Raw genomic sequence first — 72,089 nt, 5'->3', positions numbered from 1 at the left:
AATCTACTTTCTATATGGAACATTTATTGTTTCAATAAGACGTGATCGAAAATGAAGGTTTACCATTATGTAAACTAATTCCATTAGTCGTTAGCTAAGTTAACAAAATCGTTTAATATAGAAACCCATACTTCATCCATTTAAATAAAACGTTGGCATACATACCAAAATACAAGTGCCAACCAAAAAAATATGTCCTTGTGCGTAAACAGCACCAAAATATTACCATAGCATACAGAAATTAAACATTCCAGTTAAATATTACAGCAACACACTAGATTTTCTGAACTACGATTAAATTGTCTTCGTTTTTCCTAACTTCTAGCTTTATCCTATCACCAGCGCATAATTTATTTTCCGTGACAAATCTCCTCCATCCACACCCCAGATAGCATTCAGTGCGCGCCCTCTGAGCCCATCTAATTGAACACTGCCAGTACATTCCATTACCATTTGATAATAGGCATTCCTTCTTAGATGTCGAAAATGCATTGGCAACGAATGAAGCATTCAGATACTGGAATAGGAATTAAAAAGATTGTAAGTAACTACAAAGTTTTATAGAAGATCAAATAAATTTACTATAATAAATAAAACTAAGTCATACCAGTGACGATGCACCAACATCATAAGCAGTCAAACATTTTATTAAGCAATTGTCACTATCATCTTCTGGAACATCTTCAAGGTTTTCTGCAATACCAGAACAAGATGCTGCATTTGGAGTATAGGCAATCTCGATTCCTTCCACTGAAAATAACTTAATTAAGAAAACATTGACTGATACATAACTCATATGCAAGTAGACTTCATCCTTCAGATTATAGTATTTGAACATTTTCCGAATCGGACCACGAAAAATCGTGGTTGCATTTGGGGTCACATGAAACTTAAACTTGAAAGTTTTAGAATTCGGATCAACAAACTCCATCTCCTGGTCAAAAACTATTTTCTTTTCCCAGAATAGGTGGAAATAAGCATCCAAGCTAATTGTAGGCTGCATTCCGAAAATCATACAATATTAGACTAAAATATGAAACAGTTATTTTTACACAAAACAAGAATGATAAATGCTATAGATTTACCTCTTTGGGACTTAACAGAATCCTGAAAGAAGACAAGAACCTAGACCACACCAAATCTTCTTCTGCAATGTAACTATCAGCTATACCTCGGTATTCTATTTCAGTCCATTGTAAGTCGAAAATCCTCAGGCGAAAATATCGATCACCACAAAATACAGTGCAGACATAATGCAAGTCTCTCAGATCATAAAATTCTTCGAAATAAGGTGGTATTCGAAAAATTCCCTTTCTTATCAGATCTTCCTCAAACTCTAAGTTCATAACATTACCCATTGGGTCAGTAAAATAATTGGTCCCAAGAGTAAGTTTGTTTCCCCATTCCAGCATAAAACCATCTTCAAAATCCCCAAAACCCTGCAACGTAATATATGCCAGGAAACGACAATAAAAGACATGCATGTAAGACAAAATAACAAATAATACATGAATAATATTCCAAACATCAATACAAACAAAATACAAGTACCGATTACAAAATCAAAGCTGGTGAAAAAGATATATAATATAATATCGCAAAATAAACTGCAAAAGTAAAATACTACTTACATCACCTGGATACAACAAGCAGATGGAGTTTTGGAACAGATTTTTGAAGCTGTATTTACCCGAGAAAGACATCTTCTCCCACACCCACACAGCGAACTAGAGAAGCCAAGAACTGTTACTGAACTCAGAATGCAAGCAAACGTAAAGTCTAATGCTGTTCCTTCAAAAAACTGAATAAAATATACGTTTCCGGAAACATCTGATATATTAATGGCCTCCTTAAAATACAATTATATTATTTAAAACGAAAACAAAATACTTTTATTGATTTTTAATACTTATTAATGCAAAACTATTATTTGAAGATCAAATTTATTATTCATAATTATATTAGGTTACTTAATATATTTTTAAAAAGTAGGCAAAATGCAAAATATATGATAAGTTGAAATATACGCATTACCAATATTTCTTTCACTAATCTTTAGTAATTACTATTATTTATTTTTATTACTTAAAAATTATTACTTATTCGATTAATAACAAAATTATTATTTTCTATCTCTAAGTATTACTGATGTAAAATAAACCTTTTAAAAAAATCATAATTTTACGTACTATTTATCATTCAATGTTGTCTATTGTCTTGAAATCCAAATATATATAGGAATCAAAATATCTAAATCCCTATATAACGAAATTTAAATTACATATTTTAAAACATAAATACGAAACTTAAATTCCCTTTGACGTATATATTTCATATATATTACTTTTGTCAACTATAATATTTTGTAAAAATATTTATTGAAAAAAAAATAACCATCTACTTAAAAATTAATATTTTATTCTATCAAAAATACAACATTAAAAGAAAAAAAATCAGAAAGCACCACCCGTGCGTACGCACGGGTATAGCACTACTAGTACTCAATGAAAGGAAATTTCACTTCAACCCAATTAAGGGTGACAAAATATTTTATTTCTCTGTTATCTATATATAAATAACAGATTAAATGAAATTTATTACTTCACAGCAAAAGATTCATTATTATTATTTTTAAATAGTGATTCCTTATGCTTAATAGATCAAATTAACTTCAGCCAATTCTTTTATAAGTTTTTTTAAAATATATTTTTGACTTTTACCAATTTTTATGAACATAATTTTTTTTTTTGTTTTAAATATTGATTGCATGGATTGATATCATTTATCCTAAAGACATAACAAATAAAGAAATATTTTTATTCATTAAATATATTTGTATGGACAATATATTTGTGCGCGTGTATGTATTAAGAAAATTAGTGGATAAATTGAATGAATTTTATTAGATGTACTAATTAGATCTAGTTTTTAATTAACTTTTAAATGAATTCAAATAATTTACTGGTTTTTTTACAACTTACCACTAGTGCATAATGGGTTTTTTACGGCGCCTTATATGTCTTGGTTCACTTCCAAACGAGGCATATGAAGACGCGGTGGCACTTTTGTAATTTTTTCAAACTTTTATGCCTCGGTTGTACTTAAAACCGAGGCATAAACCCCCTAAAATTTTTATTTTTTTTGCTACATTGATATTTTTAAACTGGTGGCAGACTTTTATGCCTCGGGTCAATTATAACCGAGGCAAATAGATGTTTATGCCTCGGGTCTATTTTAACCGAGGCATATTTGATTGCTTTTCAAGTGGAATACGCCTCGGGTCACATCTAACCGAGGCAGATAGATGTTTATGCCTCGATTTAAAATCAACCGAGGCAATAAGCCTTCTTAGGGTTTAAAATAAATCGTGTCACTGTTCATCTTCTTTGCGTGGAGCAGCAGCCATTTTTCTCTCTTCCATTTTCGAACGCCATTGTTCCAGATCGCAAAGGTTCCTTCTTCCACGTAGTAGCAGTTTCGTCTCTCCACCACCGGTCCGCCGTTGAATGAGCCTCCTCCGTCACGCGAGCCTCCTCCATTGTTGTCATCGCAGAGGTTGCAAAATCGCCTCCATTGTCGTCATTTAATCTCGCTTGTAGGTATGTGCTTCTCCTTTTTCAAATCGTAAGACTCTTCTATGGGTTTCGAACGTCGATGTGTGTGTCGAAGTCACGATTTGGCTCCCGATGGTTAGTCGTGGGATGTTTCCGTTCAGATATGATAGTGAAGAGAGGGTGTTCTGCGTCGTTGGCGAGATGAATGAAGGCGTCGTGAAGTTGTTCCGGCGTGATGCGGTGGTCGAAGATGGTGGTCACGACACACTGGCGGCATTTAGGGTTTGAATGGTGGCTAGGGTTTCTGATTTGGGAGAAGGTTGAAGATGATGATGTGGCACACTGGGATTGGTGTAGGTGTGTGTACACGGATCATGGCTATGCTGTTATTGGGTCAGAAAATACTTTTTTTTTAAATCTGCGATGCACATTAGGCCTCGGTTCCCTCTAGAACCGAGGCAGTAATCCTTGCATATGCCTCGGTTCATAACCGAGGCATAAACATGTCTTTTTTTACCTCGTCAGCATATGCCTCGGGTGTAAAACCGAAGCCAAAAAGTCAAAATAACCGCGACATAATCTCTTTCTTGCTATTAAACATAAAATTTAACTTATTATTTTTATTTAGCACCCTACACATAATTGAAAGTTATAAAAAATCACAACTAATATTTTTATTTGTAAAAATTAATACTTTTAAAAATTATAATAATTCAATGCACCCTACTAAACTTATCAGTGCTTCTTTAAACAATAAATCACATTCAGCTGGAATTTCTGTTGTTAAGAAAAAAATTAAGCAATATAAAAATGTGTTGTTATGATATTTATAATTCATTTCTTAGGAAAAAGATTTTAGTGAAAAATTAGATTTTATTCCCTTTAATAATTTTTTCATTCAAGAAGGAATTAGTTTTTTTTTATTTAGTTAAAATTTAGTTTTAGTACACATAAATATTTAGATCCGTTATTTCATTTAAAACTTTATTCCATACTCGTAAAAATTAATTGAAGCATGTATAGGTATAGGTCTTGCTTGTTAGCCAAAAGTCAATAAGCTGTTCATTTTTTTCTTCCATTACTTCTGAGTAATGCCTGGAATCTAACAACACGTAGTTTAACAATGAATAAGATATTATGCAAATGGACTCATCTTTTGGATTCAATCATGCAGCTTGGATACAAATTTAATTTACTTATAAATGAAAATGAATAAAGTTATAATTATAAATCAAACCCTCAATTTGTGTTTATATTTTTGTCTTTGTGAAAATTTTCCTAATATCTTATATGAGAGGCTAATTTCTCCCAATTGTAGTTGCTGACCGGTGAGTTACTAAATTGTTAAAACATATTTGAAATTAAATTTCACTAAGTTCCTACCATTAATGATGTAGTAATTTCATTTACAAACCCAATAATGAATTTGATGTTTAAATGAATGTGTTGCCATCTGTAAAATCTAAAAAGGTTTGTGTGATCTGTCTTCTTTACTTTCCAAAAGTTTGTAGAAAATTAGAGGGGAACAGCTGGATCCATTGTTGATTTCGTGTTTAGGTTTGGTGAAGATGATTAAGACCCTTAGAGATAATTATAGTTCTTATGTGAGTGTCTTCAACGAAAAATCAGTGTAGTAGGCAAGTCCTCAATGTAAAATAGCATAAACAATTGTGTCTTTTAACAATATATTATTTTGTAAAACAGTAGATTTTATTTAATTAGTGCAAACAAATTTATCATGTGTTGACACATGACAAAAAAGTGCCTTTCAAAAAGTATCCTGAATGTGTAGTTACTTTGTTTGTATATAAAATTTACTGCCAATTACACGTCAAAATCAAATCCCTTGATAACTTAATTAATTCTTAAATAAACCTAGTTGCGCTAATGAAGACAAATTAGTTGGATCCAAGTTGCTTAGTAGGAGGCCTGTCAGTAAGACCGTAATGGCCCAACTCTGATCCATTTAAGCTAAAGCCACTTAAACAAACCAAACAAATATGGTTCAACAATTTCTGTATGGCCTCACAAAGGGAATTTCTTCCTACACCCCATAAATAAGGGAAAAGGTTAAATTTGTCCTCCTCTTCTTCCTTCTTCCTCCCCCACAACACTTCCATACTTTCCTCCACCTTCACCCAATCTTTTTTTTCTACCTCCAACTCCACCCTATTTTCACCTCCCTCCATCTCATCTTCTTCTTCTACAGTGGTGAAACTTGGACTAAAAATGTAGGGGCCCAAATTAGATTTGTTATATATAATTTTTCTTTAGAAGAAAAACTCTTCATTTTTTCTTTTCATTTCCTCTCCTTGAAACAAACACACATAATAGTAGAATTCAAAAAAATATTACTATCATTCACTATTATATCATACTATTATATCATTATACCAAACCATGAATACTATTTTAGATAAGTCATTCGTATCTCATCAATTTGATTTTTGAGAACTTTAGAGATTTGTTTTTTATTGTCTTAAATTCTTGGTTCTTATTAAATTTCTCAAGTTTAGTTAACGTAAATGCATTTTTTTCATCTTTATTAAAATCTTTCTAATATAAATTTATCACCACTCGCCTATTTAGAAAAAATAAAATTTATATTCACAAATCACAATGCAAAACACAACAAAACTCATACTACTTTAATTAAATAAGCAATATTGTATAAATTCAAAACTTAAAAAAAAATTAAAAGCAATACATAAATCATAATAAGATACTAACCTTGATCTGTGAGAGATCATGCAAGAATTTGTATTTATCTCTCTTCACACACTTTCATGATAATTTACATGATAGAAAGATTTTATAATAAAAAAAAAAAACCTAATCTCTTTTATAAATTAATGTCTCCATTAAAAAATTTTATTTATCTTTTATTATAATTTTTTATAATATAATCTTAATATAAATAATATATAATATAATTTTAAAAAATATATAAATATATGTAAAACAAATGAAGATGTTGAGTAAAGTACATACAATTAAAATTCATCAAATCACATTTTATTTCTAATTAATTTTTTCAATATGTTCTTTTGTTAGGATTTTTCCGACCTATAAGTTTGTTCCATTTCGATTAGGTTCATCCCATTATATATTATGTCATTACTATAAAGAAGGAAGAGGTATGCTAAAAATATACTTTATTTAAAATTTATAAAAAAAATTATGAAATTAGTAGAGAGATCACTAAATAAGTTCTGAAACCCATTAAATTTTATAAATTTGAACCACTAAAAAAATTATTCAATAGAATATATTTTTGAAAAGAATAATTGGAGAATATATTCTTAACGTGATTCAGTATTTTATTAAATTACAAATGTAGGCAAACTCCTTTGTAGTGTAGAGGGCTTCAGAAAATGAGAAATGCCGTAGAATTAGTACGTAGTCCTTTTGGCATCTTTCACATCCGAAGAGACTTTAGGATATCACGCATGCAGTAGTGTCACACCAATAATTTCGATTTATTTGGAATGCCCAGTTTTCTACGAATCTATAAAATGAGCGTCCATACTTCAAGAAGCGGCACCTTTCAATTTCTTTTTATCACAAAATCAAACTATGATTCACATTTTTTACTTTTTACATAATTTGGACTGTAGGTTATTATTTAATGTATTATTATCTTTTTCTTTAGAAAAAAATGAATAAACTTACACTAAATTACGTTAAATAATAAAATATAAGATTAAAAAATGGAAGTAAAAAAATAATTTTCCATTTTATTATACTTCCAATGAGGACTACGTACACTGAAATAAAATGCTTTTCTCATGACGCCAAGACCATGAATCCTTCTAATTTCAAATACTCAAAAGGATTTTGTTTAATGACATCCACTGGACAGTAAAAGTTACTCCTTTCAAGAAACAGGCCACTCACTATTAATATTTCTTATAGTAATCAACAAGTACAGATATATCATTTTCATTCATGGATTAAATAAATGAAATTATTTGGTATTCAGATTTTGAAGTAAAATCGGAAGTCATGTGACCGAACTGATGTCTCACAGTGTTGTATCTCTTTAATAATTTTCCATGAAAAATCAATAAAAAATAAGTAAAATTTTATCATCACATCTGATCCAAAACATTAATTTAACAAGTTTATATGTTTTTTATTTTTATATGATGTTAATGTTTCTCATATAAAATTTAAACTCATATTTAGATATACTAATTCTCTTTTTCTCAAATTTTAGTTTGTCTTTTTTCATACTGGTGCATCCCCTCAAACGAAAATATTTCAAATCAAAGTATCTTTTGTACATTTGACTAAAAACATTTCAAACCACAAGTATCTCGTACACATGCCTGAATTTTCATTCACGAAAGCTTTTGATTGAGAGACCTTGTACGAACTTTCGGCTCTAATACTTACGGATCTTTAAGAGGATTGAGAATTTTGCAGCAGGAAACATCTCATGAAATAGGTTGGAATTGTGCGACAGCTTTGATGAGTACCCCTTCTAGTTTCTTACTCTCATGATCTTAATTCGGGAAGGATACATTGTTTGTAGTTTGATTCTGTCAATTCTAATTAGAAAAATACAATGCATTGTTTGTAATTTGCTTCTGTCAATTCTAATTAAGAGGAGAGACCATAATTGACATTAATTGTTGTTGGCAAGAAGCTTTATGGGCCGAAGGAAAATGAGATATAACAAAAAAGTTAATTAATCTAAAACTTACCATATTCTGCAAATTAGTTGAATATTGGAAGTGGTATCACATAGTGCACGAGTTTCATTGAGAGCAGAGAATGAACTGAAGCCAGTTTTAACCTTTAAGGCAAAATGTTTGTAATTAAGTGAATAACTCATTATTAAGAATAGTGGTGCTTCAAAATTTTGAAATATTTTTCCCAACATTTATTTTTTAAAGCCATTGAAAACGTATGTGGTATTCTTCAGCCTTGGTAAAAAACTGCCACTCCAGATGAGAAAACGCATATCAGGATCACTTTTTTTTACTACAAAAGGATGAAGAAAAGATAAATGTTTGAGATAATGAGATGAAAAAATAAAATAAGTACCCTAATTTTTATAAATTATTGGTATAATAAGTTTATACACGGTGAACCAATTACATTTTGAAAAATTATTATTATAAAATTAACAGTATCATGTATACATGATAGTGTAGGATTAGGTACTAAAAAAATATTTAAAAGATGACCGATGGATTTTAGTTAAATTAATCGCAAATAGCCCTAATCAGACAAAAAAATAAATTAGGCTGACAAAATACATTAGATCATCCAAGCAACCACTTTAACTTTTTTCTTTCTTAATTTTATGGATCCAGTTGGAACTCTTCAGCTTGTTTTTGACCAATCATATTTAACATGTTAGAAGATGATAGCACAAGTATACCTACAACCTTTTTTAAATTTATTGATGAATGGATATTACGTTAATATTTGTTTTTACCATGTCTTAATTTGTTACGTTAATACATTCATTTAAATCTTAAATTATCTATAAGTGGTTAGAATCAAGTATCAAGAAAATGAGATGGGTTAAATGTTTTAAGCAACTGATCCATCTCCCGTATTTCCCAGGTCAATATAACAGAATGAGTTGGTCTTTTATCATCATTATTACAAAAATTCATAGTTTTATAGAAATCACCTTTTGCCAAAAAATATTTAGGTTTAAATACCATTTTGGTCCTCATTTTCGTAGTGTTTATTGCGGATGGTCCTCATTTTGACAGAATGTTTAAAATGGTCATCATTTTTACCGAATATTTAAAATGGTCCTCATTTTCGCAATTCGTGTTTTATTTGGTCCTTTTCTATAACGCCGTTTAAATCATTAACGGAGCATTGTACGGGTGGCACGATTTGTATTAGGGTGTGTTACGTGTACTATACATGTGGCTAATTAACGTTAATTTTTCAATTTAGGAGAAATTTTGCAATTAGGGAAATTTCTTCATCTTCGTCCTTCTTGAGCTCGAATTTGCAGAGGAAACAGCTAATACTTGTCATTTCATCATTGGATTGCAGTTGCGCTCTTTAATTATTAACATCACTCTTTCCCAAACTGTTGGGTGTGTGCTCCTAATAGCGCGTTCCACATGAGTATCTTTAATGTTTGGCCAGAGAATTTTTCTGAAATTTGCATACAGATGCCTCATGCAAAACCTGTACTCAGTAGTGGGTAATAGGTTCTGAATGCAATGATAAGATTATTAGTATTTACAAAATTAAACAAAAATTAATAAATTGAACATATATTAAACATACCTTTTGTTGGTCAGACATAAAGATTATTGTCCCACACACCTCAATAGCTCCAAGATCACCAATAAGCAATTTCAAGAATCATGTTCAAGTTTCTTTGTTTTCAACTTCCACAACAGCATATGCTAAGGACAGTAACTGATCGTTAGCATCTCTACCCACAACACTCAACAACTCACCTCCGTATTTTCCTTTTAAAAAACAACCAATGATGAAATGACAATTCCTATGTAAATCCGAGCTCAAGAAAGACGAAGATGAAGAAATTTCCATAATTGCAAAATTTTCCCAAAATTGAAAAATTAAGGTTAATTAGTCATATGTACAGTACACGGAACACACCCTAATACAAACCGTGCCACTTGTACAATGCTCCGTTAATGATTTAAACGGCATTACAGAAAAGTACCAAATAAAATACGAATTGCGAAAATGAGGACCATTTTAAACATTCGGTAAAAATGATGATCATTTTAAACATTCTGTCCAAACGAGGACCATCCGCAACAAACACTACGAAAATGAGGACTAAAAAGGTATTTAAGCCAAATATTTAATAGCAATTTACTTAAGGTTCCTACAAAAGTTTACTTTATGACAATTTTCTTTTAGATTCGTTGAACCTAATTCTGGCATACTAAAAAAATTCGTGTCTAACGTACAAACTGAAAAGAGTCAGAACTTGGTTCAAGATTCCCGAAACCAGACCCACAGCCCAACCCAGGCTAGGATTCCTGGCAGCTAAGATGTTCTTCTTTTGATAAAGCGATCTTATCTTTCATTTGGATTGTAAAACAATACAAATTGCTGTTATTAAACTTAACATATACTTTGCAATACTTGCATACAAAAAACAAAAAAAATTATATACATAAGTTACGTAAATATCTTCTGCAGTCACTATCCTTAAGGTGGGTATGAATATAGGTACACATAGGAGTCTTGGTAAGAGAATAATTTGCTTAGTCACACATGTGTGCTTGGTTTTTGTATGTGATTTGATATGTTTTAGGGGTTATTTTTCTGATAATTACATATCTGAGACGGATTAAGGGAGAAGTAGTTGACGTTAGTTAAATATTATATTAGTAGTCGTAAGTACCTAATTAAATTGATTAGGATACAATAATGAATGATGCGCTGAGACGTGGCTGGTTACATAGTTTACGTGTTGAAAAATACTGCGAATGGATTAGGCTATTTAGTTTGGCGAAAACAGGACAAGTGATGTGAGAAGTGGAACAAACAGAAGCAATTGGTAAATTGATGTATGCAGATTGAAACCGCGTCATTTTTCATGTATTTTTACGTCTCTCACTCTCACTTTCATAGCTTCCCCTTCTATTCCTGGGACCTCAACGCACTCACCTCGCTCCCACTTTATTCTTCTCACTTCATTCTCCTACGCGTTCGAATATGTTCTTCACTTAAACTTTCCACTTTTCAACGCCCTCCACTCCTTTCTTAAGCACTTCTCTCACAAAACACCAATATGGTTAAGCTCTTGTTCTCACTTGAATTTGACTTAAAGCTAAGATGATCGTTGTCAATATATAACAACCACCTACGCCCAACTTCAAACTGCTGCTGTTACCTCTTTTCCTTTCCTTTCCTTTCACTTTGTTCTTTTCTTTCTTTTATTGACTTTTGAAACCTCAGACTCCGAATGGAACGTGCGGTTCTTGATGGTATCATCAATAGGCTGCTCGAAGTCAGAGGCAGGCCCGGCAAACAGGTGCAACTTTCTGAGCCTGAAATCAAGCAGCTTTGTCTTGTCTCCAGGGATATCTTCTCCAACCAGCCCAACCTCTTGGAACTCGAGGCACCCCTCAAGATCTGTGGTACTTTTCTTTTCTTTCCCCCCTCAACCACATCTTTCTATTTCTTCCTCAATTTTATTATTGCATCATCGTCTGAATTTTGTGACCTTGTTGTGTCTGAGTTAAAGCTATAGGAATAATGATTCTTTTCTTACAACAGTTATGGTCAATTGCTTAAGATTATAGGAAAACGATCGTTGTTATTATTGAATTGGAGATCAAATTCGAAACAACTTTTTTTTTTTTTTCTTATGTTGTTGGGGGGGTGTATCATCACTGAAAATTTTGGTCTTTAAGTGAATCGTGTTTGTCTGCGACGCTGCCTCTGTCATCACTGAAATGGGATAAGGCCTTGTTATTGTTTTTATTGATAATGTTGTTTTTGATAAGGTTGTCGTTGATAAGGTTGTGTTTGTCTTATTTTTCCTAGACCCCTAAATTCTCGTCCATTAATATATGAATATTAATAATAAGTTGAGTGCCTGGAAATACGAGTTTTTATTAGATTCTTTAGATCGATTCATATTTGATCATATTTAAGTAAAATAAACCCTTCCCCTTGAAAGAGGTATGTTAAATTATTAAATTCTTTTTTTTTTTGGGACGTTAAATTGTCTCTTCTTACTCTGTTAAAGTGATTGTTTCATAGAAGTTTGGTAAACTTTGGTGTGTTGTAGATAATTGATTGGGTTAGAGGTAGCAACATAGTTGCGTTTTCTTCCTCTGTCGTGATGCCTTTGCACGTTTTATTTTTTAGAAATAGAAGTGTGCTAAATTCAACTGAGGTTTTCTCGTAACCTACTGTGTCAGGCCTTATCTAAGTTTGGATTTATCATAGCATCAATAAGAGTCTTTTATCTTCAGAAGGAATTTAACGAAGCAAAACTCTGGTTGTGGTCAATTGTACTAGCAAATGTCTCCCATATTTTCACTTGTAAATACTGAAACATGAATTTGTTCCCTCTGCGATTCAAGTACCTTAATTTACTACGAGTTGAGAAGCATCTCTGCCGCTAAAGAAATTATTAAGCAATCATAACACATTCAAAATTTGCAATAAAAAATTAATAGCATTTTTATTACATGTCATACAAAGATTAACAGGGGTTACAGAGTAGTCCAAGGCCATGTAATATTATCTTCTCCCGGTATATATTTATTAGAGTACGATTTACCCACATGGAGAAGCTATTGACCTAAGTGCTTTTCATGCACTTCAACTGAAAAACCAGTATGGTATACATGAAATGTATATTATGTATATTTTCTTTGAATTTTTGTTAGTTATCTTAATTGGTAGTGGTAATATTGGAAAAAATCTATTGGACTCAAACTTCTTGAAAAGACATTTAAGAATGATACACACTGATCTGGTGATTTGCAATATACTCAAACTTCTATACTTGTCTTCTAAGATTAGTTTTCCCCTAGTTGATGTGTTAAGTTTTCGATGACTTAGAAGTGTAATTGTATCTGCTCCTTTGAAATAGTCATTGCTTTCTTTCTTAAGGTTTGAAGTGGTCTTCTAGCTGTTAAATTACCGAAACAAGTTCCGGAAGTAGTTAAATTCGTTTATTTATGTTTTAAGCACTTAAAAGTTTTGTGGGATTGTGTAAACTGATATTTTGTTTGATTTGTCTGTTACCAGGAGATATCCATGGTCAATATTCTGACCTTCTGCGACTTTTTGACTACGGTGGATTGCCTCCTCGTTCTAATTACTTATTTCTAGGGGACTATGTTGATCGTGGGAAGCAAAGTTTGGAGACTATATGTCTCCTTCTGGCTTATAAAATAAAATATCCTAATAACTTCTTTCTTCTGAGGGGCAACCATGAATGTGCTTCAATAAACCGAATCTATGGATTTTATGATGAGTGTAAACGAAGATTCAATGTGAGGCTTTGGAAAGTGTTCACAGAATGTTTCAACTGCTTGCCAGTGGCAGCTCTCATTGATGAAAAAATACTCTGCATGCATGGTGGACTCTCTCCTGACTTACACTATTTAAATCAGATCAAGAGTTTGCCGCGTCCTACGGAAGTACCTGAAACCGGTCTCCTATGTGACCTTCTTTGGTCTGATCCTAGCAGTGACATTCGGGGTTGGGGAGAAAATGAACGTGGAGTTTCCTACACTTTTGGTGTTGACAGGGTCACCGAATTCCTTCAGAAGCATGATCTTGATTTGATTTGCAGGGCCCATCAGGTTTCATACTGTTTTCGAATGTGTGATTATAACGCTAGGAATCCAAAATGTACAATGTTTCGATTATATATGTTCCATCTTATGATGTTACAGGTTGTGGAAGACGGTTATGAATTCTTTGCTGACAGACAACTTGTGACTATCTTCTCGGCTCCTAATTACTGTGGAGAGTTTGACAATGCTGGTGCAATGATGACTGTTGATGAATCACTCGTCTGCTCTTTTCAAATATTGAAGCCTGTAGATAAAAAACCTAACAAGTTTCGCTTTGGGAGCACAACTACAGTTAAGCCTACTACTCCAACAAAAGCCAAGGTATTTTGATTCCTTAAATCCATTCCTGAGCTTGCAACAAAAATGTTTACTATCTTTCTTTTGTTTCCCTGCTCTTCCAGCAGTCATTTTTTGGTGCTAAAGCTTGACCTGATGAAGGTGACTAGAATTAGTAAATGTTTGGTACATCAGAAGAAGTGTTCTCCGTGCTCACTTTAATGTGAGGAAGAAAACAACCATCAATATATCTCAAGAGGAATGAAGAACATTGGATACTGTCTTGGCTATACCCTTTAGGGATAGCTGAATGCTTCTTTCTTTTGCTGGCACAGTTGCTCCTTGTACAATATTGTCAAATTTTCTTCTCCTTCAGCCCTCTCACATACCTTTGAATGTCATTTGGAAGTTATTTCACCATTGTGAATGTGGCGCTGTTGGTTAGAATGTTAAGTACTATAACCCTTGCATGTGGGATGAAAATAATGAGAGGTGAAGAAATAAGATTGGCTAAATCACATGCTAAAAAATAGACACATTTTTCAAGTAGACTGCATAATGCTTCGGTTTTTATTCAGTCTGTATGGATTCTGCAGATAACATTAGGTTATACTTGTGATGAGTTGTTTTGCCAAGTTTGTTGCTGCTGCTGCTGCTCCATCGTGTATATATTGGAGCTTCTTGTAAATCGCATAATACACATGAACATACCCATAAACAAAGCTTATTTGGCAGTGAATTCAAATAGCAGCAGTAGGAATATCCAAAGACACCCCTCTTCTTTTTCTACGCTATACTAATCAGTGATCACATTAAGTTGTTTCTTTCTATTCTTATTATTAAACACATTTTAAAATAAATTATGGATATAAGTTTTATACAACTATTCTTTTTTTATTTACCTCTATTAAATATTATGAGTATTTATGTTTTGTATTAATGAACGGTGAGTAGAAAATGTTAAAATTCATTAATAATGAAATTCAATTTGATAGTGAAAAATAAAAACTCACTTCAAATACTTTTTATAGATACGTGTTACTGATTTGGAGTGTCTTATATGGAAGACTACAGGGAATAATTTCTATAGATGGATTCATTTAATGATCATCCTCATTAAATAGGTTGGATTTTTCAGGGTTTGAAACACAAAGACATCACATATTTATGTAATGTTGATAGTCTTCTAAATACAAAATTGGGTCTATCAATTTGAACTTCGAAAAAAATTATTAATTTATTCCCATAAGGATGTCAATTATTTAGTTCACTCAAGAGTTCAAACTTGTCTCCGTACTTTTCACGATTAAAATTGGGCCTCAGAGTTATACCTATTGTTGGGCTGTTTCCTTTTGTATCTCTCTTTTTTTTTTCCTGTACCCCCATAAAATCATAAATCCAAATTACCCTTCATTAAAATTATAATAATAAGGTAAATTTATCTATGCACCTCCTTTCTTTATTAATTTATGTTTCATAAAGTTATTTCCAAATTTAAAAATATTTTTTGAAATACACAGTTCAAAATATATTTTTTATATATTTCAGAATATTTTGAAAGATATTTTCAGTTAGAGAAATATCTTTCAGACACTCATTTCAGAAAATAAAAATGTATTTTAGATAAAGTGTTTCGAAATATAATTCTAGATCCAAAATATTTATCGAAAAATATGTTTTTTATTTTTTGAAATGAATGTTTCGGAACAAATCTATGAATTTGGAAATACCTTCCAAAATATTCAATCCTGGATAAATTAAGAAAAAAAACAAATTGTGAATTGTGTTTTGGATGATATTTTCTAATCATAAAACATTTTCCGGAATATATTAAAAAAAATAGGTGTAGGAATAAATTTTATTGTATAATCTTATTTTCCTATTCACCTCTCCTTTATATTCTTCTCCGATGCTATCTGTATACCGACCGTTTTATTACCCAATGTGCTCTGTTAAGAAGAATGGAGGATGAGGAAGATGATGGTGATTATGGGTGGCAATGGAGGTGTTAGGAATGATGGTTATGGAGAGGTTGAAGAAGGGAAGAAGATGAAGATGTTGTAAGGTGGAGATGGAAGGATTGTGTATGAAAATGAAGGAAAAAACAAATGGAGATGGTGAGTGGCATGATAGCATGGAGGATGAGGTCTGGTGAGTTGAGTGGGAGGAAAGTGGTGAAGATGAAGGTGGAGGGTGATGGAAGGGAATGGAAGAAAGTGTGGGTTCATCGTCTTCCTCTTTCTCTGCTCCTTTCGTTCTCTCTTTGAAGATGCCTCCAAATACCAACCCCGATCGCAACCTCACCCCCAAAACTCAACCTCGACACCACCATCGCCAGGTACAATGACTGGACATAGGAACTGGACACATGGAAGAAGAGGATAAAAGTGTGATTTTATCAAGCCTGGGTGTAGAAAGAAAAAAGGGAGGTGCAACAAAAAATAACTCCATCTTTTCACCTCCATATATTTCTTTTTAGGGTCCAGATAGAAATAATTGATGTTTTCTTTTTTTTAAGAATTGTACAATTCAGAAGTTAAAAGTAACTTTTAAATTATATAATTCCAAGTAAGATTTATTTTTAATCACGTGATCCAAAATCACTTTTTTTTAATAAAATATATTTTTGAACTATACAATTTATAAATAAAAAGTAATTTTCAAATTATGTAATTTGGAAACCAAATAACTTTTGTATTGTATTCAAATAACTTTTAAATTATGTAATTTGAAAGCTAATTATTTTTGCATAATCTAAAAATTATTTTAATTTTCCTAATTACATAATTGAAAATAAAAAATAAAAAATTGTAGGAAAAAAGAGGTACAGGAACAAACCGCCATATATCCATATTAAAAAAAAAATACCTTTTTTATCTACTTTATCCTTTATTTATATATATATATATATATATATATATATATATATATATATATATATATATATATATATATACACACGTATTTCATGAAAAGTCTTGCATATTAGTTGTTAATTTTGTTAATTGAACTCACAACTTTTTTCACTATCCTTTTCAAACTCTTCATATAAACCTTGTGTCTCTTAATTTTTAGTGGGAGAATTGAACTCACAATCCTTTTTATACTCTCTTTCCACTTTTATCACTTGGTCAATCTTATAACTCTTCATATGATGATAAATTATTGATGAACTTTGGAGTGTCAACATAACTATGGTGAGAGTATGACCTTCCTTAATTGGAAAAATGTAACAATGTTATATTCTTTTTTCATTTAAATCTACCAAATGTATAAAGGGTAAAAATAATATTATGAAAATAAAATATTTAAAACTTGAGAATTTGTTTTATCCGAGAGTTTAAGGTTCAAAATTTATAAAGAGACTAACATGTTTTATTATTATTCTTTCATTAACCGAATTAATATAGAGATTTAAATTATTTGACATAATAAATTATGATATAAATATGTTATAATATCGAATTTCTTAAAACTCTCCTCATGTAAATGATTTAAATCAATTTATCTTAGTAAATCATAATTATATCACCATCTCACTTATTATATCACTTCAAAATTTATTTCTTACACAAATTAACTTAAATTGATTTATTACAATCTTAATCACTTAAAATCAATTTATTAATAACATTAATACTAATTAGGTGTTGTTCCTCCAACAAATAATAAATATGCAACTTATAATAATCTCTTCTTAACAATTGTTTCTTGGAAAACTAAACTTGCATAGTTAGTTTTGATGTCAGATTTTGAATCACACATATTTATTATTGTTGGGATCTTTTGATAGAGGATCAGGATATTCAACATTAATCAGACATGAGTTCAATCCACACATAAGAGATTGATATCACTTTTAGTCTAAAATCTTAAGACGATGATAGGTTTATAGATCTTCATTCTTATGGTATTCAACTTTCTCATTTTTACTCGATGTGGAACTTAAACTCACACTTGAATTTTCAACAATTATTAAGCTAAAAACTATAATTGATAGTAAAATGAGGACTCTTTCTACTTAGGTGTATATCAATCCCAATGTTTGTGATCTAACCTATTTGTCTTTATTAGGTCATGAAACAATTAATGTACTCTAAAATAATATGATCAAACTAATATTAAGATGCATAAAAGCTACATAATTGAAGTAAATCTTTGATATATTCAAATTTAACGAGTTTATATTTCATAACAAAAATGTAGCTTGTTGAGTTTTGTATTAGGTAATATTGTTTTTTCTCTTATCACAAATTTCTTCTTTTTCAAAGGAAATATCATGCATGTCTTCGGATTGATACACTGTTGGAAAGACTGGATTTTGAATTTGACCTTTGAGATCTTTACAGGCTAATATTAACTTTTGAGGTCATAAAAAAGTTTCTCAAATACTTTTTCTTTCTCATATTTCAACCTTTAGATTCTTATTGTACAAGGAAAATTATATAAAATAAACTGTTTTTTCTTTATATTTTAATTTGGAATAATAGATGAGGTTAATAGTGAGGTGAATTATGTGATATAATTGAGAATCCAGTTTATGTTTTGATAAAAATACTTTAATTGAGGAATTCTAGGTGTTTGTTGATTTAAACTTCTAACCACATTAGTAATGATGTTAAATAGAAGATAGTACAGGTGAGACCATTTGGGACTATACAAAGTCAAGTCTCCAAAATATGTTTTAGGAAATTCTATTTTCAACTTTTGTTCACATATACACATATAGTAGGTATATTTATATTAGCTTAGGTACATCGGTTGACTTAGAGTTCTGGTTTAGGAATTTGGTTATAGATTCTGTAAGTCCACATGTATATTGGACATTTCAATTTTATATAGCTGTATATGTGTGTGTTTTGTTTATTTATTTATTTTAACCTATATATAAAATTTCTTCCTATATAGTAATTTATAATAATTTTAATGAGCTGAAATCAAAGATATATATAATCTTTTCATTTTAACAATTCTTAGATGATCAACATGCCTCGCATAATCTAAGTTGATGTAGCTTCCCTTTAGCAAATAAAAAAAAATCCTTTAAACAAAATGTTTCCTTATATCTTTTCATCAAATTATGTTCATTTAAGTGAGAAAATTCTTATTTTATGTAAATTTATTTCTGTTAAATAAAATAATAATCTCTTAATCAAAAGTTAACTTTTATCACTCGCTTCTAAAAACATCAAAGTTACTCTTTTTAATAGGAATAAAATAAAACTAAAAATTCTAAAAACAAAATTAAAAAACTTAGAATATATATACTACCATAAAATATTTGATTAACAACCAATCTAGTACTAAAATTTGTTAGTCATTATAGTAACCAATTTAAATATTAATTTACAAAATAAAAGACTATTGATTACTAAAATAGTCATTATTATGAATAAAAAATTATAATCGATCACTGAATTGGTTACTATTTAGCTATTAAGGTTTTAACTACCAAAGAAAATTGATTACTAAATTTGTTATGAATAAATAATTTTCATTAGTCACTAAAGTAGTTACTAAGTAATTAGAATTAATTTATAAATCAATTTCGTTGGTAGCAAAAACTTAAATAATTAATGTTTAGTGACCAATTACTTTGGTAGCTAAAGTCTTGGTACTTAAATTTAAAAACTAATTTAGAGATCAATTATAATTTTTTTTATTCATAATAATAACTATTTTAATAATCAATAATTGTTTTTTTTATAAATTGATATTTAAATTGGTCACTACAGGACTCACAACTTACAATTTGTGATTACTAAAATTGATTTGATTGTTAATGATAATTTTTCTTGTAGTTATATTTAATAATCATTATCAAACACTGAGTTATCAATTTGCCTCGTATAATTTCAAATCATTCATAAAAGCTAATTTGTTTCGCTTGTAAATTATTCCTAGTGAATAATACTGTGTTAAAGTCTAAAATCATAAACATTGCTTTAAACATATACAAAAAATATTATATGTATTATCTTCTTTGACTTGCTTTTAACTTTCTCAATTAAAAATATTCAATCCTAGAACGGTACTTTCACCACCCGCAGAAAAGTTGAAATTTGTAAGACAACTTTATATTTCAAGTACATTCTTTTTGGCTACTATTAATATGAGTGGAGACCTACAAGTTAATCTCTTACACTGTATCGAACCAGCGTTTGGTTTTTGTCAAATGAAATATCTATCTATCTATATATATATATATATATATATATATATATATATAGAGAGAGAGAGAGAGAGAGAGAGAACGAAATAATTTATACCTAAACAACTGTCTATATTATTATTCCACGAGTTCTTGTCTTGCTGTTTTAAATTCTGTTAACCGGTATGTACGACTGTAAATTATAAATTATCGCTTATATCAAACAGTACAAACATAATTAAATAAGTATTATCTTTATACATTGTAAAAGTACACCACGCTATACTTTTATTTATTTTGTATTTTGACGTATATATAAATGCAGACACAGAGACGAAAGAGCTAGGAAGAGATGAGTATTAAATGAATAGATATGATTATGAAAGAGTGATGAAGAAAGTGTATAAAAGAAGTAAGAACGCGGTTACAACCCTAATACGGGACAGATTAATGCTGAGAAAGTGATGCAGAGAAGGTGAGGACAAAGAGAAGGGCACAGAAACCTTGTCAAAATGTCTTTGAATTTATATGCATTTCATGAACAGTGATGATTAGTGATAGGTACCCATTGGCAACTTCCAAAGCGAAACCGCGTTTAAAATCTCTCTCTCTCTCTGTTCCATAACATGACAACATTGAATTCATGGAACGCGCATGTAGGAATGAGGACATTGGCCAAAGCCAAATCACAAGAAATTCTTTCCATTCGATTGGTTTTGGTTTGTGGTCAGTTGACTTTGACAATTGCCATTTGCCCCTTCTCCCATTTCTTTTTTCTTTATTTTCTTTTCCAAGCAATTTCCCATCGATCTCACCAAAGATATTACCAAATTTCTATTTCAATCACGGAGAATGAATGTTGAGACACCGGTTAATGGTTAAGGAATAATAAATATGTTTAGGTATTATTATTTTTATAATAAAAGTTGAAATAATTAAATACAGTAATTAAAATAGTATAAATGTATATAATAAGTTTTATAAAGATAAAAATACTCTTTTAAATTTTTAGATAATAATTTACTGTTACAAAATAAGGACTTTGGAATTTTTAAAGTTTCTACTAAAAAGAAAAAAATTTTCAATTAAGTCTCAAATTGACGTTTTAATTGTTTTTTTTTAACATTTTTAGATGTTTAACACTAATTTTTTTGTTGATTTTTCTGTTTATTTATACTTTCTATGTTTTTTTTTATAAGTTTTAGATGTTTAACACTATTTTTTTGTTGGTTTTCCTGTTAATTTAAACTTTTTTTATATTTAATTATATTTAATTTTTAATAATATTAAAATATAGTTATTTTATTATTTAATTAATTTTTAACTTTTGTTTGTGAATATTAAATAAAATTAAATACACATGTACAATATTTATGGACATTTTTGTCCTTTAAAAAAATAAAGTTACATTTATAATTATTAGGTCAGATTTTATTTAATATTACACTTATCTATGTACTCTTAAAAGATTCAATATATATTAATTATCCTTAACAAGTACCTAAAAACACTGGTGAAGCCTTCAATCATTCATACCCAAAATATCTTCTCTTTATGATTATCTCTCTTCGGTCTAATTTTTTGTTTATCCTCCTAGCTTAACAAAATCAAACATTTTTTTTTCATTCAACCTTTGAGTCTATTATTCTTTCGAGTAATTAAAAAAAAATAATTCAAAACAAGTTAATCAATTCAAATGAAATTGTTTAGGGAATATACGTGTACTTTCTGTTAAAACTGATAATAATAATAATAATAATAATAATATTTTATTTATATTTTTGGAAAATAAAGTGTAAAGGGGAAGACTTTTATATACCTGACACGTCATATCACGATAGAGATTTTTATCTTCTTGTTGAGCATGATTGTGACAAAATGATTCATCAAATGGATGTACACCTCGTTAATCTTTGAATATTATCACAAGCCATGAACTGTTATGGATCAGGCACAGTTGTCTTATGACACTGTTGAATTTTATTACTACAGTAAACATTATATTTTTTATATATAAAAAACAAATTTATTATACCAAAAAAATGTTTAAGTATAAAATACGGTCATATTAAATGCCTTATATTTTTATTATTAAAATAATAAATCAGACGATGACATTTTTTTTTACTAACGTTAAGTAAAATTCAATAAAATATATTACGGGTACTTTATAAATATTTATATGTATATAACATCCTAAAAACCTAACTCTAGCATTATAACTGAAAATTTACTATTCAAACTCAGATATCCAACATAGATTTATATAACTAAAGTTTTTTTTTTTTTTAAATTAGGTACAAGTTAAGGAATAAAATATAAACTTAACGATATACAAATAAATATAATTGAAATGAATAAAAAATTATATTGTGTGTTGCCTTACACAACACAACACCCCCCACTTGATCGTCCTGAAAGGCATAAAATGTTGGCGAGTGTGTGAACTTCTAAGCAACTTCCATATGTGAAATATTTAGTACTTTGCCATCTGTGTAAAGTATTTAATTAACAATGTTTTGTTTCTATAAAATTAATGGCATTAACAATGTGGCTTTTATAAACTCAAAGGGAATATTAGCCACGAAGGAATCATCCAATCAACCAACTCATCCTACCAAATTTCTATATAATTTTCATTTAGCATTTTGTTTATACATATTACAAATGTAAAATACTTACGTACTTGATAGATAACTAGCTTTTAAAGAATGTTGATAGTTTTCAATTGAAATCTTTTTAATACACTATTAATAAATGTCCTATTATATACTACTTGTTATGGCTATTAATAAATATCTTATTACACTAAAAAAGGAAATATTTTGCAATGCTCTATGAAAATTATGTTTAGTCAATATTTCATATTATAAATATTAAATTAGTGGGAATCGTTGTTTTGAAAAAATAGAAAATTATAAATTAACTATAATAAGCTTAAATTTTTGGTGTTAGTCCTTTTTACGAGTATGAGAAAAATAATGAATTTTTATTTATAAAAATTTATTTAAATGAATAAAATTATTACAAATTATACATTAATTAATCAATTACGTTGTACGCTTTTAATTATGTATAAGTGGGCTAACTAACGTTCTACTTAACGTTCCGCTGATGTGGTGTAGTTGTTTCTTTTTAAATTTTAAAAGTATATTTTCATTTACTATTTTCTTTAGTTTATTAGATTACATGTTTGTCCAAAACTGCTTTTTATGCCTCATTTTTCTATATACGATTTTATCTTCTCCTAATTAATTAATATATGATAAATTATCTTCTAACGTCAGGAAACTAAAATAAAATAACTTCAAAGTCAAACAAAAGTAATTAAAGTCATAAATAATATTGAATAGACAAAAAAGTAACGGGTTAAATCATAGCGCGATTGAACAACATTAGAAAACTCCACCTGTAAGGTTTAGGCTATATTTTGTAAAGCATTCAAACTCGTGATCGTATTAATGGATTTTTAAATTTAAATAATGTAATTTTTCTAAAATAATTTTAAATTAGATTATCTATTTTCTATCTAAGTTTTCTTAAAATTCCTTTATCATTATATCTTTCTAAAGTTACTGGTTTGGAGGTAAATAGAAATATATAATATAATATTAACTAAACACAATTTTGAGTAGAGTAAATTTTATGGTTTTTTTTTTTTTTAGTTATGAGTTTTATTTTTTTCTTTTGGATTTTTTTTTTTAATCTAAGTCTGTGGTGGTGTGTTTTGTTTTTGTTAGATTGAATTTTCGGAGAGTAATATTCTAGAGGATCTTTTGGTATCATCAACTTATGCTCTATTATAAAAGTAGAGTTCCTTTGAAGATAATGTGTTTTACAAGTAAAAATAACCAATACTGAATTTGAATAAGATTATATATTTTAAAATTAAATGATTGGTTTTGTTATTGTTGTTGACATCTTGTTTGAATTGTTGAATATTATTTTAAACATATAATTAAAATGTTGTTCGTTAAACTTGTAAAGCTGTATTAATTATATTATCACCTAGCTGATTGTAAAATAATGGATTTGTAGATGTCGAGATTATTGTTGAAATTTAATAACCGAATAAACATTGATTTAAACTATTATGTCTACATTTGAAGAGGAGAAAAAAATACAGTAATTCAATTAAAATAGGTTTGATTTTGAAAATGAAATGATAAATATACGTTTGAATGAAAATTGTTGAGTTTTCAAAGTGTTTTTATTTGTAAGTTAATTATATGATATTCACATATACTACTTAAGTAATATGAACACGATAAGTGATTAATTCCGTCTTCTCTCAAGTGGTCATATATTGTTCAAGCATTAATGTATAAAAGCTTTATCGATAGCCAATGGTTTGAATAAAAGATAGAAGCTAATTGTAAATAATTTTAATTTGTTTTAAAATTGGGATTAAATTTTTTTTTTTTTAACTTTTAGGCAAAATTAGAATTAGTCAATTTTTAAAAATTTTAATCTAATATAATTTATTAATTTTAAAAATGCTATTTAATTTTTTTAATTAAATTTTATAAAGTTTATTTAATATTTCAAACATATTTTTTAATTAATATTAAAGTAATAAAATGTCGAACAATATAAACAATTGAAACAACTTAAATATTATCATAAGAGATGTTTGAAACATTAAATAAATTTAATAAAATAAAAAATAAACTTAATAAAATATAAAAGCAAATTTACAATAATTTTGATTTGTCTTTTAAACTGTAATATTAAAGATGAATTAATTATCAGCAAATCTCATTTTGTGAATTAATTATCCCAAAGAAACAGAGAGAGTGTTACCTTAAAAGGTTTTGAGTGAATGAGAGAATAAGAGAAGCGATTTGGTGATTTTAAGTAAGTGAGAAGAATAATTGTGGAAGTAGAGTGGAGAAAAGTCAGCATTAATGGGTTGTATTCCCTATTTCCTAGTTGGTAGTGCAATAAAGGCGTACAACTAAAACGGTCGGAACAATAAAAGTTGAAGTAGACCCATCACTTGCGTGGGTCATTCGTTTCCTGCCATGTAATCATCAAAATCTCTCTACCATGTATTTTGGAGTGTTTCCTTTAGTTTCAATTTTTCTAAAAATTCGTACAATTTCTTTCCATTATTTTTGTTCCTTTTTTAGTTATAATATAAAGTTTTAGTTTGTAAATTAACAGAATTTATATTTTATTTATACAAAAGCTTATTCAATTTTTAAAATATTTTGCTTCTCCTTGTTTCTTATTTTAACATACTTTATGTTTTTATTTCGTTTTTAATAAGTGCAAAAACAAAAATATAATTAATAAAATAATTATTTTTAGGTTTAATTAGTTATTTAGTTTCTATCTTGATTCAAAAATTCTACGTTGGTCATCTAGGTTTTTTAGTCTCAACTTAATTTTGATTCATGAAAAATTTATGCAATTAGATTCTTTTAGTTAATATTATACAATCTTTTAATTAGTATTATACAAACGGTGTTAAAAGTAATATCAGATGACAAATTTTAATTTTTTTGAATTTTTTAATTTTTTTTATAATTTCTTATTGGAAAGAAAAAAAACACATCTCAAATCAAAGTTATGTCAAGTGGTATTGTTAATGTGACATGGCAATATTATCGTCAGTTTAGTTCCTATGTTTAAAGTAATATCAGACGACAACTTTTAATTTTTTTGAATTTTTTAATTTTTTTTATAATTTCTTATTGGAAAAAAAAACACACATCTCAAATCAAAGTTATGTCACGTGGTATTGTTAATGTGACATGGCAATATTATCGTCAGTTTAGTTCCTATGTTTGGTTCTTTAATTTGATTTAGTCTTATTTTTGTTAAAATAAAATAATGTTGTCTCATTTCAAGTTGACACCAAATTCATTTTTTTTATAAATCTTATGCTATTATTTTTATTAAAATTGACATTTTATTAAATATTTATGAAAATATTTTAAACCAATTTTAACTATATTAATGGGTTTCATTTAAATAAATTACTTTTAAAGAAATATTTATTAAGATTAAATTATTCTTTTTGTTATAATTTTATTTAAAATAGTTAAAGTATATAAAAACTATAGATAAAAATTTTAGATATATAAAAAATATAGATAAAATTTTTAGATATATAAAAATTTACATATATATTGTGGGGACCAAAAAAAATTTTCAGCCTTAATCTCTTCTCTCTCTGCCACCCACTCCACTAAACTTCATCACTCTTCACAGCACTCCTTCTCTCTTCTTTTCCTCTACCTTCTCTCTACCAAAAAGAGAATTCTGAACTTACTCTTCATCCATTTCAGAGCCCAGACCTGAGGCTAGCTCATGATCCCCTATCTCAACTGCAATTCCCCTCCTCCATGTAAGTTGTACCTAACCTTTACCATTTTCTTCATCAATTCAAAAATTGTAAAGATTTCCTTACTGTTGAGTCAATTCTGAGAACCAACAATCATTCTCATTCTCTGAACCTGCATTTCCAGCTTATTAGGTTGTACAATTGGGGAGCTCTTGGTTGAAAGGATTCTAACTAGTCAAAAATCCTATAGAGGTAAGGGAAGCAAACTCCTCTCCGCAAATTTGTATAGAAAACCCATGGATGAGCTTGAATTATGTAATTAAGTGATGAATTCGTGTTTGCAATGCGCATGTTAGTGAAAATTACTTGTTGATTGATAGAATCTGGTTTGTTGCATGTGGGAACAGGTGTGTGACCTGGTATTTTCGCCTAGGCGAGTTACTCTCGCCTAAGCGAAAGCATCAGGAGATGCACCTCTGTTCCTGCGCGAAGTCTCGCCTAGGCGAGCTGGGGTCGCCTGAGCGAGAGAGCGATCTCGTCTGGGCGAACCAGCCTAGCCTGAGCGAGAATTCGCCCAGGTTTTTCTTTTTGCCCCTATTAGTGCCTCGCCTAGGCGAGACTGACTCGCCTGAGCGAGATGACCTCTCGCCTAAGCTAGACTTTCTAGCCTGAGCGAGAGGTACTGCAGTAGTAGTGTTTCAAATCTGTTTTCCTTAGTAAAAGTATATGTTTTAAAGCATCTTTTTGCAATTTAGACTTTGTATGATTTGAATGCTACCATTGATGTGTTGAATGATTTAATTGGATGAATATAAATTTGAAGAAGAGGAAGTTGAATGGAATTTCAAGGGAAATTCAAGTGGAGTAGTAGTGTGTGTAAGGATGTGAGGAATCTAAATGGTTGGTATCCTGAAACTCCAATAATCATTCAAGCTCAATTAGAGTAGAATGGATTATGTCGTGAGGAGTAGCAGGAGGTCCTCGTCGTCGGACTTGATCAAGTCTTAGACGTGGATGGCACTTACTCTGGGAACGGTTGGGTGAATACTCCATGTGTCCAGACTCTGCAGAATCTGGGAACCGTTACAGGTGCAAGCCACCAAGAGCGCCAACGTCACTTACACAATCCGGATATAGAGTCTATAATTTATGATTGAATTACTTGCTATAAACGACATCTTTGATTGCGAAGTGTGTTGATATTTGTTTCTTTCAGTTAACTTACCCTTCTTGTTGTGTGTCTACTTTTGCATATTACCCCTTTGCAATGATCACCTATGTTGGTGGGAGTAGAGCTGAAACTAGATGGAGACGCTTCCTCTTGAGTAGCAGTTGGAGATTGGCAAGGAGTGTCACTATAGTTAGACTTTTACTGTATTCTTTTGAGGTCTTGGGTGTAGTCTAGTATCCCTTCTACCCACTCTTATCTGATGTATATGAGTTCATAGATGTTTTCGTGTGGAGGACTGTACTAGAGATGTTTATTCCACGCGTGTTTTGTTTGCTCCTTTTATCTGCTATGTTTGACCATAATATAATGTTTTGTTTGATAGTATGGACAATTATTAAATGGGATGTTACATATATCTATTAATTAAACAAGTTTAGATAAATAAAAAATTATTTTAATTAACAAAAGTTTATTTTAATTAATAAAAATATTTTTAAAAATGTTTAGAATTGGTTTAAATATAATTTTAAAAAATATTTAATAAAAATATTAGCACAAAATTTATAAAAAAATAAATTTTGTCTCGGTAGGACAACATTATTAACATTAATAAAAACTTGAGACTAAATTAAATAAAAAAATAAATATTAAGACTAAAATAAATTTTGTCACGTGACACAATTTTGATTTAAAAATACTAAAATTAAAAAATTAAAAAAGAAATTATAAATTGACACACAATACTATTTTTAACACCTTTTGTACAATATTAACAAAATATACCAAATTGTATAAATTTTTCATAAATAAGTGAATTGAGACTAAAAAACTTATAAAACCAAACTTGATATTTTGGAAAAAAATTGAAACAAAACGGTTACTTAAATTTTATTTTTATATTGAATATATAGAATGAAGGGGAAGAGCATAACTTCATCTTATGAATATTATTAAAACAAGGCAAAATAAGTAGTAAAAATAAAAACTTAAGTGTTTATACTAAAAAAAGGTTCACAAAATTCAAAGAATTTTCAACCAATTGGATTCAATTAGACAAGTAAGACTAATGTGAAAATGGTTGAATGTGATAATTTTGAACTTTTAATTGATTGACTGAAAAAAAATTTGTAGTTTAATATCAGCGTATTGTATTTAAGAGTAAAGTTAAAGTAATTTAACTTTAAAGTATACAAATGATTATTTAAGAGATGATATCCAAATTTTAAGTAATAAAATAATAGTTAAATAAGATAAAGATCATATCAGTTTTTTAATTATTGAAATTCAAGTGTGTAGAGAGAATTCAATCAATTTTAGTAATGTATTTAAGAGTAGAGTTAAAGTAATTTAACTTTAAAGTATACAAATGATTATTTAAGAGATGATATCCAAAATTTAAGTAATAAAATAATAGTTAAATAAGATAAAGATTATATCAGCTTTTTAATTATTGAAATTCAAGTGTTGTAGAGAGAATTCAATCAATTTGAGTAAAAGATAAGTTTTTCTCATGATAGTATAAAATTCAATAGTCACTTAAACAATTAAGAATATTCATAATCCATTATTTATCCTTTAAAAGGAATATGCTCCATTTTAAACATATTCTTCAATATTTGTATATCTAATTTGACTTTTTTAGTATAGTTTTATTGTTAATGGATTTCATATACACTTATAATATTTGTGGCTAAATACATTAGTATGAATATATAATTTAGTTCTAAATAAACTCGTACAAAATATTAGTACGATATCTTAATTATATTGATATTTTAAAATTTATCTATTCATCCCATAAAATTGTATTAAAATAAAAACAAAATAGGAGAGAATCATACAATCTCATAATAAACAATTACATTATTGAAAGGTAATTTATTTAAGATGATAATTTCATTAAATTAATTTATGATGTTGAGCAATGAAAGCATTAGTGACAAAAAATATTCAAGATGTATTATATAAGTAAATAAAATATTGCAAGAACCTATCTAAATTTATTTAATATTAATGTTCGCTAAAAGATCACTTAAAAATAAGTTTTTTGGTAATATTTATTAAGATCAGAAACATTATTTGTGAACTTTTATATATATATATATATATATATATATATATATATAATATTTATAATTTATTTATATTTATTAATAAAGATGATTAATTAGCGAGTAATTTTAAATTTTTGTATAGTTACATATGTCTTAAAATTATCTTTAAACAATTAATGTATAAGATATTATTTTAATCTTTAATATAAGATACTTATGAATGGGGATGACAAGTAATATATACATGTAAGAAAAACTGTCGGACAAAATAACGAGCCAACTCACACTTAAGAAACTTTGTCCATTCATATTTCTTTCTTAATTTATTCAAAATTAACTCGTTTATTTTTATTTTTAATAAACTTGTACTTAAAAATTTAAAATTATAAAATTATGAATTTTATATATTTAAAAAATAATATATAAAAATTATTATTTTTACTAATTTAAATAAATAAAAAAATTATTATAGAATAAATTATACAGATCACACCCAAACACGCAAAATAATTAATTTTACATCTTATATAGAACGAGTCAAAATAATTAATTTTACATCTTTTATACAGATCAAATTGACTCGATTCCCTTACGAACAAAATAATAGACCGATCAAAACAGAATATGTTAGTTTGGGTTACCATCTCTTGCACGTACTAAAGAAATATTTTATTGGTTTTCTTAAAAAAATATTACTAAAAATACAAACTTTATTTTTATTGACTATTAAATATCATTAACTTAGTGTTAGTAATGTGAACACATTAAAGTCTGTCATCCTAATCAAGCCACTGGTGACTATAAGTGAGAAAAAAAATATCAAATAGTTTCTAAAAATCGTAAATTATCCTACAGTTATTAGAAATCACAAATTATTATCTTATAAAAAGAAACAAAATACAAGTAAAATAATATTTCTTATATAGTATCTTATATAAAAGATTAGAGAAAAAAATTTATAACTTCTTTAGTACGTGCAAGTTTTGTTTATATTTATTAGTAAAAATAGAACGTTCTCTTTTTTTTTTATAATAATAAAAAATAATAAAATTATTATTGTAATTATTATAATAAAAATAAATTTTATAATTTTGTTTTAAATAGTTAATTTTATAATTAAAAAAAAACTTGTTAAACTAAAAAAAAAGTCAAATGAAAAACGGTTAAATTTAAAAAAGTAATAGTAACTTAAAAAAGTTGTATTTAAAAAATAAAATCAAAAATATAGGAACGACAAAAAGAAAATTTACTTTATTTGTATTGGTGAAAACACATTTGTATGTTTGATTTTTTTAATTTTTATAAAAATTTGAGTTAAAATTATTAAAAAAATATAATTAATTTTTAAAATAATTATTTAATATAAAATTAGAAAAGTAAAATATAATAAGTTTTGAAAATTAAAGATAAAATAAGTTTTTAAAATAATGATTAAAAGAAAATTATTTATAAAATAATTAATTTTTATAATAATATGGAGGATAAAACTGTGAATACAAAATAGGGTATGTTTTTATATATTTATATATCGATATAGGTATAAACTATATACTTGTTTTTTATTTTCTCTTTTTATCTCATTATATAAGCTATAAATTTAACATTTTTTTCAAGTGTATGTCACATAAGTGTTGACGCAATCTTTTCTTACTTTCAAGAATGATTTTTCCTGTATCCTACATGTGTGAAATGACATTATACCATACTGTTTTTGTTTTAGCTTATATCAATAACATTTTAAAGCTATGTATGTGTATGTAAACACCGGTAAAATAACCCAACTAAAAAAATAATAAGACATTGTTATTGTTTTAACTTATAATATCTAGAAGAAAAAAAAATGTTAAAGAAAAGAGTGAAAAGGCAGAGATGAAGCAAGCAAATTGTGAGGGCGTTGACCTGAAAGTGTGAATTCTACAAAGTATAGGAATGGGGTATATGCCAGATACCTCCCTGATTCTGAATTTTTGAAATATCCTTTGCGCTATATATAGCAACTGCTTCTCCCCTCTTTCTTTATCTCTTCGTTCCAAACACACCTCCTTCAACCTAACCGTGGTAACAACCAGTGTCTGCTCTCATTAGCAGGTGAGACCCTATTTCTGTTCATGGAAACTTCTCTTGTTTCCAGTTTTTGCTGATGCATGGAACTTGTTAGTGAAACTAACTCACTCGTTGTAGTAGCCTCTTGGAGAGTTCCTCGTAGTGGGAGGCCCACTTTTCTAAGCACACAACACAACTTCACTTTCTCAATTTTATATAATTAACTAATCATTACCCTTCCCCCACTAAAAATCTGGAATCTCTTTTTACCCCTATCATTCAGGATACCGATTTCATGATTCTTCTCTTCTATCATCACCACTGACCCACTCATTTTGCAAAGTGGTGCTCCCCCTCCTGTAATTCTCTTCTATCAACACAAAAGAAAGTTACTTTCTGCCTTATCCCTTTTCTTAATTCCTCTTTTTATGGAATTGTGCTGATTTTCTGTGCAACTCGCGCCCTCAAACAAAACCGAACTTTCTCAGTGGAATTTATTGTTCGGGAAATTATTAGCCAAACCAAATTTAACAAACCCTCCTTCTCTGCCTTTTTGTTTTTCAATTTATTTAACTTTTACAATTTTGGGTGATAAGTCTTTTCCGGTGTATATGCTTCTTTTGTCTTTACCAATTATGAGTTTTTTCTGGTCTCCTCGTGCTACTCATGGTCTGCTAGTGCCATATTTCCTGTTTACAATCTATTGGCACCCCTTTTTTCTCCATGGTTTTGTTCATTAGGTTTGGTAGGGACAGGAGAAAAAAAATAGTGCAGAATTACCTATGAATTTCCAATTTCTGAACCAAATTTTCTTTGTCGTGGTGTATATACTGAAGTTGACTCGTTGGTTCAATAGTTCATGCGGTTGTTCCACATCTAAGCAATTTAGGGAGGCAGTTGAAACCTTACGTGAAGTGAGAATAAATCTTCTCTTATACAAAATTTTCACATGTCTTTGTTATTGTGTTAATCTTTCTTTTCATACAAAAGATCTTATCAACTTAATGGTAAACACGATTTTATATGATAAGGTTTTGTTAACGTATCTATGACGTGAGAAGCTTTCAGAGCTGGAATTATGGAGTGTTGTACAGTCAAATTCCTTTCAAACATTTTATAGTTTTAATTTGGGATTTTTCAACTTTGGTGGCTGTTGACTATGGATATAGTAGAAAAAAACCAAAGGAAGGGTTTCTTTTTTCTATCATCAATCCATAGCACCAGCCTGAGAAAGATGAACATCAGCCGTATTTCTTTCTTTCTTTCTTTTTCAAACTGTTGAAATTATTAATTTCTTAAAAAAGTCTACTCCACTTATTTTGTCAATAATTCAATTTTTGTGATAATTAGTAGAAAGCGAGGAACATGTTCATACTACTCCTTGGCTATTATTGCAAATAACAGTTTTTTCCACTCATTGTTTTGTTCTGAAAAACAATAATAAAGGGATGAAGAATATGGAGTTGTCTTAGGCACATATATAGAAACCGTTATCTTTTTATGTTTTGCTGGGAATTTCTAATCATTGCTTGGGGCACATCAGGTAGCAGAGTTAGTGAGTGATGTCTGGAAGAGAATTAGGAGTGCTTAATGCACTCGATGTGGCGAAGACGCAATGGTACCACTTCACTGCTATTGTGATTGCTGGAATGGGATTCTTTACTGATGCCTATGACCTCTTCTGTATTTCTCTTGTCACCAAGTTGCTGGGGAGGATTTATTACACAGACTTTAGCAAACCCAAGCCTGGTGTTCTTCCTCCTAATGTGCAAGCTGCAGTGACTGGTGTAGCACTTTGCGGTACTTTGGCTGGCCAGCTTTTCTTTGGATGGCTTGGTGACAAGTTGGGAAGGAAAAAGGTTTATGGCTTAACTCTTATGCTGATGGTAGTGTGTTCCCTTGCCTCGGGGCTCTCTTTTGGAGATACGCCAAAGGGTGTCATGGCCACACTTTGTTTCTTCAGGTTCTGGCTTGGCTTTGGGATTGGTGGTGACTACCCTCTATCAGCTACAATCATGTCTGAATATGCCAACAAAAAGACTCGAGGGGCATTCATTGCTGCAGTGTTTGCCATGCAGGGATTTGGAATCCTGGCTGGTGGAATAGTTGCCTTGATTGTGTCATCTGCGTATGATCACAAATACGATCTTCCAAGTTACGAAGTCGACCCACGAGGATCAATAGTTCCTTCCCTTGATTATGTTTGGCGTATCATTTTGATGTTTGGTGCAGTTCCAGCTGGGGTTACCTACTACTGGCGTATGAAAATGCCAGAGACAGCTCGTTACACGGCCCTTGTAGCCAGGAATGCAAAACAAGCTGCTTCAGACATGTCCAAGGTGCTGCAAGTTGAGATTGAAGCTGAAGAGGATAAGTTGAACCACATTGTTGAGAGTGAAAACCAAAGGTATGGTTTGTTCAGCAAGGAATTTGCCAAACGCCATGGGTTGCACTTGGTTGGAACCACAGTTACCTGGTTTTTGTTGGACATTGCCTTCTACAGCCAGAACCTTTTCCAAAAGGACATTTTCAGCGCCATTGGATGGATCCCTCCTTCTCAAGAAATGAATGCAATCCATGAAGTTTATAGGATTGCAAGAGCACAAACACTGATAGCACTTTGCAGCACTGTGCCGGGGTACTGGTTTACCGTGGCCTTTATTGATTACATGGGACGTTTCGCCATCCAATTGATGGGTTTCTTCTTCATGACTGTCTTCATGTTTGCTCTTGCCATACCTTACAATCACTGGACCAAGAAAGAAAACAGAATTGGGTTTGTTGTGATGTACTCTCTCACCTTTTTCTTCTCCAATTTTGGTCCCAACGCCACCACATTTGTTGTACCAGCAGAGATTTTCCCAGCAAGGTTAAGATCCACCTGTCATGGAATCTCAGCTGCAGCAGGAAAGGCAGGAGCAATTGTGGGTGCATTTGGGTTCTTGTATGCTGCACAGAGTACGGACCCCAAAAAGGTTGATCATGGTTACCCAACTGGTATTGGGGTTAAGAACTCACTCATTGTGCTTGGTGTGGTCAACTTCTTTGGAATGTTATTCACCTTGTTAGTGCCAGAATCAAAGGGAAAATCACTGGAAGAGTTGAGTGGGGAGAATGAAGAAGGTCCTGAGGCTGTAGAGATGGCAGGGTCTGCTAGGACGGTTCCAGTTTAATCAACAAAGTACTCCAAAATTCAAGTAATGCCACTATTGTATGACAATTTTAGTTCAGGTTTCTACAGTCAAATGCACTACTATATACTATATGATGTAGATATATATGTTTCCCGGTGTTGTAATTTTAAATCAATAACGAAGTGTGTGCATTTCGTTCTTGTCTTTAATTAAAAGAGGCGCTTAAATCATACGTGTATTTCATATCTGTAGCTGAAGGTACTGAAGAAAAGTTTTGTTTTGAGTTCTCACTATGATATCATATAACACTTTTACTGTGGAACAGATTCTACAATATTAATTCAATTATAAAGGTTTTTTTTTCTTTTAATTTTCTTTCCTCCTTTTTGTACGGCAGAGACAAATTTTTTAGATAATTTATATATCTTGTACAGACTTATGATAGATAGAACAGAAAAATCAAAGTTTGTCTTAAGCTTTGTGTCTATGTAAATAAGCACTCCGAACTTTCATATTATTTCATAGAATCCTTCAACTCTTGTAAACTTATAGCAGAAGGATCGATTAAACCGACCCAATAGAAAAGTTCAAAATATCTCTGCAAGTTTAAGGCGGTTGTATATCCCCTACCCAATATAATAAGATTCATGTTAGTTAAGGCTAATAAAATATGTCAACGAATAATGAACAGCGAGAGGATATTATAGTATATTTTTTCAATCAAAATTTTATAGTTGTAGAGTATTTTTCTAAGTATGAATATATAAAGGTATACACGTAAATATACATTTTAATAATATTAAAATTTTAAAATATTTTGGAAGGAAATGACGATTCCAATGTCTATTTATAAATATATAAACCTTAAAGAAGTTACATTATATGTGCTCTTTGTTCTAAAGAAAAAAGATTGTATGTGATGGATTTATTAAAATAAAACATGGTGTAACACTGCATCTATTAACAGAATTATTTTTGCTAAAATAGCAGAGAAAATTGGGTTATAAATGAAATCTTTTCAATTTTTGAATTAATTTGATGTTTTATTTTTATGTGAATTTAATCTTTTAATTATATTTTATTAAATTTATTTGACATTTTAAACGGATTTTTAGTTAATATTAAAACAAAAATACATAAAAAAAATTGAAGTATCAATTAAATTTAACAAAAATTTGATTAGAATGATTAAATACACTCATTTATAAAATAGAAAATAAATAAAATCAAAATTTTGAAAATAAATTAATTCTAATTTTGATTTAAATTAAGAGAAAAAATATATAAATTAAGCTACAAAAGATTTTCTTTTTCTTTAATAATACTTTTTTTTAAAAAATTATACCAAAAAATGTTTTGGAACATTACTTCCCCAAAAGACCTATCTGCTATAGTAGATTCAGAGTTCAGTCACCCAAATTTTGAGAGGATATTTGTTTTTATTCTTTTATGTTTTTTGAAAAACAAAAATTAAAATTAAAAATGAAAATAGAAATAAGAGAAAAGGTGTGACACTCCAAATTAACCTGACCACACTATTAATTTAAAGCCTTACAAGTTAGATATTAATCACATAACATATATATTTTATTTACAATTCTTTATGTAAATTTTAAAAAAAATATATTACAAAAATTAAAATTCCTTCGAACACGTAGAGGATATAACAATATAAACATTTGGACTTGAAATCACTACCTTACTGCATCTTACAAATCTCCTAAATCGTCTCATGCTTCCCATCTCTCCCATTTATTATAAAAGAGAATGGATAATGGAAGAAACAGTGTCGGGGGTGGTGGAGTGGTAACAGGTTTTTTGGACTTGCAATTGGTTGAGAAGGCGTGCGTCTCTCAGCATAAAACATTGAAAATCGGTGTGCAGGTTGCATTTAAAAAAAAGAAAAAATTATTAAAAAATTAAAATTCAACATGTTGCAGACATGTGTTAGGACACGTTAGCATAAATGTTAAGTTGAAGATATAAGAAAATGACATGTATAAGTTTTTTGAAAATATAAACATATAAATAAATATAAATAAATGCATCACATAAAAAAAAGTTAACATGTCTTTGAACCAGAAATTTTTATAATTTCAAAAAATTAAAATATCTAATAATTGAATATTTAAAATTAAATTTTCATTATTTTTTAAATAAGTTGAAATAAAATAATTAAAATATTTTAACTTTTAATTTATTTTATTTGAATAAATCAATTTAATTTTCATTTTATGGTGAACTTAACTATTAAGTCTTAGTTAACTTAACACGATTTTTAGTTTAGTATGACTCATTTTTTATCTTTAATTTAAGTTGATTTTCGATTCAGATTGATCTAACTCAAGTGATTCAGACTAATTTGACATTTATGATTTGATTTTTATCTTATTCGGTGTATCGTGTAAATTTTAGAGGGATAGATGATTTATATGTTACTTATTTTTTCGTAAAAACCTTAATATTTTTTTTTCATTTGTTAGTGTAATATAATTATTGATAGTATTATGTGAAATTTACAAATTCGAAAGTAACCTCTTTGTATATAATATTTTCTAGCTTATTCTCTTTCATTGTTTTGCTTTATAATATCGAGGATTTAATTTTAACACATAAACATATAACGGAGTAAACCATAGAATCTAGTAACAAAAAAGAAGAAGCAATTATATAGTTATTTTACTCTTTACATTGCATCATATTAAGAATTTAAAAAAAAAAAAAATTAAGGATGATATAAAAAATACTTTAATATTTTATCAACACCTAAAGGTATTACTGTATTCATTTATGACAATTATTTTTAACATAAGATAATCAAACCTAATAATACTCAATTTAAACTTTTTACAACTTGTAAATAATATACTGATATTAAAAGTATACAATTGGATGGAATGAATGTTTTTTTAGGAAATATTCTGATAAATTCATGTAGTTCTCACCCCTCCATTTAATGTACTCCCTTTTTTTAAGTGCATGCCTCAGTGAAAAATAACAACATCAATTACAAAAAATCGATAATAATAATTAATGATTGTTTAACTAGTAAATTATGATAAAATAATTATTTTATTTGTTATAGGATGTGGTAATTCAACAGTATCTATTTTCTTATATATTTACTACTAAAATCTCATCATATCTTTTTAATATGTTGTGTAGAGACTAATGATAATACTAACGTGAAATTTGTTATATGTATGAAAACTAATTGATATTTACTATTTTTAATAAAATTAAATACAAAATAATTAATATACTAAATAATTAAGCCAACATTTTATTTATGTATTAACCTAAATTTAAGTTTTCTCTGTTTTGTTTTGTTATTTGATTTTCATCTAAAAGTTGCCATTTAATTAATATTTTATAAGTTTTTAAAGTACGCTAACAATACCTGGATAACGATTGGATTTAGGATATGTTTAGATGATATTTTATATAGTATTTGAAAAAAATTAAAATAAGTTTTATAAGTTAAAATTAATTTATGTATAAGTTAATTTAAAGAAATTATTTTATATGATTTATTAAATTTTTAATTTTTAATTTATAGAAAAAAATAATTTTAGCTTATTCATAAATTAACTTTAATTTGTAAAATGGTTATTTTATTTCAAAATATCTTATTTAAAAACTAGTCCACAAACGTAATTTTTTATTTTCATCTATACGGATAAAAAGATAATTAATCTTAAAACAAAAATGATAGAGTAGTTATCAGGACTTATATTTCTTTAGAATTTTCACATTTTGAATCTGAATTTACTTTTTTTTAATGTCACAGCAATGAATAAAAAAGAAAAAAAATGTCATAAAATATAATTACCAATAATAAAATTAAAAAAAACTAAAAAAAAAGAAAGTTAAAAATATAAACAGAATCCAAAATTCGAAATTTCAGTACTAATTTTATATTTAAAAATAGAGAATTAAAGATGTTTTTAAGGAATAAATTTAATCTAATCATATTACTTCCTCGTATACAAATATTTACTCTTTATCAATTGTAATTATGATTATCTTAATCTTTAACAAAATAAATGAAAAAGATTAAAAAAATAATCATATTATTATCATTAAATAATAAAAAAGATTTAAAGATAAAGGATAAGATAGAATTATTTCTTATAAATAAGGAATCATCTCTCGTTCTACATCACATTCCTTCGCTTCAAAAAGCTTAGAAATTAACGTTTTGGTGATTTACGGTGTGCTACTCAGGTATGTATCAGGTTGTCTACGTGCTATGATGTCTGTTTGTGTGTAATACGAGAATGTTGTTAGTTGATGTAGTTATAGATTGATTTTAATGTATTAGTTTGATCTCTTTTCAGGAATAAATAAAGCCCTTTTGCATTTAAATAGTGAAATCTATACACATCTTCATTTATCAGACCTTCTCTATTTGTCTTTTTGGTTTTTTCATTCTAAACATGCTCTTTTTTCACTTGAGTGAGGGTTTCCTTGCATCCGTTAGAATGCAGATAATGTTCTGCTTTCTTTAGGTTAATTGTGTCCTTGTTTTTTAAATTACGGTATTAGTTTAGTTGTTGGTGATAATTTCTTTTTTTCTCTTTGTATATTATTTTTAATAATTTTATTTTATATTTTGAAAGATATTTTGAAAGGAAAGTGTCATGTGATTAGTGTGGGAGAGAGGTCTTTCAGAAAAAAGTGGGTGTTTGTGTATCATGATTCAAAAATGAAATACAAAATTATCTCATTCAAAATTTTAAATCGGATCTATTTTATAGGGCTGTTGGTAACCACTAAAACTTTATTTCTCCATCATGTTTATTTATACATATTATTTTCTGATGTTAGGTATCGTGTGATCTTCTGAAGTTAAGGTCCTGAAAGATTGAAGGAGGAGAGGAAGAGAAGATATAGTTTTTATTCAGAAAAGCATGGGTGGGCAATCTCTGCATGTGCTTAATGCACTGGATGTTGCAAAGACACAATGGTATCATTTCACAGCAATTGTGATAGCTGGAATGGGATTCTTCACCGATTCTTATGACCTGTTCTGCATATCCCTCGTCACCAAATTACTTGGCCGCCTATACTACACTGAAGGCTATGATAAACCAGGTTCTCTGCCGGCAAATGTTTCAGCTGCCATCAATGGTGTCGCATTCTGTGGATCTCTTGCAGGCCAACTTTTCTTTGGGTGGCTTGGTGACAAAATGGGAAGGAAGCGTGTGTACGGGATGACCCTTATGCTCATGGTAATAAGCTCAATCGCTTCTGGTCTTTCCTTTGGCAAAGACCCTAAAGCTGTCATGGCTACCCTTTGTTTCTTCCGCTTCTGGCTTGGATTTGGCATTGGTGGAGACTACCCTCTTTCCGCCACCATCATGGCCGAGTATGCAAACAAGAAGACTCGTGGAGCATTCATAGCTGCTGTTTTTGCCATGCAAGGTTTTGGAATTTTGGCTGGTGGCGTGGTTGCAATAGTAGTGTCAGCTATTTTCAGTGCCCTCTACCCTTCTCCAACATTCCAGGTCAACCCAATTCTGTCCACAGTGCCACAAGCTGATTATGTTTGGAGGATGATCTTGATGTTCGGTGCAATCCCAGCTGTGATCACATACTATTGGCGCATGAAAATGCCTGAGACCGCCAGATACACTGCCTTGGTTGCCAAGAATACCAAGCAAGCTGCTGCAGATATGTCAAAGGTGTTGCAGGTTGAGATAGAAGCTGAAGCAGAGAAAGTTGAGGAATTGGAGGGAAGAAGAGAAAGGGGAAATGAGTTTGGCCTGTTCACAAAACAGTTCCTTCTACGCCATGGACTTCACCTTGTTGGAACAGCCAGTACTTGGTTCCTGTTGGACATTGCCTATTACAGTCAGAATCTTTTTCAGAAAGACATTTTCAGTGCTATTGGTTGGATTCCTGCAGCAAAAACCATGAATGCCATTGAAGAGGTTTACAGGATTGCAAGAGCACAGACCCTGATAGCTCTTTGTAGTATAGTCCCTGGTTACTGGTTCACAGTGGCACTGATTGATAGGATGGGCAGGTTTACGATCCAGTTGATGGGGTTTTTCTTTATGACTGTCTTCATGCTTGCCTTAGCCATTCCATACCACCACTGGACCATGAGCGGTAACCAAATTGGGTTTGTTGTCATATATTCATTGACCTTCTTCTTTGCCAATTTTGGTCCAAATGCCACAACATTTGTGGTGCCAGCTGAGATTTTCCCTGCAAGGCTAAGGTCAACATGTCATGGCATATCAGCTGCAGCTGGCAAAGCTGGGGCAATGGTAGGCGCTTTTGGCTTCCTCTATGCTCAAAACGCCATTGGACTCAGGAATACACTTATTATTTTGTCTGCCATTAACTTCTTCGGCTTTCTCTTTACCTTTCTCATTCCTGAATCTAAAGGCAAATCGTTGGAGGAGATGTCTGGTGAAGCTGAACAAAACGATACTCCCGCAACAGCATCAGCAATGGAAGCCGGTCTTGAAGTCAGAACATCTGTCTAACTTCATCTTTAGTTTCTGCTTCTTTTGGCTTACAAAGTCCTTCCAATTCTCTCTTTTATGTTCCTTTGTTTTGCTTTCTTTTGTAATACAATCAGTTCGTATATATATATATATATATACACACATTCAGTTTAAAGATGTTTACTTATGCTCTCGACCTTTTGTTTTGTGCTTTCCTTTTTCATTTAACTCTATATATCAAAATTACTTTGAAAGGAAATTTTGGGTTTGGAAGTGGGTTACTTGTGGAAAAATGTATTAGCACCCCACCACACATGTGTCTTTTAATTAATTAATTAAATATGTAAAAATAAAAGTCGATTTTTAAAATATTTGTTGTTCCCAAAAATCAAACAAAATAAATATATATACAAAATAATAAAGATCAAAACAATTGTTGACCCCGCTCTTATAGAACTTTTTTCCTTTGCCCTTTAAACTACATGCTTATATACACACATTGTAATACAAATGTAATCTTAACCTTGATTGTAATGAATAATATGATATAAGGAATAAAATGTTCTTGATGACAAATGTTACAAAAATCAAATCATAAAATAATATAGAGCTGTCAAAACAGGTAACTCGACCCGGCTCGACCCACCACAAGTTGATCACTTAAATTCAAACCCGGTTCGGCCCACCACGAGTGGGTTAAATGGGTTGGCTCACGGGATCACTTAAATAAAATAAATACAATTCTTTTATTTTTTTTCAGTCAAAACTAAATTATAAATCTAATTAAAATCTAAATACACTTTAATACAATCCAAATACAAACCAAAATCACAAAAATACAAATGATCTATATGTTGACTAAAAAAAACAACCTAACCTAACCCAAATGCAAATATCAACTTAACAAAAAACACTTATGTGACCATTTATTTGCAGATTGGATAGTCAACCCGGCTCATCATAGGTTCAACCCGGATGAGTCGGGTTTTAGGTAGGTCGGGTCAAAAATCAACCCGTATTGAAAATTGTAAAAACAATTTCAACCCAACCCCGTCCGAACCCATGGTGAGCGGGTTGGCTTGCAGGTTTCAACCAATTTTGACAGCTCTAAAATAATATACAGAGTCTTGATTATAATTGTTACAATTGTTACCATAAATATTGTCTCTAATTATTTAGAATCATATATTGACCTCTAACCGAAAAATCTTGATGTAGCACATCCTATAACTCAAATCATAGCATAATATCAAGATATTGATTCTAATTATTATCATAAATATTACTTATAATTATAATCGTACTTTCCTCTCACTACAAAAATTCCAATGAGATACATCACATAATCATAAAATTAAGATATTAATTCTAATTAATATGAGGGATATTGCTTCTAATAATTAAAATTATACCCTTCTCTAAAAAAGATATTTTAAAATATCTTTTGTTGGACATGTCATGTAGGGGGTAAATAGCAAAAGGTGCGGTAAAAATATGTATAAAATGGTTGAGCTCATGAAAAGGATGTGACGACAATCAGAAACAAATTGGGTTCTTTCATTCTTCTTATCTTTATCTCTATTTTTTTTTGTGTTTGAATTAAAAGATTAAAAAAAACTTATTTCACTTTTTTTTCCTTACCTACCATCAATTAAAAACATTTTTTTATTTCATTTTTTAAACAAATACATTCATCTTGACAAAATTGGTATTCACATTAGTGGTGGATTATTTTCATGTTTTTCAAATACATTCTCTATTGTGCAATTCATAATGTATTGCTTATGTTGCTTTGTTATTGTAGTCACTATTTTCAAACGGGGATCTATAGATCAAACTTAAGTCTAACTAGAAGTAGGGATGACAATGGAGCGGGACAGGCACAGGTTTTGCTATCTAATACCTATCTCCGTAACAAAATTTATCCTCATTCTCATACCAAAATTCAACGAGTATCAAACTTTCGTCTCATTCCCATCCCCACCGGGTAACGGGTATATTCTCGTACCCATACTCATACCCATTTTCTTACTACTTCAATATTAATTTTAATTAATTTTATAAAATAATAAAAAATTATGGTAAAGGAAACATAATATTATCAAATATTCAATATTAAAAGGATGGTTGTTTCTTCAATATCAAATAATTTAAAATAAATTATAATTGTTTACATTTTATATTATAATACCAAATAAAATTTCATGAGAACCAAAACAATTATTACATTTGCAAATATTAATAAAACATAGTTGATAAAATTTAAAAATATATTTTAAAAAATATAAAAGGAAAAAAATATTCAAATTAAAATATGTTTTAAATGTTTGTTTACTTCAATCTTTTAAATTCTAATGAATCTCTTTTTTATACATTAATAAAAGTTATACATCATTTGATCAAAATAATACAAAGAACAAATAATAATCATAATAAAAGTTTTAAAAAAATTATAATTGTTTACATTTTAGATTATAATACTAAATAAAATTTCATGAGAACCAACACATTTATTAAATTTACAAACATTAATGAAACCTAATTGATAAAATTTAAAATTATTTTTTAAAAAATATAAAAGGAAAATAAATATTCAAATTAAAATCTATTTTTAATGTTTGTTTACTTCAATCTTTTAAATTCTAATGAATTTTTTTTATACACTAATAAAAGTTATAATACATCAAGAACAAATAATAATTATAATAAAAGTTTAAAATAAATTATAATTATTTACATTTTAGATTCTAATACTAGATAAAATTTCATGAGAACCAACACATTTATTAAATTTGCAAACATTAATGAAACCTAGTTGATAAAATTTAAAAATATTTTTTAAAAAATATAAAAGGAAAACAAATATTCAAATTAAAATATATTTTAAATGTTTGTTTACTTCAATCTTTTAATAATCATAATAATAAAATTTTAACATAGATCTGTATCTTCTGAACTTCAATCATATTGGATGGTGATAAAAAAATATTCATGACAATTACATTAAATTTTTATATTGTAGTAAATAAAAATTATTTATACAATTATAGGGAAAAAAATTACAGTATGATTGATAATGAATTAGAAAATAAAAAATAATTAGATAAAATATATCGAAATAATATTCTACATAATGAAAATAAACAACAAATAAAAATATTAAAAAATTAACAAATGTTTACAAACAATTTGAGAGACTATTGAAACAAATCGCACAAAGGAAAACAAATGTATAATTAAGGGTATGATAAGTTGAAAAATGTCTCAGAGATCTAAGAAAATTTTTCAAATATCAACATATATACTCAATGGTTGAGAAATAACAAAAATTGTTTTAACGAAACAAAAAAGTTCTTCAAATGAAACAAAACTAATAATAATAAGTAAATAATCTTTTTTATATTACCTAGTAAACAAAATGTTTGTGCTATTAAATACTTAAATTGAGAGTATTAAACATTCTCATTTGAAAGAAAAATATATAATAAATAGAAATATTAAAAAATAATAAAAATATTCAAATATGAGACATAAAAACATTTAATTGACACTATATATATATATATATATATATATATATATATATATATATATATAGTTACTTAATTAATTGTGAATATTTTAATAAACGGGGACGAGTATTATGACGGAGATATGAACATCCCCATACCCATCGGCATACCCAATTGAAACAGTCGGAGATTCCCCATACCCATACCCATACGTACCCATTCAATGCGGGAATTCTCCGTCAAAACGGGGACAAGTTCGGACAATACCCACGAGAACGAGTTTATTTGTCATATCTAACTAGAAGTAGTGTAATTAAAGTTTTTGATTTTTAGTTGTGTTTTACATTTCATGCAATTAATTAAAAGAAACTCTAACATAGTTTTCCTCTGTAAAATCTTTTATCTAGTTTCAATTTTCTAACAAATCAAGAAACTACTCTATTATACATGAAATTTTATAAATTATGATTCTTACAATTATACTATTAAAAAGAGTTCAAGAACTTAGCTAGATTCATTGCAAAGTTACCTTAATCAATGCTTTCCCTTCTTTTACTTCTCTTTAATGACTTATTAATGATATAGAATTACCAAGTACAAAATCTTCTCCGATTAAAATTACTTTTATTTTTTGTTCTATTTGAGACTAATCATCTCCAACTTTCCAGGTGCCAAGGTCATATTAACATCTAGTATTTTAAAAACTTTAATAAAATACTATAATACCCCTATAAAATGAGAAGTGAAGAAATTAATTTAATAAATCTAAAATAATCTCCATAACTTCCTTTATATTCTAATAATTATCACATTAGAATCTTTAAATTAAAATTATTCTTTAAATTACATTAACAAAATATTAAATTAATATAATTTAACATAACATTCACCGAGATTAAAAGTACTGCCGGAAGCCACACCCTCTCACATTCATGCGTGACACAACACTAGCACATGATGATTTTTTTTTCTCTCAATCTTTTATTTGTATGCTTTAATTTGTGTTTCCTTTTTCTATACATTTATATATTCATTTTATTTATACAACAAAATACATAACAAACTAATATTGCAATGATTTTTGTGGCTTCTAATCCTTCCTCCCTAACAATATAGATTTGTGTACAATATTATATTTTATTTTACAATTTTATAATTTTATGAACAATATTATAATTTTGTATAAAATACTACATAATAATTTCTTTAATATTTGAAAGATGATTTTTTATAATGTAAGTACTTAGAATGATAGAAAGACCCGTCTCATAATCATCAAGTAGTGTAATTGTCATTATCTTTAATCTTTAACGAAATAAATTAAAAAACAAAAATAATCATATTACTTTCCAATATATAAATATCTACTATAATTATCATTATATATCTTTAATCTTTATCGAAATAAATAAAAAGATTTAAAGATAGATAATATTTTTGTTAGTTGATATCTATGATGTATAAATACGATATGTGTATTGGATACGACATGTATCTTATATGTTGATACGTTTATTTTAGAAATAATAGGATATAATACGTGATAGATATGCGATATATGAATATTGAAAAAATGTATAATAATTCTTAAAAACATAATAAATATATGATTGTTATTATGTGAATCCAAATTAAAACTATTTTATTAAAGTTGTCAACATAAAAAATATAAATTATTGTCATCATAAAAGTACTACTACCAGAAATTCTTAAATAATGACCAATTTTAGTAACAAAAAATATGTTAGAGACCAATTATTTTGGTAACCAAAATTTTGATAACTAATGTTAGTGACCAATTTAGAAACCAATTATTTTGATAGTAAAAAACCTTGATAGATAATGTTATTAAACAATTTCGAAATAATTGATAATAAAAACTATTTTACTTATCAATTTAGAGACCAATTATAATGGTTAGAACTATTTTAGTTGTCAACAACTTTTATTTTTTAAATTGGTATCCAAATTGATCACTATATAGTGACTAATTATTTGTTGTCACAAAAAGTGGTCATTATTCAAATATTTTCTTGTAGTTTACCACGATTTTATAAAGTAAAAACTTCATTAACAAGTATTGGTAAAATATCCTAAAGTATCAAATACGAATACGTGTCAGACACAGATACGTAACCAAAGTTAAAATATCGGTGCATCATTTGATATCATTTACTACAATAAGATAGAATTGTTTTACTTCCATCTACATCAAATAACTATTACTTATCATTATCTTTAATCTTTAACTAAATAAATAAAAAAATTAAAAGAAAATAATCATATTACATTCTATTATACAAATATCTGAGGGTTATCAATCGTAATCATCATTATCTTTAATAAATAAATAAAAAAATTAAAAAGAAATAGATAAATAATATTTTTGTTAGTTGATATATTTTACTAAAATAAAGAAGAATTGTTTCTTATAAATAGGAACCATTTCTCGTTCTCCATTAAATCCCTTTACTTCAAATCTTACAACCTTACTTCGCGGTGTACTATGTGAGAATGTTTTAGTGTATATAGTTATGGATTGGTTATAGGCTTAATTATTGTTTAATAAGTTGTTTGTTTGTCTCAATTTAATTCTCGATTTTTTTTAATTTAATTCTAATTTTTAAAAAATTGATGTAATTTAATTTATTTCGTTAAATTTTTGAATGCAAATCAAAAATTTGATTAATAGAAGTCTAGTAACTGTATTAACAAAAGCAAATCATCATTACTTCAATTTTTATAAAAAAATCTTTTATATTTAAAAAAAAATTAACGAAAATATAGGGTAGAAAAGTAATCAAACCTCTATTTTAATATATTAGTTTGATTCTTTTAAGGAATAATTAAATCCTTCTGCATTTAAATACTGAAATCTATACATCTACATCTTCATTTATGAATCCTTCTCTAATTTTTTCTTGTCTGTCGGTTTTCATTCTAAACATCCTGCTTTTTGGTTTCCATGCATATGCAGGATAATGTTCTGCTCTCTTTGGAGTACCTATCCCACCCCAATATAATAAGATATGTTAGTTAAAGCTAATAAAATATGGGAATGACAATTTTGTAATAGGATAAAATACATGTCAATGAATAATGAACGGAGTATATTTTTTCAATCAAAACTATAGTTGAAGAGTATTTTTTTGTATGAATATATAAAGGAACGTAAATATATATTTTAATACTATTAAAATTTAAAATTATTTGGAATGAAATGAGGATTCAAATGTCTATTTACAAATATATAAACCTTATTATAGAAGTTACATTATATCTTTTTTGTTCTAAAGAAAAAAGATTGTATGTGATGGTTTTATTAAAATAAAACACGATGTAACACTCCATCTATCTATTAACAGAATTACCTTTTGTTGAAAAGTTAGGTTATAAATTGAATTTTTTTAACTTTGAATTAATTTAATCTTCTAAAACTTTTATAAATATATAAATTTAATCTTTCTAAATCTATTTTATTAAATTTATTTGACATTTTAAACAAAATTTTCAACTAATATTAAAAAAAATTGTATCAAAACAATTTAAAACATTAATTAAACAATTGAATTCCTAGTATCATGCTTAAAAATAGGTGAAGAAATAATTTTGTATTGTTTTCATCTTCAATGGTATCTTCTCTTTTATCACTTAAAAAAGAATGAATCTATTATTTTATTTTTCATCAATATACCTATTTAAAAAAATAAGAATAAAATATAATTTATCAAAGTTTAATAAAAAATTGAGAGACGTAATTATTAAAAAAAATGATAATCAAGTCACATTTAAGGAATAGTTGTGATGAAAAAACATATAGTACATAACTTTTCTTTTTATATTCATGAAAAAATAAATATATAAAAAATTCATAAGATGAAAAACAAAACTAAATATCAAACTAATATTTTTCTATCAAGAGAAAGGAGGAAATTACCTTTTGTATCTTAAAAGAGAAGGGATGAGAACAGAGAGCGAGACAATAAATTTATGTTTAATTTTCTATTTTTTTATTAAAAAAAACAAAAGAAGATATACAAGAGTAATAAACTACGGGACTTCATTCCCACCACACACCACCACCTCCATCCTCTTCCTCCCCCACCACACCCAAGCACCTCATGTTCTTCCTCCTCCATGGATGCACTCAACAATCACACCACTGTTATGAATTCTCACACACCCATGTTGTGTCCCAAAGTAACACCACCACTCACCTTACAAGGATTTACGACCACCACAGTGGTGAAACCAAACAGCATTCACAATGACACACTCCGGTGTTGCCAATTTTAAATCGTCTTTGAAGGAATGCACAGTGGAGTGGAGGGAATCTCGTCAGGAATCTCTCTAGCCGAGTGTTTGAACTTTTCGAATGTAGCCTCAGGAATATTTGCATGCAACCTCAGGAATCTGGCAGGTAGAGGTAAGGGAATCACGACATGACAGAAACTTTGCATGGGATACGAGAAAAGAGAAGGGTATTTTCATAATCTCCTACATTATATACGAGTATCACCCCACTTTTGCAGGAATGGATTAAACCATCCATCCACAAATCCGCTCTCTCATTTCACTTGAAATCACACCAAAGAAACACATAGAACAACAAATTCCGCATTCCCAAATTCCTTCGCCCAATTTCAACTCATCAAAAGAACATTATGTAACAGAGATAACCAAATCGAAGATGGCAGATAAAACTTACACTACGATATCAAAATTCATCTTTTAATTTTAGTTGACTGCATATTGGACAAAATAAATCTAGTATTAATATAACTGCATGGCGATTTTTATACTTATGATATCTAAATTACTAAAATAATATATTTATTAAATTTTAAAAACTTTATATTTGTTTTAAATCTGTGACTTTTAGGATTCAATAAATACTCTATAACATGATTTCCTTTTTATTTATGGCATCAATATATACCTAAACTTGCTATCTTAATAAAATAGTTAATTTCCTTTACTTATCTACAGAACTTAATAAATTGGGACATCAAAAAGCTTGAAAGGTATAAAATTTATGTACATAAAAATTTATTAATTTAAGAAGTAAAAGTTAAGGGACCATACATTATCGAGAAATAAATCTGGTTTAGTTCATAAGAAATAATTCAGTTATATTAAAAAAATCTAATTGTTAGGATGAACTAGTTTATATAATTAAAGTTTAATTTTCTATGTACATGCTTAGTTGAGTACATAAATTATTGATTGTGATTTGTGAGGTTGAGGATATTTTCCTCGTTCTATGCTGTGCATGGCAGACACGTGTAAACTGTTATTATACCAGATGCCTCGCCACCAGACCTTGTCAAGAGTGCACACTCACTCACCTTCCATTTTCCAATCCCATCTCCACTATCTAATTATCTATCATTTCTTTTCTATTAGTCTTTCTCAATAATATTTCAGAATTAATTAATTATATATGTGCTAACTACATTGCATTAATTACACCACAATATAGAAAGTTATTAAAACAATGTCTAGTTAAATTCATAAATATATAATATTATATGGCAAATATATCTAATGGAAAAGCAAAGAACAGTTTTAAATTAAATTTTGTGACACAAAAAGTTAATTTGATGACAATGGAAGGCACTTGTTAATCCCTAACCGACCTTTCAATCCACGAATAGCCAACTACCGTAATGTTGCCATTAGCCTTCATTAGTCAGCATGTCACTTGCATCTGCCAAACCTAATTTGTGGACTCTTCTTTACCATCTCCATTCTGTCTTTTTTATGACCAGGTTATTCTCTAACTTTTTTCATTGATCAAGATCAAATACATTTTAAATAACTTTTTTTCATCATTTAAAATATTTTTTAATGACAAAATTATAACGATGTTTCATGTTTTAAAGTAGACAATATCTTAAAAATGTGACGGTTGCTTACGATGATTTGGCTAAAGTTACTGTATTTATTTATTTTTAACTATAGATGATTACATGATAATTTACAACAAGTATCTTCTATGATTAAACGTCCAATTATTTAAAGTAATCATCCACATTGTCGTAGTTGTCATAATGAGGCACTGATAGTAGTACTAGTTTTGTGCTCATGGTAATGGGAATCAACCTACTAAGACAATTATTTATAAACTATGACCAAAGTCATCTTTGGTCATTATTAATTGCCAAAAGCTTGTGTTCTTCTGATTTTTTTTCTCCGCTAAACAACAATTTCATCATCATCATCATTAATTACAAACTTGTTTGTGTCTATTATCAGAGGTTGAGGTTTACAATGACCATAAGTTTGTTGTGTTGGTCAATGTATATATGGAAAAATTTGAAATGAAAACAAAAACACCACTGGTATGAGTCACACACCCCTTTCAAATTAAGGAAAGTAACAAAAGAAAGATGGAGAATAGAAGAGGGAAAAAGGACATGAGAAACAAAAAGTCGAAAACTTACTGTTGTGAATCGCCAACACAACTACAACCAGCCTAAATAAATGAGAAAGAGGGTTCAACTGGAGAAATTATCATAGTTAAAAAATTGTCATGACCAAACTATTGTTTAATAGCAGAACTGAGTGAAATTTTAATTATTATTTACTCTTAATTTTCAAAATTCTAAAACAAGTGAGGTAAAAATATCAAAAACCTATATGACTCTTTTAAGGCTTAAATATATTCTTTTACCAGTACTTTTATACGTTTATAATTTTACCAGTAAATGTTTATTATGATTTTTTTTTGTTAGTTTTGGAAAATTTTATCATTAAAATTTCAAATTTTGTAAATTTTACTTTTTCAATTTCAAAATTACTCCCATTTTATATTTTTCTCAGTTGGATATCAATTTACTAATCATGCATGGACAATAAATAAAATGAAAGCATTCTATACTACATTGATTAGAAATAATAATAATATGATTAATATTTTATATATTTCTAATGGAGCGTGACAACGTTGTTCAACATTATGAGAAAAAAAGCTATATGTTTGTCTCAATACAACACCATTAGTAAATTGATAAAAATATAAAATCTATATAATTTTAAAATTTACATGGTAAATTCATTAAATTAAAAATTTAGTGATAAAGTTTGTGAAATATAAAAATTCAGTAATAAAATATATAATTAATTTATATATTTTGAGGCTAAAATTATTAATATCAGTTTAGTTGCCTCCATTTGTTATTAATAATAACTACTTTTCATCTGTAGAAATCTTGATCACACATTATAAATGACCTAGAAATCTAATTTTAACGCGATATTATTAATTCTTACTCACAGCACTGCAGTCGACCCGGACATACGACAATTAAAATATGTTGAAAATGATAAATAAATAATTAGAAAAATATAAATTTGTAATTACGGATATGTAGGGATGTGAGGGTCCCTTTCTAATACTCAACAACAAAAAGTGTCATTTTTGTTTGTGAATGGGAATAAAAGAAGGTGTAAAAAATTAAAAAAAAAAATATATATATATATATATATATATGTAAATTTTTAAATTACAAAATAAAAACAAAAAAAAGAATAATTTTTATAGATTTTTTTACGAGAAATTAAATAATTTTGAAAATAATTTATAAAGTGATATATTATAAAATGCTTAAATTTTACAAATTAAATTTAATTAAGTATTAAATTATAAATTTATTATTAATATTGATATTAATATTATTATTTTACCATTATTTTTATTATTTATTATTTCATAATTTTAAATAATATTATTATCATTTAGTATTTATGATTTTATTTTTACTTTTTTCTAACTATGGTGAGTTTGTGAAAAGTATCTATCCTCAAAATCCATCTTTAGTTTTTATTATAAATGGAGAAATACAAACACTTATAATTTCCACCTTTCTTTTTATGTAATAATTCAATTGTACAAACAAGCAAAACATTAGTGTCTCCTTTAGTTATGCAAAATGAGGGTTTAATTTACCATAAAAACTATAGTTAAGCATAGATCTTGCTTATTCGGCGTATGAATAACATCAGAGAGACAACTACGTTACGACAGAGGGAGACATGCCCCCAAATCTGTTTATAATTATATAATTTATTATATAATTTTAAATATATATTTTAAAAATTTAATGTTTTTAATATATTTTATATATTTAATATTTTAAAAAAATTATATATTTATATTAATATATAGGAAATTTTTTATTATCCACATTTATTTTTTAATTTAACCTTTGAATATTTTTTAAATAAAAATAATTATTTTCTTAATATTATTTTTAAGAGATCATTTATTTAATTTAAACATCCTTTTATTTAATTACTTTTTTAACTTAAAATTAATTATAGTAAAATTATAAAAATGATCTATATTTAATTTTAATAATCATAATTTATATAAAAGATTAAGGATTACTCTTTTGGTTTTCATTTTAGGTTAAAAATATCAAGTTGGTCCTTTAGTTCTTTTTTTTTTTTATAGTTTTAATTTGATTCAACTTTTGAAAAAATAATGCAATTTGATCTTCTTCTTTTTTGTTAAATTTCTTGAATTGGATCAAGATTTTTTCATAAAAGTTAAAGTTGTGAATAAAGATGATTTTCTTTATTGATGTAATTGACATAATCCTAGTGTCAATTTGATGAAAAAATTCTTGCTTCGTTTCAAGAAATTTAATGAAAATGATCAAATTGTATCAATTTTTAAAAAATCAGAACCAATTTGAGACTAAAAAAACTAGATAACCAATATGATATTTTTTGATTAAAAAATAGACAAAAGAGTAATTTAACCAAAATTTTGACACCCTCAAAATATTGGTCGAAGATCTGCCACTAAATAACATATTCCGATAATGAAGGTTGAGAGGGTTTTCACCCCAATTCTCTTTTATATATATAAATTAAGGTTAAATTTTTTTTTTCTAAATCATAAAATTAGGTTATTTTCGTTAGAATTGAATAAATAATATTAATTATAACTTACATCAATTTTTGTAAATTAAATAATATATATAATAATAAAACAATTTTTGTAATTTGTTTACTTTATTGATACATAAATTAAATTCAGTTATATTTCGAACATGGACAATAGTTTGATTTAGAAAAAAAAAACTCAATTGAATAAAAATATTATAAATTCATAATAACATAAAATAATAAAATCTTGAAATGATAATATCGTGAATTTTTAAAATTATAATTACAAATTCATAAAAATAAAATTTTAAAATAATAAAATTATAATATTATAAATGAATTAAATAATATGTGACGACAAGATAAGATAATAACTACCTCAATCATATCATAGTTAGCAAAATAAATAAAAAACAAAAACTTAATTAAAAAATATAAATTTATTGTAATAAATCAGAAAATTTATTAATAACTCAATTAAAAAATTTTAAATTTAGTCCAGATTTCAAACTTAAGCTTTTCAATATTAGATGTGATTCTAACATACTCATTATCTTAATATTAAATTATATATCTTGTACCCATTTTTAGAAACAAATTTAAAATAGGTACTTTTACTTTTATGAGTTTAATATCTTGACAAAATTTGATGCAGTTAAGTTAACATCGTACTAACAAATTAAAGATATATCAAGTGTCATTTATTGTTTTTTTTAATTGTTTGTAATATTTTTTATTTTTAAAGTTAAAATATTATCATATATCAAATTATTATTGTGTCAAGTGACAATAGCGATATCACATGTCATTATTACGTTAAGTGTCTTTGTTTTAATCTCGATTTCGTCTTTAAACTTGTTATTTTTATTTAATTAAGTCTCATTTTTTTTTAAATATCGAATAATTTCAAGCTTTTTCAAATCAAGACCAACTTTAACTTTCATAAAAATGTTATACAAATATTTTTATTAAATATTTTTAATAATATTACGTATTTAAATTTAAATTTTATATTATTTTAAAGTTGTGAAAGAAAGTATGGTGTTAATCTAAACTAATTACCATGAAATCACTCAAATCAAATTATGGATGACAACGAGTCAGATCAGACATAGATAATGTGCCTAACCGCAACCCGACTCACAAAAAAAAAAAAAACTACCTGCTATCCGTCGCGTATCTGTTTAAAAAATACCTGCATATTTTTTTAAAATTTATGGGTACACTTGGATACCCGCATAACCACGAATATTTAAAAAAAATTATAAATTTTTAAATAAAATTATAAAAAAATAAATATAATATGAATTAAATTAAATATAAATAAAATTTTAATTTTAATTAAATTTACCCTAATAAAATATAATTTTAATTAAATTAAACTTAATAAAATATTTATTCAATTTTAGTTTTAATTTTTTTGCTTGATATCTGCGAGAATGGATAGTACCATATTGTACCAAATTGTTTATAAACATATATTAAAATATTCACTACTTACTACAGATGATAAATACTCACAAATACTTCTATACACCTTGGATTTTATCTGCAAATATTTTTCTAATCCTTAAATCAAGTAACGATGTCAATATTGTTATATATCGAGTAGTGCATAGTATACTTCATATTTGTTCACATATGTTAACAACTATGAAGAAGAATGTTAAATAGAAGTAAAAAATATTTTCAATAAAGTTAATAAAAACAACTTTATTTCTGAAACAATGTAATAAAATGTCTATTTAAACTAAATTATCAAATTATAAATTGTGTTAATAATTTAAAAAAAATATATACTTAAAAGAAAATATAGCCGAAGTATAGAACATTTGTTTCTGTTTGGTTTAGTTTAGATGTATTATTCAAATTCAACTGTATCTTAATTTTATATTTGATTGAAATGTTTTTTTTTAACAAGCAATAGTGTTTTGGGTTTCAGCCTTTATCTCTTAAATAAAAAATAAAAAAACCTTTTATCTTAATTTTATATTTGATTGAAATGTGTGTTTTTTTTAAACAAACAATAGGGTTTTGGATTTCAGCCTTTATCTCTTAAATAAAAAAACCTTTTTTTAATAAGTTTTGAACACGTATATCTTCACGGTGATAATTTTCTTCAAATAGAAGAATTTTCATAATTTTTTTGTATACTTTAACATTTTCCATCTATTTTATATTAATGAGTTAAAAATAAACTTATAGAAGATATCAAAAAAATATTTTCTATTAATAAATTTAGAACAATTTTAAATAAAATTAGATATAAAATATAAATATAAATTAACTTAATTTTATTACAAATATTTAATAAAAATAAAAATTTAATAAAAATTTCGGTATAATATTAATAGAAAAATAAATTTTAATTTTAATTTAGAGAAAGATAAAATTAAGATTAAGATAACACTTGTTGACCTTATAGTGACATATATTATTATTATATATATTATTATTATATATATTATATATATTATTATTTTTATCACATCATATTGTTATAATTATATAATGATAGTTTGACATATGATAAATTTGTATTTTTTAAAAAAGAATAAAAAAAATCACGAATTAAAATATAGTATTGTTAGCACGGTGTTAACTACTGAAAAAAAAATTAGTGCATCAAATTTTCATAAAAACTAAATTAAGGTGTATAAAAATAAATAAACCCATGTAAGATATGCTAAGGAACGGATACGAAAGACAATTAATGGGAGTAATGGATTATGTGAAAATTTATTTACTGTAGAAATATTGAATTATACAGTTTGATTTATGAAAGGAAAATATGCAATTTATATAGTTACACATCAAACATCGTCTTCTCACTAAGCCACATTAGGCAACTTGTTTCAAAACATACATCAGTCACTCTGTTGAATAATGCTAAACCACCCATGTCCTGTTCATGCAAAATTTCAAAAACAAAAATTAGCAATCATTTAAACTCTAATTTCTGTAACTAATCATATTCTTTGAAAGACAAAACTTACTCAGAACTTGTTCAGCAGAGAACCTTCTAGAGACTTCTCTGCACAACATTCTACGAAGGAGATCCTTGGCGGAATGTGAAACAGAAGAGAAAACCCGGGTTGGGAATCTCAAACTGGAGTGCAGAACAGCCTCAAAAACCTCCACAGGAGAATCGCCTCGAAAGGGCAAAAACCCCGCCAACATCTGATACAAAACCACGCCGCAACTCCACACGTCAACTTTCTCGGTATAACCACTTCCGGCGAGGACCTCCGGAGCGACGTAATGCGGTGTTCCCACCACCCCGCTCATGAGGTCGCCCTCTTTGAAAGTGTCAGCCGAGCCGAAATCGGCTAGCTTCAGCCGATTCTCCTTGTCAAGAAGAATGTTGTCGGGCTTTATGTCTCGGTGGGCCACGCCGAAACGGTGGCAGTGGCTCACGGCTTTCATGAGCTGCCACATCATCGAAGCAGCTTCGCGTTCCGGCATGGCCTGGAGATGAAACGTGGGTTCGTAACAGAGGTCGAGAACCATGTGGAGGTGCTTTTCATCTTCGTAGAGGCTGTGAAGAGTGACGATGTGAGGGTGAGGGGAGAGCAGCTGAACGATCTTGGCCTCAGTAAAGAGGCATCGGGTGTCCAGGGAGTCTCCGCCGGCAGTTATGGCTACCTTGTCGATCGATTTAACGGCGTAGGACTCGCCGGAGTCCGCCGAGGAGCATCGGTAAACGGTACCGAATCTTCCCCTGCCGATCTCCTCCGAAACGACGTAGTCTTGCTGGAGGTATTCACTCATACTGTTAGCTATTTTACTTGCTTCACAGGATAAATTTATGAGGACAGGGGTTTGTTTTATAAAGTTGAGTTGGAGTAGAATATTTGATTATGGTATAATCTATATATTTTTATTATATCAAATTATTATTTTTTATTTTGCTATTATCATTGATCGATATTAATTAATAAATTATATTATTCCTTAATATCTATTATATTATATAATAATAATAATTTATGGATAATATCTATTATCTTATATAATAATAATAATATCTATTATTATTATTAATTTATGGATATTATATATCTCAAATTTTTGATAAAATCTTTTTAACTGCTCAATAACATATTAAAATATTTTTTTTTCTTTGGCATTCAATCTTCTGACATATAAAAAAGAGAATAATATTTTTGCTTCCACTATTTGGTATTCACTCGTAATAATGTTAGTTATTTTACATGGCTGGACAGAAAAATTGATGATACAGGAATTTTATAAGATTGATTGTTGGAATAGACTATTTGATTAATATGGGTCCATTCCTTTTGAATTTTTTAAAATTACATACAGGAAAACCGTAATAAGTGGATAGAATTTCTTGTGAAAAAGTTGTGATCCATGGACTGATATTTGATAATTGGAAGTGAAGTCTTATGTCCAAGGAAGTCATAAAGGTCAACATGACTTCAACTTTAATTAATTAACCAAAAGTCGTAATATATGCTTCACCTAGAATTGTGGAAACATGAAACTATTTTTCGAAAAAAAAAATTAAATAGTTTTATCGACAAATTTTGAACAATACACAGATACACTTAACTATATCTTAAATATTTTTTTTAATATAATTCAAAAAATAAATTAATTTATGTTGAAAAATGAACTTGGTCAAATTTTATTAAAAAAAAATTTGTAAAAATATTATAATCCTCTTCTACTTCAAATACTAACAAAATCGGGTTCTAGAAGGTCCACTTTTAACATTTTATATACGAATCGTATCTTGTATGAACGACGTATGTTGCTCCTTTATATTAAAGACATATGTTGCTGGACTCTCATTTTTTAAGTTTTATATATTTCTTTTATTTAAACTTGTCGAATAGTATTTCTAGCCTACGGTTTATTTTTATTTTTATTTTTTTAAAATTTGTAAACATAATTTTAAAAATTAAAATACCTACAAATTTCAAAATAAGAATATGTTTATATTAAATTAGAAAAAAAATAACAATCTTGAAGAAATAAAAATATTATTCCTAATCCATTAATTAAGTATTAAAAAATATTGCAAAATAAAGAATCTATAAAAAAGACATGTGATTGTATAAAAATTTAAAAAATGGGATAATCTACTAAAATAATAGTTTAAAACTAAAAAGTAATTTATGTACAAATTAAAGGAAGACTTTAATATTTAAAATAAAAATGTATATGAAATTATAAATATTAAAATAAATAGAGAAATAGTTAACAATGATCTCGACTTTAATATTTTAATATTCTAAAAATGTCAGTGAAAGAAGTTAAAACCAAGGTTATTAAAGATAAACACAATTTCAATAAATTAAAGATATAATAAAGTCGTCAGTATAAATTCAGTATTTTTAAATAAGTCGTCTTATGTCTTAATGTCTTTGGTTTAAGTTCTTGCACGAGTTTAGGTTGAGCTCTTACACTATTTTTTTATTAACAATAATTAATTAAAATTAAAATTATTGTTGACTTTCACAACTTCAATATTAACACAAAAATCATACTAAGATTTTTTTTTTCACATGTCAAAGATGAAAGATTGTTCAATCCGATTACAATTTCTTTATAATTTATTCCACACATAATTTTTAAAAATGAGACTTATATTATAAATTTCGAAAATAAGTTCACACATATCCATAATAAAGAAAAACATGGGAGTGAAAACATTGAATTAGAATATTCAACTTACAAGAATCAAATAAATCTATTAAAATAAAATAGAATATTTAAGTTAGTTAGATTACAGTTATTATTTTTTTTTCAATTACAAAAGTATCCCTCTAACACTAACTTTTTCTTGTCTTCTCAACTTTCAAGATACCCAAATCTCAAATAAATTTAAATAATTTTCTAGATTTTTTAAGTTATTTTTTGAATAAATAATTTTTTAATGATTTAGATATTAAATATATCTTAATTTTAAAATTTAATGTTTGATGCATTATTAATTTTATGTAATCTTATAGAACATGACTTTTAATAATAATTACTATAAAAATAGGTGAAATTGTTAAATATCATATATGCCATGCTATTAGATAGTCATAAAAAATTCTTTATACTAATGCATTCCGCTTTAATTGTGTTGTTATTTTTTCTCTCGTAAAGTGTTAAAAACATTTTTAGGAAGTTTTGTACAAAAATATATCATTACTATCGATGCCTAAATCTTCTTCCCTAAGATATTGAGAAAATTTAAAGAACTTTTTGAACAAGATATAAACATTTTTCTTTTAATATTTAAGGTGTTCGGTAGAAGATATAAAATTTTCATGATAAAAGATTATGATTTTATGGTTCATTAACCAAATTTTGTTTATAGATATTTTTGAAATATGAATTCATATTTTTCTAGAATTCCTTTTACAACATATAAACATTTTTCTTTTAATATTTAAAAAGTGTTCACTGGAAGATATAAAAATTTCATGATAAAAGATTGTGACTTTTATGGATAACTAACCAAATTTTGTTTATATAAATTTTTTTGAATTTTTTTAGAATTTTTTTAAACAAGATATAAATGTTTTCTTTTAATATTTAAAAAGAGTTCACTGAAAAATATAAAAATTTCATGATAGAAGATTATGATTTTTACATTAACCAAATTTTGTTTATAGATATTTTGAAATATTTATTCATAATTTGTTTAGAATTCTTTTACAAGATATAAACATTTTTATTTTAATATTTAAAAAGTATTTACCAGAAGATATAAAAATTTCATGATAGAAGATTATGAATTTTATGGATAATTAACCAAATTTTATTTACAAAAATTTTTGGAATATTTATTCATATTTTTAAGATTTTTTTTACAAGATATAAAGTTTTTTCTTTAATATTTAAAAAGTGTTCCCTATAAGATATAAAAATTTCATGATAAAAATTTATAACTTTTATAGATAATTAATCAATTTTGTTTATATAACGTTTTAAAATATTTAAACAAAAGTATTTATATTTTAATATCTTTAAAATAGAATATACGTGTTATGTGCCAATGTCATGTATGATTTTCTTATATACAATTTAGTTATTTAGTCAAAGTGTTTATATTCTAACTATTCATTGAAATATAATATTCTACTTATAAGAATTAAATAAATCTATTAAAGTAAAATAGAATATTTAAGTTAGTTAGAGTTATTTTATTTTTCACTTACAAAACTATCCCTCTGACAGTAACTTTTTCATGTCTTTTCAGCTTTCAAGATACCAAATCTCACCATAAATTTAAATAAATTTCTATACTTTTTAATTTATTTTTCGAATAAATAATTTTTTAATGATTTAGATATTAAATATATCTTAATTTTAAAAATTTAATGTTTGATGCATTATTAATTTTATGTAATCTTATTGAACATGAATTTTAAAATAATTACTACTAAAATGGGTGAATTTGTTAAATATCATATATGCCATGCTATTAGATAGTCATAAAAGATTCTTTATACTAATGCATTCCGCTTAAATTGTTTTGCTATTTTTTTTTTCCGTAAAAGGTTAAAAACATTTTTAGGAAGTTTTGTACAAAAATATATCATTATTATCTATGTCTAAATCTTCTTCCCTAAGATATTGAGAAGATTTAAAGAATTTTTTGAACTAAAATATAAACATTTTTCTTTTGATATTTAGGGTGTTCAGTAAAAGATATAAAATTTTCATGATAGAACATTATGACTTTTATTTTCATTAACAAAATTTTGTTTATATATATCTTTGAAATATGTAGTGATATTTTTCTAGAATTGCTTTTACCAGATAAAAACATTTTTCTTTTAATTTTGTTTACTGCAGTTACACTTATACACTGATCGGTCCACCCACTGACTTAAGTATTGGAGTCTTTTAGACAGGTACTTTGATCGTCTGTTCAACTGATCAAACGAGGAGGTAGATTTCTTGGAGAAGAAGCCATTGCCGTTGTGAAGAGAGGAGATTTCAGGAAGAAAGAAGTAAAATTGAAGAGGTCCTTAGTAGGCTCTTGGTCCCTACACCCAAAACGGATTGTAAATGTGTTTCCATTTAAGTGTAATTCTTATGCTCTGAGTGCTGCGGACCTCTCAGTTGATCTTTAGGAATTGGGGTAAATCTACAATTTTAGTGAATATTTTTTGTTGACGTAACTTGTATCTAAGCTGGCACTTTAGAATGATTAATTGCATAACTTCACATGAGACGACAAAATGCGTCTCAAACCATTGGTAAACAGAAACAAAAAAATTTGAAACTCAAGAATCAAAATCAATAAAACAGACTTAGAAGAAAAAAATTGATTATATATTTGTAAAAATAAAAAGTATGTTGGAAATAGATCGTGAAATGCAAAGGAATCACCCTGTCATTGTAACACTGTTAAAGATTAACATCACCGGATTACATGAAAAAAAGACACACCTTATCTGTAAGGTCACACAGAACTGTTGAAAGAAAATTTATTTGATCAGATCAGAAAAGCGAAAACTGAGTGGAACCCCACACTCTCTCATTGATAACATAAAACAAACAGTTGGCGTACGTTGAATTCTAGTGTATGGCAATTGAAGTAGAATCAGTGTGGCAGCATTTGTAGCTGATGAAAATCTCCATTGTCCTGCCACACTCGGGACATTTTATGGTCTCTGGTAACTTTCCAGCAATATTAGGAATTTCAAGGTGCACGCAGCGATGTGTGGTGCGCACGATCCTTTCATGGTGCTCTTTGAAGGTAGGCTCGAACCCCTTTTTCAGCATAGCCTCTTTCCATTTGTCAAACTCTGATACTGTCTTCAACACTGTGCTTCCATGGCCACTCATGATCACAGATGAGCCTTTGCAGAGGACAGCCCACCCAGTTTCATTTTTGTAAGAAAGCATCCTTTGCACTTCTTGAGTCACTGCATCAACTGTGTTGTGAGCCTTCGTCACAAACAAGCTCTCTATTCCACTCCAAAACCTCCTCAGAAAGCTTTTATCTTCCTTCTCCACACAGAACAACTCTATTTGAACATTTGCCTCCTTTAGAGCGCCGTCATTTGCAAAGGTAGTTGCATACTTCGTGAACTGTTGGATCCATTCTTTGTCGCTGCCTCCGTATATGAGAATGTACTTTTGCTCTCTGATCTGCATCTTACAAAGAAGTCACACCACAACCGTCCAATTAAGCTCTTAAACAATACCAATGCTTGAGATATGAATAAAAGGAAAAATATTGAAAAACTTGATTGCTCAAAAATCTAAGACGATGAGCATTTGCATGTCCATTTGCGAAATTTGCTTACCCAGGTGCTTATGTGAGGGTGAGAATCCCCTACCACTGAACCAATCCAGTGAATTTCTCTATCAATTCTCTCTTGATCAGCAATAGTAAAGGGAAAGGCCTTCATTCCATAAACATGAATGAGATGGTAAGCGTTTGCATGTTGCACTTTTCCCTGAGGATTCAACACCACAACCATAGGTTTCTTTTTGAAGTGCCATTCCTCCTTAATGTACTTATACCCTGCTATTGTTCCAAAGTGCTGCACCACGTACCACGGCATCTTGCTTTTCAAAACCTCAAATCTCTTCTGTAACTTTTCGGTCCATTCCTCTACAATGGGAATCCACACGATCTTATATTGATCATTGGTTTTAATATATTCATACACTGGTCGTAGTACTGAAATCTCTTCATCCGTGATCTCTAGAGTGGAGATCAACAAGTACACATTCTTCTTCCTCAGCTCAGTGATTTCAACCTGCCCAAACAAAAAATTAATCAAAATCAATAACATAGGCTACACTTGAATCAAGAAAAACGGGCATCATGTGCCCAAATGATTTTGCACAGCATTAAATTTATCTTAGACTTTGTGTCAAATGATATTTTTCGACACATATTTAGGCTATGTTTGTATTATATTTGAACCTTTTTCCTATTTTTATAGGAGTAAATTAACACTACAAAGGAATGATTTAATTTTTAAACTATAACAAATTTTAATGAATAAATATATATTTAGAAATTAATTTAGAGATCAATTTATTAATTAAAAAATAATTTAAAAAATAATTTTTTTAGTAATCAAAACTCTGATAATAATGATTAATTTAAAAATCAATTCATAATATAAAAATTCATTTAAGTTACCAATTTAAAAATAATTATTTTTTATTCATAATAAAAAATATTTTAGTTATTATTAATTATTTTTAGCCGTTAATTCTCAATAATCATCGTACACGGAGAAAGGTAACACCCTTCTTGAGTGACCATCATTTCAATCTATCACCTTTCAGGTGAATATGTAAATCAAATCGTAAAACTTTTAAAAAATTAGTATAAGTTAAAAAAAATTAATTTAAATTGTTTATTATAGGTTTTAATTGTAAAATAATTTATGTATTTAAAATGTTTATTATAAAAATAATCATTTATTCTTTTAAACAATAAAATATTAGTTTAAATATATTTGTCTTTACCAAAGTTTTTTGCTAAGACTTGAATTATAACTTTGCCGTGTACTAGATCCGGTAATATAAGGAAAAAATAGCAATATTCAACAAATTTTCTATATATTTTATGAAAAAAAAAAGTGTATTTTCTATTTAAACCAATGGATTATGAACTATTGATGAGAAGAGAGAGAGAGAAATCCGAGTCACAATTATGACAGTGAAACTATTATTTGTGGATTAAAAATTAGAACTTAAATTAAAACGGTAAGATGTTTAGAAATGGTAATTTTTTTTCCAGTTATTATTGGAGTTAAATGATTGCCCAAACTCTTGTAGAAATTTGGTTCAAAGAGTGACAAACCGTGGTCTTAGTGGCTCCATCAAACAGTTGGTGTGGGGCATCCTTCGAAAAAACCAGAAACTTAAACACCTCCATTATTTCAGTAGGCGTCTGGAAAAATTTCCTGAGCCTGTGATGATACTCTGCCTCCTCTGAAATAGAAAAGACAAAAAAATGTACTTAACATGTTAGCCACTCCAAGTCTTTTCTGCTGTTCACTTTTAGTTTTAAATGCAAAAATTCTATTTGTCGAGTTTGCTTGCTATAAAAGATAAACGGTTATATCCAGTTAAGTCACTGACCAATCTGTTGTCTGCAAAGCATGATTTGCTTCCTGAGTTTGCTGAGTATGATGTTGATCTTTTGAGCATAGTGGGACAGATCCTGCTTGTTCCCTCTGAAATCAAGCAATTATGGGAATATCAAACAGGTTAAAAAATGTTTAATATTAATTTCTACCCATAAAATGACAAAGAACATATTTACGTAAAGCACAAAGATAAGAATGGAAGTTACTTACGATTCGGTAGTGAGGTAATCAATCTGAGTCTCAATAGCCACAATGGTGATGATGGCCCAGTAGACATCAACAGGAATTTGTTCTATTGCGGGCAACAAAGCTGGCACATCCTTTGTGTCGAACGTTGTAAGTTTCTCCAACTCAAAGATCAGCTCAATCACTAGCAACGTTGTCTTGACCAGATTGTTGAGCTCAATGATGGCTTGTCGATGCTTTTGCAGTGCTGCAGGTCTTGTGAGAACTGGGACTCCCTTGAGAAAAGCCACAGATTTTGCAATAGGGTCTGTGGGTTGATGCTGAGCTAGCAACCAGAACTCGCCATATTCCATTGCAAAAGCTGCCATTGTGAGCACCGCTTTTGCATCCCACTCATAGTTTGCAAGCTTCACCAGTATCGTCATTGTAGTTTTGTGAGCAATTTCTTCTCCAGCAGGCTTGCATGACATCTGTCATCATTCAACATGTTATTAGACAAAATAATTATCAGACAGATCCAATGACGTCACGTGTTCATAATCCTAACGTGACACATAATTAAGTAAATGAATGACCTCGGAAGAAATTTGCTTGAGGGTGCAGAGAGGTGAATTGAAGTTGGCTTGGGGGATCTTGTCTTCTAGCTGCTCCAGGCTTGATTTGGATCCCTGTAAAAGCCATCACAATGGCATAAAAAGTTATGAAGGAAATTGAGAAAAAGAAAGACGGAGGGAAATAGGGCAACAGAAGTAGAAATATGAAACCTGAACAACGTTGTCAACAATGAGAGTTGAACGCCTAAGGGTGTTCTCGACAAGAACGAAAAGAGAGTCGACATCGAACTTGGTGTGACTGTGGACATGGGTTGAGTAGATTTGCTCCAGTATCTGCTCATCGGACATGTTTAACGGGTTGTGGTCACTCTCTGAACTTCGGTGAAAGAGAGCCTTGAGTGAATGCTTGGTGGCCATTATGAGCTCTCTGTCAAGAACAATGGCAAAGTCTGAGAGAAGGGAAGATTAAAAGAAGGAGAGTTGTGGTGATGATTAACCAGCCTCCTTCTCTATTTATAAAGTGAAGACGTGATCAATTTTGGTGGCTAGTCTTTGTCAATTAGATTAGGGAGCAGTTAACTACTAATTTCATCTTCATGATGTGAATTAGGGCTTTCAGTTCCTATAACATTTCAAAACTATTCTCTAAAACTCTTTAATTTTATAGCAAGCACTGTAACGAAATAAATTTGCATGATGCATAGAAATGCCAATAAGAACCATTGGCAATTTTTAAAACAAATATTGATATTTAAAAAATATAAAAAAATATGATTTAACAGAAATTAGAGGTTCGAGTGTTTTTCTATGAAAGTGATTGACATTTTTCTTTTATAAAGCATTAACTATACAGAATGAAGTAGAAAAAGTAATCTAAATAACATTTTTTTTTTTGTAAAATCAAATATTAACAAATATATTTTTTATTTTGAAAAGGTTCTATACACTCTTAATAAAATAAAAATAAAGCTTATATTTTATATTTTAGTTCCAGAAATATTGAGACACTAATAGTAGTCCACAGAATTAGAAATATGTCATATTTTTTCAAAATTAAAATTTGTTAGTCACGTTAGTCTTTGTTATTACACTTTGAAGACTATCACAGTTTTAACGTATTAAATTTAGCGACAGATGAGTGAGTAATATATGTCAATATTAAAATGTGAGTACTTTTAATTGTAGAAAAATATATAATTTTTGAGGAATATTATAAATATGCCTTATAATTTTAATAATCAAATTGATACTTTATTCTATACAAAAATTGATAATTTATTCAATTTTAATGACTGATTGAAGATTTAGTGAATGAGTATACGTACCTTTCACTACTAAAAATTCTCATATTACATGGAAATTTTTTTACAAATTTGTTAAAAATCAAATTTGCAAAAAAAGACTTTTTTCTGTTATTTTTTTTAAGAATTGTAATTGGTAGGTAATTTCTTCGTGGATAATTATTTCCTACAAAATTATAAAATTCGCAAGTATTTTCTACAAAATTTGTTGCGAAAAGTGTTTTATACAAAATATTTTGCAAAAGAATTGGCAGTAATTTCCTGCAAATTTTTTTTTCATATCAAAATTTATAAATATTTCCTACAAAAAAAAATTCAAAACAAAATTGACAGGAAATATGAGTTTTTTTAGTAGTGTTTATACAAATATTCCGTAGTATAATTGTGGAAGAAAAATATAGTAATATAACTTATATTCAATGACCTTGAATTTTTTGCTCCTTCGAACTAGATTATAGACCCGTGTCATTTTATTATCATGGAACATACATAATATATGACTGTTTAAAGAAATTATTTATCCAAATTTTGTGGATTTTAAGGATTAAGGTTTTAGAATGTGACATATATTCAAGTATTTTACACAAAAAATTACTACTTAAATACTGAGATTGTTAAAATAATTTTTTAACTTGATTTTATAGGTGTTACAATTCACTATCATACTAATATTTAAAAAAAAATCACCTTTATAGTTTCTTTTGATAATGTTTTTAAATAACATTTAGTTATGTTGGTACGTATATAAGTAATATGATACCATTTTTGTACCAAATATTTAAAAATAAAAATTGTTTAACATTAAACAATGCACTTTTACTTTTGATAACTGCTTTGTTTACTCACTAATATCCACCATTCGTTGTTTTTCCGTCAAAGGTGTTTCATTTGTGTCCCTATTTTGTTAAAAAACTAAAATGTTTGTTGCATGGAATGTAAATTTATGTTAATGTCACTTATCAGAATCAGTATATGTTAAGGTAACGGAATGGTTGTGCTGAATGTTTGTTGAAGGATATGGGTGAGTCTCTCTGCCTACGGGTCTTCATGGAATATTTAGCTTTAATTCACCTTATCTCTATTAATTTTGCTTCTTTTTTTTTTTTTCCTCTCCTGTTATTCTAAAATTAGTTGTGTAGCTGTTGATCATGCACACTCTGTATTTTTGTTAGTTAAGCTTTATCCCCATGTTTAAAATAGGTAAAAAATTGTGCATGATTCATAGAAGTTGATGAAAGAAATGATGAAAAACATTATATATGTAGAAATCTTGTATTATTGAGTAACTGTATGCGGTGTCGCAGCATTTCACCTTTTCTTTCATTCAATATTTTTTAATCATTTTTAGGCCATGTTTAGCTGTCGTATTATATCGATCATTCAACACAACGTCTTCATGGTTTGGATGTTTGGTTATGATGTCTTATTACGTTGAATCATCGTGTTTGGTTCATCGCTGTTTCTCTCTGCGGGTGAGGGAATTGTTTTTTTGTGTTGCAAAAATGATTAAAAGAGGATTTGCATGTGTGAACTTCGTTGTGCTCTTACACATGAACGTCTAAACTTTATCAGCACATGATCATGTGCATAATAGGTGGTAGGTATAGATCTTTGCTTCCCTTACATCTAGTTTTCCATTTCTAATGATTTTGAAGTAGCTTCTACCTATAAAAAACTGAGGAATTTGTAACCATCGATTTGTTTTCAAGAAATATTTAATATATTCTAAATAATCACCTTTGTTAAACTAGATATATTTTAAGATTTGGACAAAAATTCAGGGTACCATATTAGATCTTTTATATATAAATTATTATTTTTTAATAAAAAAAACTCTTCATTCTCTTTATTCAAAATAATTATACATGATAATAGAATAAGAGAAAAATATGACTATCATTTACTATCATAATATAGAACAATAACAAAAAAATAAACAAAAAAATTACTAAATTTCAAAATTTAGGATTATATTAATTTGGAGAAAAATATAATTAGGATTTATATCGATTTAAAAAAAAAAAAAAACTCCTAAAATCGTAATCAAGATTCATACTAATTTGAGAAAAACTTAAGTTGAAAGAAATAATGTGAGAATGTGTTATTCATTTTCTCTCTAAGAGATTATGTGATAATGCATTTTTAATATCTTTGTACTTTAATATTTTTTTCTCAATTTATTTTTTTGTCTTTTTTTTCTCTAACACTTTCTTAATTATTTACCTTATAGTTAGAAAAAAAACTTTAATTTCTTTCATAAACAAAGTTTTTATGGAGTTAGTTTTTATTTTATCTTTTTTTATTTTTTTTATAATTTTTTATAATATAAACTTAATTTAAATAATACAATAATACATAAATATAATTTTTAAAAATATAAACATATAGAAAAATTAAAATGAAAAAGAAAAACTCTAGGAAGCTGTGGCTCCCCTGGTCATCATCAAGGTCCACTCTTGCGTAGGTTACATTCGCATAAAAAGATTCACACCAATTTTAATTTAAAATTTTGAGGTAATGAGTTTATGGTTTCTCGTTGTTAAATTTTCTCATTTTTAATATTCGGAACCACGCTTTCAATTCCTAGCCCTAAACTTTGCAAATGCCATTTTATTTTATTGTTCTCTTTTTCAATGTTCCGTTGTTCATGTTTTGGGATTTTCTCGTGCATGTGGGTGACAGTGACCCCATGCAAGCAGCTTTGGGATCAATAAAAAAAGTTACCAGGTTTGGGTTTGCTCAACTCTTATAATTTATTCATATCTTAAAAAAGAGCAGCTAAGCTATTTTTATTTTAATAAAAAACTTTTTAAAAGTAACTAAACAGGAAAGGAATTTTTGTTTTGCTGAGAAAGGAAGTCATAAATTAGCTAATAAGGAGCTCTTTTTACATTTTATACAAATTTATTCACCTAACTTTCTCTTTGAATGACATAATCTAAAATATTATGTATTATTGTAAACTCTTAATAACTTCTCAAGCCGAGTATATCACTAAATTTCCATTTTAAGTATCATTGTCTTGCAACCTTGGAGGCATTTTGGCAAGAGAATAAAATAACTCCCGAAGATTAAAATAAATACATTACCATTAATATGTATACATTTTAAACTCTTGTCTTTTTTATCATTAAAATAAATTTATGTTGATTACATTGAATTTAAGTAAACTTAAATTTTTTTATTTATTTTTTATCAAATATATGTTAACTTTGAAAAGCTTGAAAATTGAAAAATATTACAAAAATATTTTTTTTATTTTTTACTTTTATTAAGCACAACTTAACTAAATTTACTTTTTTTAATTAGTGAAATTATATTGCAATAGAGTATTTTAACTTGATAAGAAATTTAAATTTGAGTTTAAATATACCATTGTACTAAATATTTAAAAGTAAACATTCGAGCTGAGCAGCATACGTTAACTAGGATGACCCTATTTCAACTTAATCAGAAACTTTATTAAGCTTACATATGATTTTTTTTTTTTTGTATGATAGTAAGTGATTATTAACTCATAAATCAACATTTTATATAATTAGTGTCCACACAAAATTAATAGATTTATGCAATAATAGAAATTAATCTTTTCTTGTAGCTATAAAGTTATGTTTTTTTTAGCAAACACATAAATAATTTGCATTGTTGTGATGCTTGTTTGTATTTGAATTGTATTGAAGTTTATTTAAATTTTAATTTAGTTTTTACTGAAAAATAAATAAAATAATTGTATTCTTTTTTAATTAAGTGAGTCTATGAGCCAACCCGTTTAACTCACCACGGCAGGACCGAATTCGAAATTTTTTGGCTCGCTAACAAGTGACCCGGCTGGGTTGACTTACTAAATGATCAATCTGTGGTGGATCGAGCCGGACTGGACCGACTTACCTGTTTTGACAGCTCTAGTATTATGGACACTATTTTTGTCCACCTCTTTTATTTAGGTTTTACTATTTATTTAGTTAACTTAGCAAAAAAAAAAAAACAAGTTTCTTCACCGTCTTTAACATACTTGGAACAATTTGCTGCATTCTCACATTCCTACCTACCTTTATCAGGTTTGTCTTAAAATTTTAGATAGCATCATTTAATTAACAAAATTGGGTCTCTCCACTTTTACTATTTACAAATAAAACATAATTTTAATATTTTAAAATGTTATAGTATAATTGTATTGAAAATACTTCGGTCATAATTTTTGTACAGAAACAATACATTAAATACTGATCGGTCTTTCAAGGAGATTTTATTAAGAAAATACAACATCAATGAACTTAAGTCTAACTTATGTAAGGATTGACACTATTTCTAACTAAAAAAGGAAACAATGGATTTATGTTTTCTATCCCATAAGTTGTGTATTATCAAATGATGATCTTCTTATATACTACAAGAAAATATCCCATTAAAAATCAATTTCAGTGATAAAAAATTGTTAGTTATTTTAGTGACCAATTTACAAAATAAAAAATTATTGATTAATAGAATAGTCACTATTATGATCTTTAAATTGATCTCTAAAATTTAGCTACTAAAGTTTTTACTACCAAATGAATTAGTTTTTAAATTAATCTCTAATCCATTAGTAACCAATTTAGCGACCAATTACAATTTTTTATTCACAATAATAACTATTTTAATAATCAATAATTTTTTATTTTGAAAATTGGTATCTAAATTGATTATTATAGTAACTAACAATTTTTTATCACTAAAATTGATGATTATTTAAGAGTTTTTTTTTTTGTAGTAATATCACCGTTATACTACTACACATCTACTTTGAAACCATAGCACAAATGAATCTTTCGAAGGGGAAATTAACTGTAGAGATACAACACCAATGAAATTTAACCTCAACTCACATAAGGTATGGACACTACTACCAACTAGGGATATCAACAGGGCGGGAAGGGTACGAGTAGTATTTTCTTCGTACCCTATCCGTTTGAGAAATATCCGTCCCGTACCCATATCTATATCCATACAGGTATTCATTATGCGGATACCCACATATTTTTTTAATACCCACGTGTACCCGCGGATATTTACAAAAGAAAATTTTAATATTTAACAACATATTTTACCCATCAATTCAAATAAAAATATAATGCATGACA

At 28.0% G+C, this 72,089-nt stretch overlaps 5 protein-coding genes across 6 annotated transcripts; 3 read left to right on the top strand and 2 right to left on the bottom strand.

The window, feature by feature from the left end:
- Positions 1-11,055: 11,055 nt before the first annotated feature.
- LOC114190982 (serine/threonine-protein phosphatase PP1-like) lies at positions 11,056-14,858 on the top strand. Of its 2 annotated transcripts, none has more exons than XM_028080089.1 (4): positions 11,056-11,662; positions 13,290-13,849; positions 13,943-14,164; positions 14,248-14,858. In XM_028080089.1, the coding sequence occupies exons 1-4, from the start codon at positions 11,488-11,490 to the stop codon at positions 14,269-14,271; spliced, it is 981 nt and encodes a 326-aa protein (XP_027935890.1). In that variant the 5' UTR covers positions 11,056-11,487; the 3' UTR covers positions 14,272-14,858. The 2 variants fall into 2 exon arrangements, with proteins under 2 accessions (XP_027935890.1, XP_027935889.1); XM_028080088.1 differs by having other exon boundaries at positions 14,245-14,858.
- A 16,797-nt stretch (positions 14,859-31,655) lies between these two features.
- LOC114190966 (inorganic phosphate transporter 1-4-like) lies at positions 31,656-35,254 on the top strand. The gene is made up of 2 exons (XM_028080065.1): positions 31,656-31,875; positions 33,374-35,254. The coding sequence occupies exon 2, from the start codon at positions 33,393-33,395 to the stop codon at positions 35,001-35,003; it is 1,611 nt and encodes a 536-aa protein (XP_027935866.1). The 5' UTR covers positions 31,656-31,875; positions 33,374-33,392; the 3' UTR covers positions 35,004-35,254.
- A 4,623-nt stretch (positions 35,255-39,877) lies between these two features.
- On the top strand, positions 39,878-41,464 carry LOC114192580 (probable inorganic phosphate transporter 1-7). Its single transcript, XM_028082342.1, has one exon. It carries the CDS (start codon positions 39,878-39,880, stop codon positions 41,462-41,464), a length of 1,587 nt encoding a protein of 528 aa, XP_027938143.1.
- Positions 41,465-56,566: 15,102 nt separating this feature from the next.
- On the bottom strand, positions 56,567-57,675 carry LOC114192663 (phosphoenolpyruvate carboxylase kinase 1-like). The gene is made up of 2 exons (XM_028082438.1): positions 56,832-57,675; positions 56,567-56,740 (listed from the first exon to the last, which is right to left on the bottom strand). Exons 1-2 carry the CDS (start codon positions 57,604-57,606, stop codon positions 56,703-56,705), a joined length of 813 nt encoding a protein of 270 aa, XP_027938239.1. The 5' UTR covers positions 57,607-57,675; the 3' UTR covers positions 56,567-56,702.
- Positions 57,676-62,177: 4,502 nt separating this feature from the next.
- Positions 62,178-66,159, bottom strand: LOC114189525 (protein SIEVE ELEMENT OCCLUSION B-like). The gene is made up of 7 exons (XM_028078116.1): positions 65,879-66,159; positions 65,690-65,782; positions 65,139-65,584; positions 64,921-65,015; positions 64,640-64,770; positions 63,120-63,578; positions 62,178-62,961 (listed from the first exon to the last, which is right to left on the bottom strand). The coding sequence occupies exons 1-7, from the start codon at positions 66,083-66,085 to the stop codon at positions 62,386-62,388; spliced, it is 2,007 nt and encodes a 668-aa protein (XP_027933917.1). The 5' UTR covers positions 66,086-66,159; the 3' UTR covers positions 62,178-62,385.
- Between the last annotated feature and the right edge of the window lie 5,930 nt (positions 66,160-72,089).

The sequence above is a fragment of the Vigna unguiculata genome, chromosome 7 (genome assembly GCF_004118075.2).
Source record: "Vigna unguiculata cultivar IT97K-499-35 chromosome 7, ASM411807v1, whole genome shotgun sequence".
NCBI lineage: Eukaryota > Viridiplantae > Streptophyta > Magnoliopsida > Fabales > Fabaceae > Vigna > Vigna unguiculata.
The sequence above is the reverse complement of the archived record's forward strand: the minus strand, read 5'-3'. Positions and strand labels throughout refer to the sequence as shown.

Bases quoted from the DNA above. Each gene is read 5' to 3' on its own strand.
- LOC114190982 (XM_028080088.1), top strand. From the start codon at position 11,488: ATGGAACGTGCGGTTCTTGATGGTATCATCAATAGGCTGCTCGAAGTC. The intron at 11,663-13,289 runs GTACTTTTCTTT...GTCTGTTACCAG, and splicing joins GGCACCCCTCAAGATCTGTG to GAGATATCCATGGTCAATAT. The intron at 13,850-13,942 runs GTTTCATACTGT...ATGATGTTACAG, and splicing joins TGATTTGCAGGGCCCATCAG to GTTGTGGAAGACGGTTATGA.
- LOC114190966 (XM_028080065.1), top strand. From the start codon at position 33,393: ATGTCTGGAAGAGAATTAGGAGTGCTTAATGCACTCGATGTGGCGAAG.
- LOC114192580 (XM_028082342.1), top strand. From the start codon at position 39,878: ATGGGTGGGCAATCTCTGCATGTGCTTAATGCACTGGATGTTGCAAAG.
- LOC114192663 (XM_028082438.1), bottom strand. From the start codon at position 57,606: ATGAGTGAATACCTCCAGCAAGACTACGTCGTTTCGGAGGAGATCGGC. The intron at 56,741-56,831 runs GTAAGTTTTGTC...TTGCATGAACAG, and splicing joins CTCTGCTGAACAAGTTCTGA to GACATGGGTGGTTTAGCATT.
- LOC114189525 (XM_028078116.1), bottom strand. From the start codon at position 66,085: ATGGCCACCAAGCATTCACTCAAGGCTCTCTTTCACCGAAGTTCAGAG. The intron at 65,016-65,138 runs GTAAGTAACTTC...GCTTGATTTCAG, and splicing joins GATTACCTCACTACCGAATC to AGGGAACAAGCAGGATCTGT. The intron at 62,962-63,119 runs GTAAGCAAATTT...TGTAAGATGCAG, and splicing joins ACCCTCACATAAGCACCTGG to ATCAGAGAGCAAAAGTACAT.